Source organism: Hylobates moloch, unplaced genomic scaffold (assembly GCF_009828535.3).
Source record: "Hylobates moloch isolate HMO894 unplaced genomic scaffold, HMol_V3 SCAFFOLD_5, whole genome shotgun sequence".
NCBI lineage: Eukaryota > Metazoa > Chordata > Mammalia > Primates > Hylobatidae > Hylobates > Hylobates moloch.
Window position 1 is genome coordinate 136,967,533 of NW_026652280.1, and position 72,089 is coordinate 137,039,621.

Consider the following 72,089-nt stretch of genomic DNA (forward strand, 5'->3'; position numbering starts at 1 on the left):
ACTGGCAGTGAAGAATGAAAATATAGTATCTATGTGCCACACAGATGTACCCTGATGTAAGTTAGGAAAAGAACACTACTCCTTTACCGGAATGCTCAAAAACACTTAGGTTCTCAGATGAAGGTTGAGCATGTGATTTCTTTTAAATGTCATAACTTAGGGAATAGAGCACTTCATGATTAATGAATTAAAAAACTCGCTATCATACTTATTTAATCTACAACCTCTTGCAATTTTGGGAAAAAAAAAACACTAGATATATCAAAAACTAATGTTATAATTTGCATACATGAAGTATGTATGTCTGTGTGTGCATGCAAATAAAATTAATCCATGCTATTACTACCATAAGCTATGAATTTTGTTCTGAATAACCTCCGCATTTATTTTTTGGAAAATGCATATGTATTCTTGAAATCCAATGCCAATGAAAGTCTCATAATTATAATTTAACAAACTTAATTTTCTTCATTTAAAATTCTCTTACGTGAATATGAATACTTGTAAAATAAAGATCTGCTCCAACAGTACAGTAAAGGTGGTATTAACACCCTATTTTTTATGTGAAGTAGTAGCCTCATTGTTTCTTGTATCAGGGCTACCTTGTCTCAAAAGCGACCTAAACACTGGTGTATAAGGTTTAAATTAAAAGATGTAAAACCATGGCATCAAGAACAACATAGATTGCACCAATAATTATACCCTAGTGTGTGGAAAGCAGTTTATAATATTCATTATTAATCCCGCTAGTAAATTCCTCTAGAAATTTACGTAGGTGATAAGGATAATTTAGCCAATGACTTTTGCAGTTGAACCAAACCAGTGACGAGCCATGGAGAAGTTCGTCAGGTGAATGGTGGCAAATCTGAATTTTGATTTGAAATTCTAGCTAGTTATGTGGCCAAAAACATTTAAGCACTTTTGGCATATTCATGTCCAAAACCTAATCATATGCCACACTGGAATCAGTATACATGATAATTTTATTTTGAAACACTAAAATAAACATCAACTCACACTTAAAAAATGAAAATAACAACAAAAAACATGGATATAATTAGAATCTGTTTTCTGAAGTCCTAGAAGTTTCATCAGTTATACCTGCTTCCCTGAGAGCTGAATGTTCTGACTAAAGGCAAGTTTTGGTAAGTAGTTTATTTTTACACTGTTCCTTTCCGTTCAGAATGAACAATAATGTGCGAGGTGGTGTGTTTGGTGTCCTATATTCCTGATAGCTAATATTATTCAAATTTCATTTGATTTGAATAATTCTTTTCTCTGAACTTTAGTGCAGGAGTGTGTGGCAGTTGAGGGAAAGCTCTATTTGCTATGCTTTAAAGACTCACTTTCATCTTTCTGGAACAAAGCAAGAGAAAACACATACCACGCACCACAATTCCATATACACAGTACTGTTTACCTACAGTGTTTTCCAGTTTTGTGTAGGTGCAGTTAATAGATTTCTTTATAGTTATATCCAAAAAGAGGTGGCATCATAATGCCTAGAACCTTAGGGAAAAACACATTAAAGATGTATATTTCCCAAAAATGAGTCAGTTGATTTTATTCATTAAAAATATGCATAATAAAAGGCCAAACACAAAGCTCTTTATAAAAAGGAGCAAAATGTATTTTCCAGAAGAGTTAGATAAAGGCATGAGATGAATTTCAGTTAAATGGATCTATTTCTTTGTGGGTTTTGAGAACTCATTTTAGACACTGAATAGAGGCTGTTTTACATTATAATCATAGCTAGAGATTACATAGATGGAGGGAAAAAAAGTCTTTTGCTTTAACTCTCACTAAATTTCTATAAAGTATTTTAAAATCAATTTAAAAACCAAATCTGTACCTCTCCCCTCTATCACAGTTTTTGTAATTAATTAAGAATTGTACCCGTACGATTGCACAGCAACTAGGGAAGAGAGAGGTAGATGATTTGGCCACTCTCTCACAAGGAAACCCCCAAATACTTTAGGGCATTAAACACAGGCTTTTGTTATCCAAAAGTAATTAGTTGCAGAGTACAAAAACATTTGGAGCAGAATGTACATAAACATGAGAGTCATAAACAGCCGAAACCAAGAACACTAAGTTCATAAAGAAATGCATAAATTCTATGTATCTTACAAAAATGATCCTCACAGATGTTGAATCCAAGATTATACAATAGAAAATATTTATATGTTTTACATTTAATATAAAAATTCTTAACAAATAAAAAAAGGCCTTGATGATAGACAAGAAGAAATTTTAGGGAATACATTAATTTTCAGGATGCCCCGAGGATAATACGTCTTAGATACTTAGCTCCTGTTCTAGGCAAAGGCCAAATGCAGGTATTTTCTCAGGGTTCATCATTGGTGTTAAGAGAAAACCAGGTTAAGGAAGACTCAAGCAAGCTGGGAAAGGAAGTAAAAATTAAGACAAAAAAGAATTCTGCCACACCCTATCTAAAAAAATTTAGGAACATAAATCAAAGACAGTGGTGAGTATACATCAAGAAAATTCATATTGATGAGTTTATGGTCTTGGTGATAAATATCAAAACAGGAAGTCAGTTAAAACAAGTGTGCAAATAAGTAATGGGGACTGGGGGAAGAAGAGGAGAGAATACCTACATAATCTTGAAGGTAAACACTGCAAGGAGGAATTTAGTCATTTCATAGCTCCCAGTCCACCCTGGATGTGCATTTCTTGCAACATCTCAGTAAGTTAAAGAACAGTTATTCACAAAACTTCAGGTTAGTGTTAACAGTTTTTACCTGGTTAATTTAGGGCTAGACACTGAGTTGTTTTAATAAGACATTTAGTTATGATTCATCATAATAGTCACCCATTCTTCATCTTTATTAACTTAGAAAATTTTACTTCTCATTTAAAGCCCTGGAGCATTTTTTTTTTTTGAGATAGTCTTGCTCTGTCACCCAGGCTGGTGTACAGTGGCACAATCTCGGCTCACTGCAACCTCCACCTCCCTGGTTCAAGCAATTCCCCTGCCTCAGCCTCCCAAGTAGCTGGGATTACAGGCGCACGCCACTACGCCCGGCTAATTTTTTTGTATTTTTAGCAGAGATGGGGTTTCACCAGGTTGGCCAGACTGGTCTCGAACTCCTGACCTCAAGCAGTCCGCCCATCTTGGCCTCCCAAAGTGCTGGGATTATAGGCATGAGCCACCATGCCCAGCCAAGCATACTTTTAAAAATGATTTTGAAACTTGGGTCTCTTTTAAGTCAACATTTGTCTAAGCACGTCTGTAAACGTTCTGTTACAGGGAGAGGAAGAGTATTGAGTAAGTTCTCCTCAACAATCAGACAGCTCCGTTTTAGGGACTGACATCCTTCCAGTTCAGGAGGAAGTGTTTCCAGGTAATTACCAATGAGCTCCAGATGAGTAAGGTTTGACAGCTCACCCACGTGAGGGGACAAATTCATCAAGCTATTTTTCCCCAAAAGTAAACATTGCAGCTTTTTGCACTGAAACAGCCCATCTGGTAGCATCTCAATCTGGAAAGGGAAGAAAAAAGAAGCTGGTAAAATAGGTTTTTGGTGGCTTATGATAAGACATTTACCTTTTTTCCAAAAAAAACATTTCTGGAGGTTTATAAGTGATGCAGACTACAATGATGATAAATTTGAAGTAGATGAAAAGATAGAGGGAACATGAAGACAGGAGTACAACGAGGAGTGAGGACTGTGGCTACCTTGGACACCTACATCCTTGCTGTATATGGGTGAGCAACGAATCTGGTTTTAAACACTCTAACAAGCAATTCTTAAAGAAAATGTAGTTATACACACATTGTCGTTAAGATAAAAAACCAGTAAGAAGAATCATAATTACTCTTGAGTCCTCGATCAGAAATAAATTACCCTCAAGAGTCTTCATAAAAAGTTTACTGTGTAATGTAATGAATAACACCCTAAAAAACATCCTAAGAATCTGACAGCAGACTGAAAACTTTATTCTCTTTTTTAAAAAAGCCTACAGAAGCAGAAGCAAAAAAATGATTATATATACATGCACATTTCATTCCCCTCTACATACACATACACCTGAATATTTACTCTTGTTCCTTCCCTCTGGCATGATTTCAACTAAATAATTTATAACACAGATAATTTTATAAATATAATAAATATTATGCAAATTAGGTCAACTCCTAACGCTGCTCCCATTGACTGCTCCCCTATATGGTAGATAGGTTGTATGTCAATTTCTAAGGGAGCCACAGTACATCCAAGAAATAGGGTTTATTGAGGAAAGACCTCCAGAGAAGAAGTTGAGCACATACACAATCCCTTCAACTCGTCACTTCACTGAGGGATAAGTCTGGCCTCAGCACAGATAGACTGCACATACCACTGTCCCCCACCTCCCATAATACTCTACATATTGGCTGGGGACAGGGGCCACCTACAAAAACTACGAAATAATGTAGGTTCCTTGGTTCAAAAACTGGCTTTGTTAGAAACAGGGATAAAAAGGGCACTCAGGGACTTGGCCTATATCCTCTGATGGGCTAATGCAGACCGGCTGGAAGACAAGTTTCTAGGTCCATCCAGAACTGTCTCTCCTCATAAAGATAAATAGCTTTTATATAAACTAAAAAATGACCAAATTCCATTAAAAATGTTAATGATGTTGTAAACTCCATTCTCCTACATCACCCCTCCCTCTAACACACATTCAGTGCTGTATATCCTTAAAAATAAATCTAATGATTGTCACTGCTAAGAACAACATTCCATACAGATCATCATTGTACACCAAAATATTAGATATAAACAAAGGGAAAAATATCTACCCTTTACTTTCATTTCCTTCCCAAGAGCAGATGCAAACCCTACATATGCAGACTTACACTGGGAGATGAGGCAGAGATGAGAAGAAATGCAACCTCCTTCTAAGGCAACCCCTTCTGCACAGAGATACCTGTAGTTCAGAAGTAGGGTCAGTGATGTCCAAGTGGAGGAAAAAATCAGTCCTTTGCAGTGTGCATTATTAAGAGTGCTTTTTGGTGCCTATGAAAAGACTCAGGCAAACTGGCTAAAAAAGAAATTAGGCTTGGCTCATTTATATTTAGTGAGCACGTGCTGAGTGCCTTCTGATGTGCCAGGCTCCCAGCTAGCTGCTGGGATAAAGTACTGAGTTAGAAAGACTGCCTTTGAAAACTTTAGCCTAATGCAGGTCACCATGGACATCTCAGCCTCAGCATTGTTGACATTGTGGGTGGAAAAATTCTTGCTGTGGGGCTGTCCTGTGCAGTGTAGGATGTTTAGCAGCATCCTCAGCCTCTACCCAACAGTTACCAGTGCCACTCCCCTTCCCAGTTGTGACAACCAAAAATGTTTCCAGACAAATGTCTCTTGGGAGGCAAAAATCATTCCCAGTTGAGAAGCACTAGTCTCCCGGAAGAGAGAAACATGAAACGATTACACAATTGTCTGTAATGAGTGGTATGAAGAAAAGTGCCCTAACCTGAGCTGCATTAGGGAATTCTATATTTCCCTTCTTCGGTCAGCTTCAGATTCCCAGCAAGTACCTCATTTAACTGGACTGATTTCCTACTGGGTGATTACCCTGAAGCCACTGCCCTCACTCTCTTGTCTGGCTATCAGCACTACCACATTCCCACCAGTCTCCTTTCAAATCTCTACATCTGTGATTTTAGTGAACTTCTCAGGCTCCAGTGAAGACAGGGATTTCCCAAGGTAGTGGGAGTGAGCCTCAGGGCCAGCCCCTTAGCATTGCTGCTGTGAAAGTGAGTCAAGGGGCTGCGCTGGCGTAACTCCTCCTATGTGCGAGGGTCCATCTCCGAGGCTTTCTCTCCAGCTCTCTGCCCAGCTAAGGCACAGGATCTTACCTCACCTACTCTCATTCAATTTTTCTAAAGGAGCCTGGGGAGTTTTGTTAAAAACTCAAGACTTTCCTTCAATTCAGCAATTTTATCCTGAAAAATCTACCTATAGCTTTAAAAATAGTTTGCCTTGAAGCTTACAAGAACTCCAATTTTGCCTGGGTCAACAAATTTTATAAAAACAAATTTTATTAAAAATGTTAGAAAACAATTATTTAAAACTAATTTATTTAGCATGCCCTTTCTTAGACTGTATGACACATGAGCCAGAGAGCAAAAAATTACCTTAGTGGATCACTGATTTCTTCTAAAAAAACCAATGGGAAAGCTTACAGACTATTACAGGGATGACATACTTCAACAATAAAATAGTTTTATGGAATAAACTATAACATATAATACACACATACATAAACTATATGATAAACTACAAAATAGATGACAACAACAAAAACTAATAGCTTTACAATCTCTCTACATCCTAGAATTCTCTGACAACCAAATGTCTTCAGCAAAATTAACTGAAGTCCCCAAGAACAGGATGGTTTTCTTTTACATCTATGGCTGACATTGTTACTTAAATACCCCCGGCTTTTTCCCAGAGGCTGGGCTCTTACTTTAGAATCCTTCTCAATACCAGATTTCCTTTTTTTTTTTTTTTCTGGCCAATGACACATGCTATCTCAGGAAATGCTTACCAAACCCTAAAGTCCGATCATTTCAAGAAACACAGCTGAATATTTCTGCTTCTAAGTAGTGATGCCAAAAATAACAAAACCCAGTGTCACGTAGATGATCTTCAGAAGGAATTTCTACATTATTCACCTTCTGGCTAGGAGTCTTCAAACTAACATAAGAAAAAAAAAAAAAAGCACAAATGTGGAAGTAAGACAACCTAGGTGTAAATTGGACTGGTCTAAGATTTCAGCAAACCTAGCTCAATCCTTTCCCATGCCTTGTGCTTCTCTCCATTACAGTCAATGCCACCATAATCCAATTACTCTTTGGCACTGTGATAGGGATGCATCTTGCCTCCATTTCTCCCACCTTCCATGGCCACCCGCATATACCACTGTACCCCATGTAGAATCACTTGGATTGATGCATAGGAGACATAGTAGAAGAATAGTAGAGTAGAAATCAGAATGTTTTGGTTCCATCCTAGCCCCCTTGCCAGGAAACTTCAGACCTCAGGTGAATTGCTCTGAGCCTCAGTAAAATAAGGGCAGTGGACTAGAGTAGGGGCTGGCAAAGTTTTTCTCCAAAGGACCAGAAGAATAAGTATTTTAGGCTTTCTGGGCCAACAGGCAAAAGTGAAAATATTATGTAGGTCCTTATATAATAGAAAAAAAATTCCATACATTTTTAAGTAATGAAATTCAAAATATAACAATTGAATATAATTTTGTTGTAATACAGGCCCACTAATAAAAACAATGGAATCTATTTGTAGAAATTGAAATTTGAATTTCATATAATTTTTATGGGTCACAAAATATTCTTTTGATTTTCTTCCCCCAACCATCTAAATATGTAAAAACCTTTCCTAGCCTGGGCTGTATGAAAACAGGCAGTGGGTAGACTTGACCCCCAGGCTGCAGTCTGTGGACTCAGTGTTCCTTTCAGGTATGAGAGTCTTTGTCTCTTGTTTTAAATCTATATTCCTACTTCTAAATCATAACTGATTCAACTTTTCCATGGGGTTTTGTTTCTTGGCTGTCCTCTCCTAAGCCTTTTATATGCTACAATCAGAGTCTCCTTTGAAGGTACCAGTTCAGGCTAACTAGCACTTTTAAGCTCAAGTCTCACCCTAGTCACTATCCAATGAATCAAACATGAATTTGACTGGCAGACTTCCAGGCACTCTCCATTCTGACCCACCTTACTAAATGGTCTCATCTCTTATTACGTTTGGTTATGTGTTTTTCAGTCCTCTGTGGATGACCTCTATTTTTTAACACTTCCCTAATCCAGTGATCTTAAGGTATGCTTCACAGAACACAAGAGTCACTCTATAAAAAAAGGTGTCTTGCTCAAACACATTTGGCGAATATTGCATACCATCTCTCCTTGGAGAAGCACAATGCATATTCATATGTTAAAGGCTTTGAAGAGTCCTGCAGCAAAAATATGATCAAAAGAAACATTTAATGTTTTTTGTGGTGACACCTATTACCGTCCTACGGAAGACACCCTGAAGTGCCTGCTCAGTGAATATCTGCCACCCAGGGACTGCCCAACACGTTCCCATGTCGAGGGAATTCCCTACCTTATGAGTCTTGGTGGGTAGTAGAGTTCACTTTCTACTAGAGAAACTACTGCCACCAGATTCTTGTGTTCTCAGCTCTCCTATAGCCACAATGTGGGCATTCATCAGCTGTGCCAATCAGCTGCTCAGACTCAGACTTTGAACTGGGGCTAACATCACAAAGAAGTGGACGCCACGAAGAATCTATTCTGTGGGAGGCCCAGGGTCACAACAGCAGCAACATCAAGTTTTCAAGAACACAACCAGTGCTCTGAGCTGGTAAGGTCCTTGGCAGTGTACCCTCACCATCGTGCTTTTCTGCTCTGATTCTGGCTACAGTCCTCACTGCTGCCTGACTTACTTTGTGCCTGATTGTTTTCCAAGCTTGGTTTTGCAGTCTTTTCAGTGGTAATATGAGATACCTAACATCCTTTCAACTAATGTCTTTTCTGCTTAAGAGGTAGTATTTGTTGCCTCCATCTATAAACCTGATACACTGCCCAAGTCTTGAGATCAGATGTTTAAAATGCCTCTTATAGGAATATTTATTAACTGCCATTCCACATGGATTAATTGGCTCGAATTTTTTTGTATATGCATATTTAACTATGTATGCAGCCAATGTGGTATTTTCTTTTTTTCCTTTTTTGAGATGGAGTCTTGCTCTGTCACTCAGGCTAGAGTGCAGTGGCGCGATCTCGGCTCACTGCAACCTCTGTCTCCTGGGTTCAAGCAATTCTTCTGCCTCAGCCTCCTAAGTAGCTGGGACTACAGGCGTATGCCACCATGCCCAGCTAATTTTTTTATTATTAGTAGAGACAGGGTTTCACCATATTGGCCAGGCTGGTCTTGAACTCCTGACCTCATGATTCAATATTTTGATCTAACTCAGAATCATGAGACTCTGAAGGTTGTAAATAATCTTGAAATTAGTTAAATCCCCACATGAAACATGAATTCCTGATGCCCTTTAACAACATTCCTACTATCTGGCAGTCCTTGTCTGGAGAGCTTTATTAATAAGAAAATGACTTTTCCCTCCTCAAATGCTCATTCAATCTTTGAATGCTATATGGGAAAGATGAGAAATCTTCCCCTGATGGCCCTAGTTCTCTCCACTTGCCCTAAGTTCTAACACTGTAGCTATTCCCAGCAAGTTTTGTTCTCCATGTAAATTTTTCAAATATCTGAAGACCAATATTGTGGACAATTCTCCCGTCCCACCTATAGTTCCCATCATGAGGCTAAAGTATTCCATCAGAGTTTTCATCTTCCTGGTGGCTGTCCTCTGATGAGTTTTACTTTATTTATATTGTTGTTACATAGTCTCTGCACAGTGCTTCTTTCACCCTAAGTTCACCAATTCAAAGATGTCATGTTCATCATTTTGGCTCCAAAGATGCTCAGCAACTACTTTTTCTCAGATTTCTGGGACAACCCACTCAAAAAGATACCATTCTATTTTGGTTATAAAGTATTTTCAGCATGAGACTTTTCCTGTGCTACAAAGTATCCTTTCTTATTCAAGAAAGCATGTGTCTGATATTCACACTTATTCTTTCAGATATGGTCCAGGATTCCATAAACTTCGTGTCAAAAGTACTAATGGTCTTAAGGTTTCTTCATTACATTAACTTGGTGGAAACATTCACCTGCTCGTACATTTAAATAATGCATGGCCAGCTAACAACTGAATAAGCTCCAACTTTCAAAAAGCCATTTTTGAAAGTGATTTAACTGTGTATAACTGCTTAGTGGAACCAATGCCTTTAAAAATAATTTATATTTTTATTATAAATTTAACAATGGAAAAAATGTGACCAAAATATTAATATTAATCAGCTGCATAATTAAATGGCACTGACACACTTCTAGACCTGTGATTTTCAGAGTGCAGTCACTAGGCTAGCATCATCAGCTCCACCTGGGGACTTTTTAGAAATGCAAACTCTTGGGTCCTACATCTGGCCTGCTGAATCGGAAACCCTGGGAGCGGGGCTCAGCAATCTGTGTTTCGGCAAGCCTTCTGGGTAATTCTGATGCACACTGTTAGTCTAGGTCAATCCTAATGTAGTTTTAAAATCTCATAAACCTTTAAGATCTGAAGATGTCTCATTTATCTAACAATGGACTCTCTCCTTTTATATATGAATAAAGTCTGAGAGTTCTAAAAATCAGCATGAATTTTGCTCTCATCCCCCAATTTTCTGGTATTTATCTAACACCCATGGTTTTCAAAAATAATGTATGATTAATATGTTTATTAGCCAACAGCATGCTTATAGCTATATTTACCATGACATATGAACTACAAAAAGTCTAAAAGATAATATTCTTTTTTTTTTTTTTTGAGACAGAGTCTCGCTCTGTTACCAGGCTTGAGTGCAGTGGTGGAATCTCGGCTCACTGCAACTCCACCTCCCGGGTTCAGGCGATTCTCCTGCTTCAGGCTCCTGAGTAGCTGGGACTTTAGGTGCGTGCCACCATGCCCAGCTAATTTTTGGATAATATATTTTGAAGTGTGGTGGAATAGCTGTACCCGTTTTCAAGTAGAGGAATGTCAGTTTCATCCCTTGGTAGATTTGATTTCTGACCAGATTTTCCCTCTTTCTTCCCAAATGGACATTAGCCTCACTCTCTTGCCTTTAGACTACAGTGAATTTTTCCTTTTTCCTCCTCCTCCATATCTTAACCTAGGAAACTACTCATTTATTTTGTTTTTTCATGGTTTGGTAAAGTTAAGTTTTCTTTAACTTGGTTTTACTATTGCAAATTTGGTTCATTCTAAAGCATGGATCCTGGAAAATGCTTCTAAGAAGCCATAGTGTTGCATTATAGAGGCAGGCCTTTCATTTTGAATTATCTTTCTAGACATTCATGCAGATTTCAAATCTTTTTCACCACATCACAAAAAGGATTTATGAATAATTCATAATCCCAGCATTTTAGAACAAGAAGTTATTTTATTATGACAGATTTGGAAAGCTGAAAAGTTTTACCAAACTCCCTAAATACCTAAAACCTTTATAAAACAAAAAGTAAGCTCTACCATAACGAATTAAAGTTTAAAATACTTTGTGATGTTTATGTAGAAAATTGGGAAAAAAACAAAGAGAAAAACATTTGCTGAGCAACTATTATGTGCCAGGAACTGTGCCAAATGCTTATATGTTTTTTCATAAAATCTCCACGACAACTTGTAAGTTAGATTAAAAATGGATGCTCAGCGTTTTGGTAATTTATGCAAGATCGGATTGGGCTTGGCTTGAGAACACACAGTATGATTTGAAGTGTGTTTTCTTTCCCTATGTAACACACTACAAGTATGGCAGATACTGAATAAAAGAAAGAATGGATTTACTTACATTGTTGTTGGTCACAGCAAAGTACTGCAAATTACTCAAATACTGGATTTCTTCTGGAATGAAGGTCAAGTGGTTATAACTTAGATCCAAATAATGTAGTTTGGTGCATAGGAAAAGCTGCAAGGGCAGATTCTCAATATTATTATGGTCCAAAGAGAGCTGCTCTAGGTTAGATAATGCCCCAATCTGTGCAGGAATATAAGCAATGTTATTGTGCCACAACTTTAAGCAGGAAAGATTCTGAAGATGCTGAAAGCTAATGATCTCTTCCACAGTTTTAAGGTTATTTTCCCTTAAGTCTAACTCATGCAAATTATTCAGGCTGAAAATGGAGTGTGGAATGCGTTCCAGGTCACAGCTGATCAGTTCTAGGCTTTTCAGATTGACCATCTTTTTCAAGTTGTTCAACACAACCAGTTTGCTTCCCTCATTATCAAGGGACAGTTTCTGCAATGAAGGCAGGAGGTCTGTAACAACTTGTGGGATCCGGGAGAGGCTGCTCTTCAAGTAGAGGGTCCTTAGATTTTTTAAGTCCTGAAAGCCCTCCAACTGCATAGTACTCAACTGTTCAGGGAGAACACAGCCCGAAAGATAAAGTTCCTTGAGATTCTTGAGGTGAAATACCCAGCGTGGGATTTTTCCCATTTCAGTAAATTTCAGGCGGAGGATTTTTAAATTCTCCTCTAGAAAGGCCAGTGCAGGATGGTCTACAACCAGAGATGAATGGTACACACGAAGCTCCTTGAGGTTGACCAGCTGTGAGACTGCAGACGGCAGCTTCACTTCTGGAATAAGCTCCAGGCTTAGCACTTCCATTTCAGTTAACTCAAAGACATTGTCTGGAAGACCACTGAGCATAAAAAGATGCAGTTCTATCTTGTCCTGGGCATTTTTCACAAGCTTACTTTTCAGTTTCTCAACTGTCCATTCATTATTGAGGTTGATCTGTTTCAGTTTGTTCTCACTGACCTCTGATAGGAATATGGAGAAGCGTTTGGAATAAAGAGGATCATACTGATCAGCCAGATGAAGGATGAAGGCAAAGTCATTCTTGACATCAGGGATGTCACTGTAGTTGCTTTTTTCTCTTAATGCCTCAAAGGAATATTGCTTCAGGGAACTCCTCAGCATCCACCACAGGCTGTAGGAAGAGGTCAGACCATAAAGTATAACCAAAATGACATAAAATGAAGCCAGGACCTTAAAGATTTCTGCCAAGGAATAGACACACTGGTAGCGCTTATATCCTGTAAAAGCCTGCACATCAACTGAACAGTCAATTTCAAGAGTGATGTAGGTTAAAAAATATGGAACGTAAGTTATGATGAGCACAAATAAAATGACTTTGACTATTATCTGTTTCAGATACACCCTATAAATGATGTCCTTCTGCTCCACATGCAGGCGGAACCTCTTCACTTTTTCAAAGATGGCTTTGGCCTGTTCACCCTCCTTCTTGTCCAGGACGCTGGAAGTTGGGCTTTCTATGCCAGCCGACTCCAAACCTGGCTGCGGGTAGGGCATTGACTGTTTGCCGGAATCGATGTCAGCTGAACACCCTGAGGACGAAAGCAAAATCTTGGACTTGGAGAGTTTCAGAGGCCTCACTGACTGCTCAGCCACTGTTTCTGACAGGGCGCGGGTGGTCCATGGAGAATCGAAGCACTTGTGAAGGATGGCCACAAAATGCTCGAGCCTGGAACTGGTACTGGGGTAGTGAAGCCAGAAGTTGCTGCAGGCTGCAAAGATGAGCGTGTGCAAGAGCACCAGATAGGGGAAAAACTTTGCAAACCAATGGAGCTGTTTCTCGTAACAGACGGCATCGATATAGGAGTACTGCTGTCGGTGGAGGTCATTCTGAATTCGGAGGGGGAGCGGAAGCGGTGTCCCAGGATTAGAGGATGTGTTCATGCTGGCTTTCAAGATGTCCCAAGGCACGGCACAGTGATTGTCAAATTCCACTTTGCATGGAAGACAGCACAGAACCCTGCTCTGCGTCAGCTGGAGGGCTCCGGCCAGCACGGCCACCAGCAGCATGATCAGTGTGATGTAATACCAGAAGACGTCCCACCACGGTTTTAAGATGTGATAAGATGACTGGGCATCTGCTAAGCATTTTAGCTCAGTTAGTGTAATCATGACTTTCCCTTGTAGGAGGACAGAAACTGGAAGACGAAAATAAAAGAAGCACTACTGAAGCAAGTACTGAAATAAGCATTTTACTCTAACACTCATACACACATGCCCTCCTTCCCAAGTAGGATTTAGCTCTGGGGTAAAACCTAAAAGGAAGAGCTGATTAAGGGGCACATAAGTCTTCTGGTTTCATTTGAAACCGTAGGCCATCCAACTCTGAACCACAGTCTCTTACATGGGGGACCATTTAGTGATAGTGACTAGAAAGAAATTTAGGGGTAGCCCTTGAGGTAATTATCTCGTTACCTCTTGTATCTCAACTCCAGGCTAGGCTACTAAAAACCAGGAGCCAATTTTTCTTCAACTGACATTTGAAAAACTTGTTCCTATGCTACTAATATGTTTTTTCTTTCTTTCTTTCTTCCTTTTTTTTTTTTTTGAGACAAGTTCTCACAGGCCTCGGGCTCTTGGCCTCAAGTGATCCTCCCTGCTTGGCCTCTGAAAGTGCTGGAATTACAGCTATGAGCCACCACAGCCAGCCACCTAATTTCCAATGGTCACATTTTACCTTCCAAAATGTCTGAGTAAGCTCCTTTCCACGCCTCGTCCCATGTCTGAAGCATCACTTACAGCCCGAGAGTTGTTGTAGTCACCACAGGGAGCCTCCTTGAAGCAAGCTCTGCTTTGTGAAATTACCCCTTAGGCTTAGAGGGGTCCACAATTCTATGCCCAAAACAACCTGCCACTGAATGCATTATCTCCTTTCCACACAAGCTTTTGCTTTGTAATTTAAGTACATGAGTATTAAAAAACTTAGAGTATTTAAAAGTTGGGAAGTATTTAAAAGTTATGGCTTAAAAAAGAATAAGAAAGAAAAGCTCTGCTAGAATATTCTATCACGGGGACTCCCTCTCATGTTTAATGTTGTGATGGCAAAGTACTAAAAGCATAAACGATTAAGGCATATTCCATTATTAAATTATTTTTGCCTTCAAGAAAACAAGATTATCTTGTATTTTCATACTGAAAAGTATGCAGATAACATTCCTGAGAATTTCTATGTTGAGTCTTACATATATCAATTGTTTCAAAAATTGCTAATCAGTAAAATCCAGATGATCTATAAGATGGCACAGAGTAAGGTAAAAGGAAATCTGTGGGTCTTAGAAAATATCTGGTAAGAAAAAGAAGAAAAATAATAATGGTAGCATGGTGCCCCCCTTGCTGGTAGTCCAGCTCTAATCTATTTTCAAGGGCTTCTCTTGGATTTTCTTGAGTCTGAAGTCTTATCATTTATTCTGGGCCAGAGTTACTCTCTAGACGCTCTAGTATTAGTAGCATCCCCAAGGAAGCCTTTTTTTTTTTTTTTTTTTTTTTTTTTTTTTTGAGACAGAGTCTAGTGCCGTGATCTCAGCTCACTGAAACCTCCGCCTTCTGGGTCCAAACAATCCTCCCGCCTCAGCCTCCTGAGCAGCTGGGACTACAGGCACATGTCATCATGCCCGGCTAATTTCTGTGTCTTTCTAGTAGGGACAGGAGACAGGGTTTCACCATGTTGGCCAGGCTAGTCTCGAACTCCTGACCTCGTGCTCTGCCCACCTCGGCCTCTCAAAGAGCTGAGATTACAGGCCTGAGCCACTGTGCCTGGCCAGGAGGACTTTTTTACTCTCATTTGCCCTCTTTCTGGGGTCTGGTATCCTGCCTTGACCCTTTACAGAGTCCCTGCTCCCTGTTAATAAGTCTCATCCTCAGCATATTCCTGACCATCTGACCCTGAACCCTACAGCTTCATGCTCTTGTACCTGTTAAGGCATTTTACAATTTCTGAGCTTAACTGCTGGACTGGAGCACTACTTTCTGCTTGAGTCCTCTCTGGGTATCACATAATATTACATGGATCCACCTTCCTCCTAGGACCTACAGGTGGATTATATAACTCTTCAGGGCTTCTCTCCTTCACTCCAGTTTAGTGCGTCTATTTCTAACTCCCAAATCTTCTCATTCTGCCTCACCTCTCTGCCTTACATAATTGTGTGTCGAGGTAAGACAGAAACTAAAATGAGAGGAATACATGAGGCAAACAAAGTCCTGGGCTTAGACCTTAAAATACTATAAATATGATGTGGCCAGGGGTGTGAGGGATGGTAGAAAACACTGCTGGATGAAAGAAAGAACATGTGAAAAATACTTCAGCATTTTAGTTGACATGTATGTACACTTTCAGCTAGTCATGTGATAGTTGTTATGCTGAAATATTGATTATAACTTCTGGCCTTATTAATAGGTGAACCCAGATAAAGGAGCTGCAGTCCTTCTGTACGTACCTCGTGAGATCACAATACTGAAACCCAATGCTCAGTTACAGGTTAAAGATAAAACGGGCAAAAAACCAACCAGGAGCTGTTGTTTCTAAACCATTTCCTACAGAGGAACACAGGCAACTGATGATATTCAGCTGAGATAATAGAGGACTAGGTGAGCCCGAGAATTTATCTTTATGTTTTTGTGCAACAACCTCACAGGTGAAAGAATAGTAGATTTGTTCCCAAGGTAGAATGAGGTAGGTGGAAGCTTTAGAAAATCACATTTTGATTCAATTTGTGGTGGAAAGTCATCGAACTGGCTACTCTGTGAAATAGTTCAGCTCTATGTCCTGAGCGGAATCTTGATAAATAAAATGACCATCCATCAGGACAGTTGCAAAGGAATTTCTTGTAATGGATAAAAAGAGTGAAGCAGATAATTTCAAAGGGTTCTTTCAGCTCTAAATTCATGTTTCATTTGTCCTCTCAAAGGTCCTGAGAATTAAATTCATTTAAGACATGCAACTGAAATTGTAGAAGAATGAAAACAACAACGGCTCTAACAATGATAAGGGTATTTGACAGAGTGAATATTTATTAAATAAAAATACAAGTCAACATTGACCAAAAGAAGTGTTTTAAATATTTATACTTACTATAATGAAAAAAATTAAATAAATCCAATATGCTTCAGTCAGGAGGTCTACACCTTTTGAAGTTTCTTAGACACACCATCTCTGTGTTTGTCTTCATTCTATGAGAAAACATAAATATCCTGAAATAGCTATAGTCATTCAAACAAACAAACTGGAGATACTGTCTCCAGAAGCCCTCTCTGTCATAAGACATGATATGGCAAATAGATTTTCACACTCTGGGCCTCAAGCAATCCTTCACCTTGGCCTCTCAAATGTTGGGATTACAGGTGTGAGCCACTGTGCCTGGCTTAGATTTTCATAGGTCAGTTTACTTTTCACACTGGGGCACATTCAGGCAAAGCTGTATCTACAGGGCCCCACTCACATTCATTAAACCATACTCACTCCCTGAACTTCCTTTCAATTACAGGTTAGTTCCTACAGCAATTTAAAACAACATATTTTAAAATTCTGTATCTACAACACTTAGATGAACACAGCTTTTCTAAGTAGTCGACATATGTTAATTTCTCTCACTCATTCCTCAAACACAGTCGTTCTTATTTGCATTTTTCAGACGGCTTGTCACACCAAGTGATTTCTGTACCCATATTTAAAACCAAACATCTATCCAAATAAGTCTCAGTGCTCCTAAAATTTAGCCTACCAATCTCATTAGAAAAAGTGACGAGTTAATATGTTTTTTCAGATACAGCTCAGAAATACGGCTGAAATTACTTGAAATTATGTTATTAAACATACTTAGGCTTTATATTAGATTTGTTTAATTGAGGTTAATAAAAGCCATTTACAACGTTTATAGTTCAATAATTTGTGATAGTTAAATTACATATATATTGATAATTTGAACTGTGAGAAAATTATAAAATGCTAGAATTTGTTTTTAATTGAAAGTAAAAATTATATCTTTCAGTGCCTATGAAACCTCAAAAAAAAGTTTCTAGGGAGATTTTATATTATACAATCCTTTTTAAAAAGTACTTCAAATCTTCCTAAGAGTACTGACCCCAAATTGTATTTAAGATACTTTTAGCAATAATCTTTTAAGCTAGTCATTTCAAATATCAAAAAGTTGGGTATGTCCGAAACTTACTTTGGGTTTACCAAGTCATGTGCAAAGCCTATTTTACAATTAGTCACCAACCAGCATCAAATTGTTTTGCAGGTTAGAAAGCACAGTTAGTATGTATAAGAACCTAGTCGTACACTAATTCATAACTACAGGGCACCACTGGAGTAGGAATTTCCCATTCACAATTCACAAACCTTTATAAAAGTCTTACAACATATATCACAGGACTGCATTTATGTGCACTGAGCATGATAAAGACATCTGATATGTGAAACATTTTACATATCCTTCCACAGTGGCTGCATTTGTAACATGCCAGAAAAGAATTTATTGCATAATTCAAAAATGCTACTCAGCCATGATTCTTCTTATACAGTTCTCCTTCAATATTAGAAATATACTTTCTACTTTATTAATAATTTAACGTTTTTCTACCTTCAAAGCATGTCTCATTTACAATAATTTTATACTTAAAACAAGCCATTGAAATAAATAGTATTACTCTTTATGTTTATATGCATAGAAATTAAGGCAGTCCCAAAGAATTTACCTTGCCCAACGTGACAAAACCTGCAAGAAATAAAGTTGCAACTGGAACCTAGGTCCTCAGACTCAAATCCCAACCTCATGCACACAGACCACATGGCCTCAGTCAATAATCCAATTAACTACGCCACAGTCTTGGGTCTCTCAAAAGCTGAAGAAAAAGCTAATTAGCGCTCTTTCCCAACTCATCCAATATCTGCATTATAACTGGGTTATAACTACATTATAACTGGGTTTGAATAAGGATGCAAATGTAGTTTTCTGTAATGTCTTCCGTTACATATAATCTACTTTCTCAGCTAAACATTTTCCTACTAAATATTTTCTACTGAACTAAAACTTAATATTTAAATATACAGCATCTGGATTTAAGTATATATAAAACATCTCAGCATTCCTATGTATAAAATAATGATAATTTTCCTATTTGAAGTGCTTAACTAGAGAGTTTAAGCATAGCTATCCTTTGTCATTATGCCATTTAATACTGTCTGTCCAGGAAATTGTTTCCAGACCATATTTTAGTAAACAATGATGATTCAATCCAAATAAGATATCTATTTCCAATATACAAACACACTAAATCAATCCAAAGAAATGTTAAGAGTAATGGATTTTACGGTTCTAATCCCATTCTTTCAGCTTTTAAATCTCATTAAGAAGTCATAAAAGCTTTTTCAAAACACACGAATTCACTTGACAATCTTACTCCCAAGTCTCTAATACTGTAACATCAACATTCAAGTTAGGCATCTTTACTGCCCAGTAGTCCTTATTTTACTTTGAAAGCATTTCTAAAATAACAAGAGAAAAAATAAACAAATGATGATCAGATGGTATTTAGTGTCATTATATACTGAGAACTGGATGCTACTTCAAAGATCTGTCTCTGACCCCAAGCAGGGATTATAGCTGAACAATTCCAAATAGCGGTTCTCTACACTACTCTCATTGAAAATTGGTTTAAAAATCACCTTATATCCCTTCAAAATGTTTAGTGCTACTTCTCATTAAGGTGTTTCTTGGGACTAACATATATCTAACTGAAATTTAAATTCACCTTTTGTTGAGTTCTCTCTCTAGGAAACAATGCATCAGTATCTCTGATTAATTTGCCCCTTTTCTTTATGCTAAGTAACTCATTTACCCATTCTTGAGAGATTTAATGACAAGCATTAAACATATTTCAAGTACTTAAATGATCACCGGCAATAACATTTGATATACCAGTTGCCTTATGTCCCTTTCCAGTTCTTTCAAATCTTGTTAGTACAGTGATTTTCAAATAACAAACACGCTTCCCAAACTCAGTTGTAGTTTTGAGACCTAGAAAGATTTTTCTAATAGTGGTTCTCTAACATTAACGTACATAAAAATCACCAAGAGCTTATTAAAACATGAAGTGATGAGTCCGTCCCTCAGAGTTGCCAATTCGTAAGGTAGGAAGTAGGTCTCAAGAATTGCATTGCTAACAAATTCCTAGTTCATGTTGATGCTGCTGGTCCAAGGACCATTTTTCAAAAATCACAAACCTAAGACAGTAATTCTCAATCTCAGCTTCACCTTAGAACCTCTTGGGGCACTTTTAAAAGAAACGTAAACCCAGGCCTTACTCCCAAAGAGCAAGTCAATTGGTCTAGGAGAGGCCAGATTTTTTTTTTTTCCCCGAATCTCCCCAGGAGGAGAAAGCGTACAAAATAGACAATAAACTATCTGAGAGAAGCGCCTATCTTTTAAGTCTTCTTGGAAGTTGCACTAGACTTCTACGATGCTCTCTCCCCTCTACGGACTACAAAGTAACAGCTAGCTACCATCTCCACATGAATCCTTTAGAGACTCAGGAAAGTGAAGCAGTAGAACAGTGAATCACTGAGCTATGGAGAGATGCAGGATGGATTATGGGAGAGGGATTAGAAACAAAGGGAGCGGCTGAAAGGCTATTTCAATCATGCGGGTGAAAAATAAGGCTAAAGTTTGCAATATGTTTAAAAAGAAAGCAAAGAATAAAATAGTCAAGGGAAATTAAGATTCAGTACCACTAGCAACATCAGATAAAGAGGTCCACGGAGAGGTAGGAGTCAAGTGGATTCAGATTTTGATCCTATGATATGATAGTATCTTACACAGTTTCTAGCACACGGGGCACAATAAATATTTATATAATAATTAAATGTACAAAAATGAAGAAGATCCCCTAACCATTCAAACTTTTAGGGTGTATTCAGGGTGATAGAGCCTTTCCTAGGGAGAGTTAAGAACTCAGCAACAATAGAGATGGAAGGGTTTTTGCTAACTGTTCTGCATATTCCAAGCCTTAATGGCTTAAGAAAAGGTTTTATTTCTTGAGATTCTGTGGGAGGCTTTTTACTCCATAGTGTTGGCTGGCACACCTTCCAGATGGTTGGAAGGTACAAAATGTCCTCACTCCTTAGGCTGGTAGTTGGTGCTAACTGCTGGCTGGTAACTCCTTCATGTGAGACTCCATGTGGCTCTTTGAGTGTCCTCACATAGCATGGTGGGTGGGTTCTAAGACAATACATTCCAAGCACAAAAGTAAAAGCTACAGCTCTTTTAAGGCATAGGCTTGAAGCTACACAGTGACACATCCACCAAAATCTACTGGCCAAAGGAGTCACAAGGCCAGTCCAGACTCAAGGGGAAGGGAAGTGGACTCTACCTTTCAATGCAAGGAGTGGCAAAGAGTCTGCAGCCATGCTTCGTCCACCACAGTCTACTCTCTGGCCAGAAGTGATTTACATTCCTCTTACATGGAAAGCACACTAAACCTCTTCCCAAGCCCCCCAAAAACTTCATCCCCCTATGGCATCAAACAGGTTTGAAGTCCAGGATCTTGTCCTCTAAATCAGTTCCAGAATGCTGTGAGACAAGACCCTTTAAATTATTAGAAGCCCTTCCATCTAGCTGAGAGGTTCTATGAGGCGCTCCCTTCAATCTTTTTGACGTTTTAACGAAGGGTCTTACAGCTATGCCTTTGCTTTTATTTTCACCTTGAGACCAAGTTTTACTGGCAGTAATGTTCTGGGGTTCTGATCTTTGGACCTGAGGCCATTTCTTTCTTTGAGTATCTTTTTTTTTTTTTTTTTTTGAGACGGAGTCTCGCTCTGTCGCCCAGGCTGGAGTGCAGTGGCGCAATCTCGGCTCACTGCAAACTCCGCCTCCTGGGTTCACGCCATTCTCCTGCCTCAGCCTCTCTGAGTAGCTGGGACTACAGGCGCCCGCCACCACGCCCGGCTAATTTTTTGTATTTTTAATAGAGACGGGGTTTCACTGTGGTCTCGATCTCCTGACCTCGTGATCCGCCCGTCTCGGCCTCCCAAAGTGCTGGGATTACAAGCGTGAGCCACCGCGCCCGGCTCTTTGAGTATCTTTTGCTGGGTAGAGGAACTGGTCTTTTGCTGGGTAGAGGAGCTGGGGATGAGAAACAGTTGGATTTACAATCTGAGAAAATTCAGGATTGGAAATACTTCCTCTAAAGTCTGCTTAAAATCAAAATAGTTTCTTCTTTAATTGGTCTCTTTCTTGAAATACTTTGATCATAGTATCAAAAAAAAAAAAAGGAGTTAAAAAAGGAGTTAAAGGGGTCACTCGGAGCTTCTGATATTTTGCTGGAAAATCTCCTAAGCTAGAACCACAAGTTCATTACGTTCATTTTCTATGTTCCATGTTACTGTAGGTCATGGTCTTGCTGACTTTTTTCTCAATATAAAACAAGGGTACCATTTGACATCCTCCAATAGCAACAGTATTCTAACTGCCCTTCAGGCCTTCAGTGACACCTGGTCTCAAAGCCAAAATGCCAGATTTTTTGTTATGGCAGCACCTTACTTCTAGGTACCAATTTTTGTTTTGATTCTTTATTCTGTGTAACAAGTCACACCAAAACTTAGTGGCTAAAGTAACAATTCATAATTTCTCATGATTCTATGGGATGATCTGGGAGTTCACATGGTGTCGGCTGGAATGCTAGAATACTCAGAAGGCCCAAAGTGCCTCAATCACAACACTGGTGCTTCTACTGATTGCTGGCTGGGAGCCCAGCTTGGGCTGTCGACCAGAGGTCTTGCCAGTCCTCTATATGGCTAATTGGGCTTCCTCACAGCAAGAGACTAAGATCTAAGAGGAATGTTTCAAGCACACAAAGGAGATGCTACAAGTCTCTTAAGGCCCAGCCTTGGAAATTACTCCACACCATTTCTGCCACATTCTATTGATCAAAAAACCTACCATAGCCAGCCAGATTCCAAGGGTGGGGATATCAACTCCACCTCTTGATGGGCAGAGTTGCTAGGACTTAGCAGCCATGTTTAGCCCACCACAGGAAGTCATGAACATTTAAGTGGTGGTCAGTGCCACAGAAATGAATTATTTGAGAGACAGAATTTAGTGAATGAAGGACAGAATTGCTGTCCCCTCTATAAAATAGATAAGGAAGGTTTATTAGATAAGGAAGGGTGAAAAAGGATAGAGAAGCAGGTTCAGTGAGGTAAAGGAGAAGCACAGTATTTCTGGAACACAAAAATCAGAATTCAAGGAAAGAAGCTGACATCATCATAAAATAATACATAGAAACCAAAGGAGAAGAGAGACACACAACTGCCATTCCAGAGCTTCTGACCCAAAACTGTAGTAAGATAATGGGTCTGGGAAACAATTTGATGAGTACTCTAAACATGAGGAAAATTACCCTAGTCATCAGAAGCCCTCAGAGAAAGTTACTGAATAAATGAAATAAAATAAATAATTACAAATAGTAAGTAATAAATTAAATAAAAAAGTTACTGAGTGAATTAAAACCATGGAAAAATTCTAGAAATCCTAATGACATCTGAGTTGTTCTTTTTTTTTTTTTCTTTTTTTGAGACGGAGTCTTGCTCTGTCGCTCAGGCTGGAGTGCAGTGGCGCAATCTCGGCTCACTGCAAGCTCCGCCTCCCGGGTTCACACCCTTCTCCTGCCTCAGCCTCCTGAGTAGCTGGGACCACAGGCGCCTGCCACCACGCCCGGCTAATTTTTTGTATTTTTAGTAGAGATGGGGTTTCACCGTGTTAGCCAGGATGGTCTCGATCTCCTGACCTCATGATCTGCCCACCTCAGCCTCCCAAAGTGCTGGGATTACAGGCGTGAACCACCGTGCCTGGCCGGCATCTGAGTTGTTCTAAACTTTACGGAATATTGCTTCACTTTTACTTATTTCTGGCAGTTACAGAATATATCATATATTTAATGTAGATAATATTTTTCTCTTTAGGAAAAGATCTCTGAATTCTTTGAAGTTTTTAGTAAGCTACCATATTTTCTAAAATCTATTTAAAATAAAAGAAGTTGCAGCCATATTCTTGCAATATTAACACAAGCATAAGCCACTAGTTGCTGGATAATTCTTACAGAGAAGGTGTAAACAGAAGGCAACCTCAAATCCTTCTCCATCACCTTTTGCTATTTATAAGACTATTTTCCTGACCACCACCCCCCACCCCCCACACCACAGTAAGCAAGCCATAATACGTAGAACAAAACCCACTCCCTATGTAGTCCCTTCTGAATCACACTCTCACCTTTCAAATGACAGGCAGACAGCAGAGACCAAGTGGACGAAAGAATCTCAACGTTGGAAGATGGCCTTTCTGAATGAACAAAGCCTCCAAGAAATATGGGATTATATAAAAAGACTGAATCTATGGCTGACTGGTTTACCTGAAAGAGATGGGGAGAATGGAACCAACCTGGAAAACATATTTCAGGGTATCATGCATGAAAACTTCCCCAATCTAGCTGGAGAGGCCAACATTCAAATTCAGGAAGTGCAGAGAACCTCAGTAGATACTTCACAAGGAGAACATCCCCAAGACACATAATCAACAGATTATCTAAGGTTGAAATGAAAGACAAAATGTTAAATAGGCAGCTAGACAGAAGGGTCAGGTCACCTACAATGAAAAGCCCTTCAGACTAACAGCAAATCTCTCAGCTGAAACCCTACCAGCCAGAAGAGATTAGGGGTCAATATTCAACATTCTTAAAGAAAAGAAATTTTAACCCAGAATTTCATATCTGGCCAAATGAAGCTTCATAAGCATAGGAACACCCAGATTCATAAAGCAAGTTCTTAGAGACCTTAAAGAGACTTAGACTCCCCATCAAAAATAGTAGGAGACTTTAACACCCCACCGACAATATTAGACAGATCATTGAGACAGAAAATTAACAAAGATATTCAGGACCTAAACTCAGCACTGAATCAAATGGACCTGATAGATATCTACAGAACTATCCAACCAAAACAACAGAATACACATTCTTCTCAATGCCATTGCCACATGGTACAAACTCTAAAATTGATCACATAATTGGAAGTAAAACATTCCTTAGCAAAAAAGAAAAAAAAAAAAAGAAAGAAAGAAAACCAGCACACAACAATAATCCCCTCTCTCACCACTCCTATTCAACATAGTATTGAAGTCCTTGTCGGGCAATCAGGCAAGAGAAAGAAATAAAGTGCATCCAAATAGGAAAAGAGGAAATCAAAGTATCCCTGTTTGTGATGACATGGTCTTATATCTAGAAAACCCCATAGTCTCAGCCCAAAAGCGTCTTAAGCTGGTAACTTCAGCAAAGTCTCCAGATACAAAATCAATGTGTGAAAATCACTAGCATTCCTATACACCAACAACAGTCATGTTGAGAGCCAAATCAGGGACAAACTCCCATTTACAACTGGCACAAAAAGAATAAAATACCTAGGAATACAGATAACTAGGGAGAACTACAAACCATTGCTCAAAGAAATTGGAGATGACACAAAAGAAATGGAAAAACATTCCATGGTCATGGATAAGAAGACTCTGTACCATTAAAATGTCCATATTGCTCAAAGCAGTAAACGTATAGATTCAATGCTATTCCTATTAAACTACCATTGAAATTCTTCACAGAACTAGAAAAAACTATTTTAAAACTCACGTGGAACCAAAAAAAGAACCTGCATAGTCAAGGCAATGCTAAGCAAAAGGAACAAAGCTGGAGGCATCACATTGCCAGACTTCAAACTATACTACAGGGCTACAATAACCAAAAATAGCATGGTACTGGTACAAAGCAGACACACAGACCAATGGCACAGAATAGAGAACCCAGAAATAAGACCGCATACCTACAACTATCTGATCTTCAACAACACAAAAACAAGCAATGGGAAAAGCATTCCCTATTTGATAAATGGTGCTGGGATAACTGGCTAGCCATATACAGAAGATTAAAACCGGACCCCTTCCTCACACCATATACAAAAACTAACTCAAAATGGATTAAAGACCAAATTATAAAAACCCCAAATTATAAAAACCCTGGAAGACAACCTAGGCAATACCATTCAGGACAATAAGCATGGGCAAAGATTTCATAATGAAGATGCCAAAAGCAATTGGAACAAAAGCAAAAATTGACAAATGGATCTAATTAAACTAAAGAGCTTCCACACAGCAAAAGAAGCTATCAACAGAGTAAACAGACAACCTACAGAATGGGAAAAAAATTTTGCAAACTATGCATCCGACAAAGGTCTAATATCCAGCATCTTAAGGAACTTAAACAAATATACAAGAAAAAAACAACCCCATAAAAAAGTAGGCAAAGGACATGAACAGACGTTACTCAAAAGAAGACATACACATGGCCAAGAAGCATATGAAAAAATGATCAGCATCACTGATCATCAGAGAAATGCAAATCAAAACCACAATGAGATACCATCTCATACCAGCCAGAAAGGATATTATTAAAAAGTCAAAAAACAGATGCTGGTGAGGTTGTGGAGAAAAAGGAATGCTTATACACTGTTGGTGGGAGTGTAAATTAGTTCAACGATTGTAGAAGACAATGTGGCAATACCTCAAAGATCTAAAGACAGAAATACCATTCAACCCAGTCATCCCATTACTGGGCACATACCCAAAGGCAGAGAAATCATTTTATTATAAAGGCACATGCATGTGTATATTCATTGCAGCATGATTCACAATAGCAAAGACATGGAATCAATCTAAATGCCCATCAGTGATAGACTGGATAAAGAAAATGTGGTACATATACATCATGGAATACTATGCAGCCATAAAAAAGAACAGTATCATGTCCTTTGAAGGGACATGGATGGAGCTGGAGGCCATTATCCTTAGCAAACTAATGCAGGAACAGAAAACCAAATGTTCTGCAAGCCACATGTTCTTACTTATAAGTAGGGGCTAAATGATGAGAATACATGGACACATATAGGGGAACAACACATACTGGGGCCTATCAAAGGTGGAGGGTGGGAGAAGAAAGAGGACCAGGGAAAATAACTAATGGGTGCTCGGCTTAATCCCTGGGTGATAAAATAATATGTACCACAAACCCCATGACACAAATATACCTATGTAGCAAACTTGCACATGTACCTCCGAACTTAAAAGTTAAAAAAAAGATAAAGAAAAAAATAGAAAATATGGTATGTATACACCATGGAATACTACATAGCCATAAAAAATAATGAAATCATGTTCTTTGCAGCAACATGGATGAAGCTGGAGGCCCTTATCCTATGTGAGCTAAAGCAGAAACAGAAAACTAAATACATTTTTTCACTTATAAGTGGGAGCAAAGCATTGGGTACACATAGATATAAAGATGGGAACAACAGACACTGGGGACTCCAAAAGGAGAAAGGAAGGGAGGGAGGCAAGGGCTGAAAGTTTTCCTATGGTACACTATGCTCACTACCTGGGTGACAGGATCATCCTTACTCCCAACCTCAGTGTCATGCAATACACCCTTATAACAAACCTGATCATGTATATCCAAATCTAAAATAAAAGTTGAAATTATAAAATTAAAAAAAATTTATAGTTAACTCAATGAGTCAGAATGGAAATGTGAATATACCTAAGAAGTCAAAGGATCTTCACCTTCATCTGTAAAAAAAAGGGTGTTTAGAATGTAGTAGGTGACAGACCCCCTGTCTTCACCACCGATTCACCTAGACTGTATGTTCAGAGCTGGGTGACACTTTTAAGCTGTATTCAGAACATTAGAGAGTTGTGCTATTTCATACACTGTACAAATTCTTCATTCATTGTGTCAAAGTTAAAAGCACTGCTACAATCTAACTTAAAATTAATCTTCTGCAATTACAAAAGAAGAATGATGTTTGCAGAAAGCAACAGAGTATAGGGCTTGTTTATTTCTGGCTTGCCTACGCAAAGAAAGCATGGCCATCTTTTACTTAATAGAAATATGCAAACCAAGTCTATGGTAGCATTAAAACCAAATCTATGGTAGCATTAAAAATCCTACCTTAAACAAAAATCACAAAAATACAGACATGGACTCTAAGTCTGCCATGGCCATTTATTATATTCCTTAGATTTTACTGTTAAAAAATGACAAGTATCATATACACATATATTTTCCTGCATACAAAATCCACAAAAGGTAGGAAGATGACATTTTTACTAAAAGGTATACAGATGTAATTTTCTGTTTATTAACTGGTTTAAAAACCTCAGAAAGATTTTACTCAAAACATCTGTAAGAACAGTAATCTCTTTTACATACTAAGTATTCAGTATTTATTTGCCCCAAGCTACCAACTTAATTGTCATTATCTTTACCATGTGTTTATAATTCAGGATGTTAATCTTACCCTATGAATGCTGGTCAACTGGAACCTCTGCAATTAGTCTCAATTTGAAAAATTCCTAAGGAGAAATCACAAGCATATTGTTATATTTTACGCATCATAGGACTGCAAGATAATTTATCCACTGATATGGTTCTAAAATTTCCAACATATGTAATAATTTTATGAAACATACGAAAGATAACTTAGTTAAAAAGAAAGCATTAAAGAGATCACCTTCTGACTTCTCACAGAAGAGGTTAACTATTACCCCGGGAGAGAAACAAATCATTGTCACAAACTACACATTTTACTTCATCACAACAGTAGCTTACAAGGCACAAAACATAAACACTGAATTTTTAATGGAGAATAAGATAGCATTACACATGAGTACCACTGATTTTACAAATGTAAGACAGAAAAACAAACTGAAAGTATCTATGCTCTTTAAATAGGGGAAACGTGGTGAAAGACTTAACATTTGGGATAGTTTTCTTTGTCCAGTTTTTAATTTTTGCTGACCTACTAGTTTTATACAATTATGCCATTGTAAAATTCAATGGCACAATACTGAGGCCTTTTTTTTGCCACTTATATATCACAGGCTTTTTTGATACTGCTATGAAGTTTCTTTAAGCATCATTTTTGATGGAAGCATATAGTTCACACATGGATATGTCCTAGTTTACGATATCATTCCCCTACTAAATTTTCAATTTTGCTTTTTTTATTACTAATAATGTTGTAAACATCTCAGTACTCTTCATATGTTTTTTTTGCATATACTTCAAAAATGAAGGAATTCGGTCAAAAGAGCATAAACATTTTAAGGCCTCTGATATACAGCATCAAATTATTTCTCAGAAAGTTTATACCAATTTTCTTTCCTGTCAACAATGTATGAGTAGCACCTCACCAGATTTAGAAATCATTATTTTAAAAAAATTGCTAATCCATACGTGAAAAATGATCTTATTGTTGCTTTATTTGGCATTTCTTTGAGTTGAATTGAACATTTTTCAGTATATTTACTAATGCATTTCATTCCTCTCTCCTATTTAACATTTACCTAAACCAGAGGAGTATTTTGCTGAGAAGATATAAATGACAGCTCTCTCATAATGACAATTTGTCATCTCAGGGTGAAGCCACTGCTGTCAAGTAAAGTAAATAACAAAATATAGCTGAGTTTCTTTATTGAGGATAAAACCAAATAATTCAAACCAATTTTAGAAACTATAAGTAAACTTATCACCTTTCTTCCTCCTTAGCAAAACACAAAAGTACCAAGTTGGAAGAATGAAATGTGAAATACTAAATGACAATGCTTCTTAGAATAGCATAAATAGTCCATATTAGGCAGGATAAAAAGAGGACAAAGATTGTTAAAGCAATTCTGACCGACCCAGCTGCTGAGGCAGGCGGCCTGCGTCAGCAAGTCCGCCAGCTTGCTATGCTAATGAGTGTTACACAACTAGCTAATCTACTCCCTTCAAAAACATTCTCTCTCCAGAGGAAGGACAAAAGACGGGTGTATTTTAACTTAAAAAGTCAATTCCAAGATAACCTAAAAATAAAAGGGTATTCTGGAAGATTTGGAGATAAGTATAACACTGAGAATTCTCTTCTTTCTCAAATAAGAGCTTCCTCCAGAAAGGAAGGCTCCCAATGAAGGACATGTAAGGAATGGCTCCCAAGTGACTGAGGATTAAGGAACAACACAGCAGCAATCAGCTTTCTGATAGAAAAACAAAAAGCCCCAAAGGATCTTACTCTTGATGTTCTTGTTTCTTTCTGGTCAGGAGAGATGGTGGATTTGACAAAACAAACTTTTCGTAGTGCACAAAGAACTACTATACAATTTTGGAATTTGAGCCTGGTTTTCCATTTGGGTATATTTGTCTTGTAGGGATAGTTAAATCTTAGGAAAGATCTAGCAAGATATCAAGAATCTCTGGTCAAAGGACCTGAACTGGGTTAAAGGCATAGTCACTGGGACCTTGTTTGGCAGGACAGCTAAGGCAGGAATCACTGGAATATCATACTCATTCACCCTGCCTCGGGCAATTGTGTAAGTTTAAGGCTTTACTATGTAAAATTAAAGCCTCCCATTTCATCAGTTTGAAAAATTCAAAATCATAAATAACGGATGGATTTAAAAAAAGAACATCCCACTGCATCATCTGTCCCATTCTGGATCAAGTGGAATCACCTCTATGAGCCATCCAGACCAGCACAGGCTGAATTTGTTGCTCCTTCATCTTTGTTCCAGGAAGTCATTTACTAATATTTCGTTTACATTGTTTATTAATATATGTGAAGCTATTGCCTGCAATTCTTTGAGGGCTGGGGCAGTATCTCATTTATCAGCATCCCAGGATGTATCCCAATGTCTCTTTCATGGGTTAGATTAAGGTCCTGGATATTATAGCAGCTACTACATATGGATTCATCAATGGGGTATTTAGATCTCTGGAAACTTAACTAGATTAAACAAAAATAGTACCTACTGAACCTTTCTCAAGGATGGTATTGAACGTGGTTGGAAGAAAATACCATGAGTCTATTTCCTTCAGGTCAGAAACTGGCGAAAGGAGGACCCAGAGGGCTCTTTTGCTACTCTTTTTCCATATAGTGCTTCACTACTCCACTTAAAAACACTGTGAACAAATATTTAATGAATACCAGTGTGAAGTGGCATCAAATCCTTAGCCTGCCCAGAGCTCAGACTGATTGGTGATGAGCCCAATCCCCTTCTGTCAGTCTTGTCCCTCTTTGTGCCATGAATATTTAGTAAATCATTGTTGAGTGAATGAAGGACAGCAGATCATGTTTCACCACCTATTTAGGAACCAAGGCTAGAGAGGAGAAGGCCTGGCTTTCAGAAAGATCTGTGAACACCACTGGTGCAAAGACATGGTCATGGTGGGTATGGAAGTGTGGCAAAGCAAATGACAGCGACAGAGCCTCAGGCATTTCCATCACCCCATGGCAGGGGCAGAAATTCGGAAGCAGAGGCTAAGTCTTCATCCTTCAGGGAGAAAGGAGAAAAATTTATATTTGCCAACTTACTCACCAAATGGGAGGTTTCACAAATCTGAATGGAGAACTGCTGTCAAATTCAGCATGACTGGCTGCATTATAATGACTGAGAGTCATTTTGAATCAGTGTTGGCCCAATGGATAAATGCCACAGCATTCCAAAATGACCTTAATATCTTATCAAATTATGATTTCACAATTATTCCCTTTTCCACAAGTTAACCTTAGTATAATGCAACAAGAACAATACTGGGACCAATGGAATTATCAAGGTATCATCCAAATAAGCATGCTGCACATCATATCATTCTGTGCCCACTTGTCCTGAACTCTGGAGGGCAAAGACCTTTCTAGTCTCCTGAGAGCCTGCCACATATTAGGTGCTTCATAAATGTTCTAATTCCACAATGCTGTGAGCTATGATTGAGCTGACAATATTGCATGTCCTTAGACAGCTTTAGTCTCATAAAACCAATAACATTTGATAATGATCACTGTAAAGAATGCTACATCTGCTATAACATACTCTTAACTCAAAGACAAAATCAAATTGTCATGCATTGCAAATCAGTCTAGTGCTTGAGCTAATTTCTGACCATCAAATACAAACATTTAATGTTCAGTATTTAAGTGACTATTAAACGCAAAAGATGTTTAAAATAAACACTGCTACCCTACTTGTCCCCCGAAACAAGTAGTTAGTCCTCCATGCTTCTTTAGCATTTAGGGAATACTGATAGTTCTATTATGCTTCCATTAAACTGTATCACCAATATCTGATTTGATGCCTTCCTGCCTCAGCCTTTGAGCTCAGAAGAGTTGGGTGTGCAGGAAGAACCTGACACTAACAGTCTCAATAATTATCTGTTGAATGGAAAGGGGTGATAGAGTTAGGGGAAGGATAACATTTACTGTGTACCTGGTGAAGTAGGTATTATTAGCCAACTCTAAAGGTGAAAAAGTTGAGGCTCAGAGAAACAAACTTGCTCAAGTTCATAAGCAGACCCAGCATTCACAACAGAGCTGACTAAGAGCCATCTGCTACACAGCCTCTCCAAGGAGCTATATAAAAAGGAGTTTTATATAGAATGTGACAGCTCTCTCCTTTTCTCAAAGCTACAATCTATCTTTTAGAAAAACTAAAAGAGACAATTTAAAAATGAGATCTATTTTGTTTTCCTAGCTCATTGCTCAGTATTCCATCTAGTGAAACAGAATCAACAAGTGCTTCCTCCATCCTGGCTGCCTATTAAATAATTAAAGTCGACATGATAGATAGCCAGAGCAAGGGTACATCCTGCTTGCACAGCCTCTTATGAAGAAACATTTACCAACAATTTAATAACAAGATGTATAACCCAAGTTTAATCTGTAGTTAAACGATAGTGTTTTACATGGCTTTTCTTCCAGACATATCGATTAAAATGCGGTTAAAATAAATCAAAACCATACTACCCATATATGACCTTCTTTTTGAAAGACTTTAAAAAGAAGTATCACATGTTTTCAATGTATTACTTTGTTAGGCCTAGTTCTTACCCTAAAACTGATGAAAATGTGAGAGAATTGGAAGGGAAGGTAGCAGAATAGTTAAGATTGAATTTTGACTTTGTTGTTTACCATCTGCTTGATCTTAGATAAGCTGAGTATCACTTTTCTCAACTGTAAAATAGGGATAATAACCATAATAATGGTTTCAACCTAATGGAGTTGTTTTAAGAATTAATTGAGGCAACTACAATTCAAATGCTTAGCACAGCAGCAGGTACAATGTAAGCACTAAACATGGTTATTTATTAACACAGTAGTAACTTTATCTAAAATTAATCCTTTAAAGGTTGCCTTTAAAGTGTTACCCTATAAACAAATACCAGATTAGATATTAGGAGGTTTGGTTTTCCACCTAAGTTGTGATTTCCATGCCAGTTCTCACCATATATCACAAGACTCGTGACTAGAAAGTGTGGTGAAAAGAAATGTAACTTTCCTTAATAATTTATTATATGGCCCATAAGGAAGGCAAGTGTTGTGAAGCCTTTAATATACCTTGATGCAACCTTTTAAAAAAGTTAACCTGTGCAGGTAACCTCTACTTTTTGATGCAATATCTATAATCCCAGTCAAGATTTATGCTGCAGACGGGTCTGATATGACTGTTACCCAAGCAGAGGGTCATGACTTAAAATCTATAATCATGGTTGTACAACAATATAAATGAACTTAATGCCACAGAATTAAAAAGTTGAAATACTTAGAAAAGTAAAAATTACTTAAAATAGTTTAAAAAGTAAATTTTGTTACATATATATATAAAACCACAAAAAATCTATACTCATGTAAAACAGGAAAACTGTTCTTATTGCTTTAAAATGAATATAAATGAGGGACACAAATTAAATATACTGTTGGTCTCAATATACTAGAAAACATACCAACACAAAAAATTTTAATGTGTTGAATTTGCCTTGTTAATAATTCATAGGTTACCATAATAAATACTAAATATTTAATTATCAATTTTGTTTGTTACCTTGAATTCCTCCATCCTGCCTGCCTGCTAAATACTTAAGGTTGACATGCTAGATAGCCAGAGGAAGGGTACATCCTTCCCTGGGTGGGAAAACATCCTGATTTGGTTGGGGGAGAGAATGTGATCCCCCAAATTTGTCTAGAAAAGGTTTAGGTCTTCTTTATTAAATAGCAATATGGCCAGGCAAGGTGGCTCATGCCTGTAATCCCAGCACTTTACGAGCTCAAGACGGGTAGATACTTGAGCCCAGGAGTTTGAGACTAGCTTGGGCAACAAGGCAAGATCCTGTCTCTACAATAAATATAAAAATTAGCTGGGCATAGTGGCGCCTGCCTGTACGCCCAGCTACTCAGGGGGATAAGCCAGGAGGACTGTTTGAGTTCAGGAGGTCGAGGCTGCAGTGAGCTGAGACTGCACACCACTGAGCTCCAGCCTGGATGACGGAGTGAGACCAAGTCTCCGAAAGATTAAAAAAAAAGATAAATAGCAATATATGAAGTTAAGAAATTTAAAAAATCTTCTGGTGACTATTAAGGTAACTGAATATGGGAGATCTTTTTTTTTCCTAAAATAACAATTGAAGCTCCCACATGTTTACAAAATTCACTAATAATTTAATGGATATGGAAAGTATTTGATCCTCTTGTTAATCTTCTGTTAAGAGGTCAATCCACTAGAAGGCATCAAGGATGGCAATAATAGGGCAGGTAAAGGCAGGGAAGAAAAGGAAAAGATAAGAAGGTGGGAGGATGGGTGGTGGTAATGCAGAGGTTGTGTGTGTGTGTGTGTGTGTGTGTGTGTGTGTGTGTTTTGGGAGGTGGTTATAAGACAGTAACAGCAATCCTTGGCCTTAGTGATAGCAGACACACTTACTGGGTGCCTATGTGAAATAAATAGATCAATCCATCCATCCATCCACATATCCCTGAGACTTTCATAATAAACTCATTTTGCATGATTGCCTTGTTACTTCCATAGTCTCTGGATATGTGGGGTCGAACTACTCACCTAAAGCACGAGTTGATAAAGGCATATCAAAGGAGACAAACGTATTAAAAGATACACCAAATGAGATAGATATATTAAAAGCCTTATCAAATGAGTTAATAATAGAAAAACAGCTGCTCTGCCTCCCCACAGAACTATATTGGTGGAGGAGGGGAATGTAGTAATGTGATTAGATGTTCAAATGAAGGAAAGGAACCATTACTGAGATATAGGGAAGGATCAATACTACAAGGCAGCATGACCTGATCAAATGAATACCCAACTAGGTGTTAGGAAACCCAAGTTCTACTCCTCACTTTACATCTTACTGATGGCATAATGTTGGCCTTATCACCTCACTTAACCTAACTTTCCTTACATGTAATGTTAGAGAGAACAAATGATTGATAGAGTCTCTATGTCCAGTTTCTCACAATGCTATGAGTTTATTAACTGTGGTTGGAGCTAGGGAATATCTAGTCTGAAAGACTCTTCTGGAGTGGTGAGGATTGAGAAGGGGTTTAAAAGTTAGAACACCAGGAAAAGCAATGGTATGTTTTCTTGGAAAGGGAGTACAATGTCTACAATTGTCAACTCATAAACTGGTCTCACTGAAAAAGAGACTAAAAATTGGTTATAGCAAGAAAAGGTCATCGAGCCAAGCATATAACGGAAGAACTAATTTTTAAAATTTATTTACAAGTTTACAAATAAGTAGGACAACAGGATGCTTCACCATGTGGCTTGCTATGGGCACTCACTCTGCCTCACATATACACAAAAATGTGTGTGGGTTTGTGTATGTGTGTACATATATATGCATGTGTGTGTGTATGTGTGTGTGTGTGTGTGTGTATATATATATATATTTTTTTTTTTTTGAGACAGGGTCTCGCTCTGTCATTTAGCTGAGTGCAGTGTTGTGCTCATGGCTCAATGCACCCCACCTTAGCCTCCCGAGTAGCTGGGACTACAGGCACACGCCACCACACCCAGCTATTTTTTTATTTTTTTTGTAGAGACAGAGTCTCACAATGTTGCTCAAACTCCTGGACACAAGCAATTGTCCCACCTCGGCCTCTCAAAGTGCTGGGATTACAGGCATGAGCCACCACACCCGGCAGGAAGTACTAATTTTAACTGAAGATAAAAAGGTATTAGGACCATGGAAGGTTCCTAATACTAGCTTACCCCTTAAGCGTTTGGGTTCAGTCTTGGGCCTGTAGCTTCTCTACTCACGCATATGCTCTGCTCGGGTGACATCCTGAGCATTATGTTTAAGGTTTCATCCACCACCTCTGTGTATATAGTGAGCCCAGCTCCCTAACCCCAAGCTACAGAATCATCTCCCCAACGTCTTCCTGGCTATATACCAAGATGTGTGGAAGCAACTCAAACAGCATGTCCCAAACTGCATGTACCGTTTCTTCCCACACCTAGATATCATACCTGCCCTTCCTTGATCCCCGAATCCCAGGTTGATAGCAACATCAAGGGCTAAGGCACTGACTGCTATGGTTTGGATGTTTGTGTCCCCTTCAGAATTCATGTTGAAGCTTAATCCTCAGTGCAACAATATGAAGAAATGGAGCCTTTAGGAGGTGATTAGGCTATGAGGACTCTGCCCTCATGGATGGGATTTAGTGCCTTATAAAAGGGCTTGAAGGGGTAAGTTCTCTCCTTCTATCCCTGTTGCTCTTCTACTCCTACACCATGTTCAAGGTCCAGAAATCAAATCTGTAGTATCTTGATCTTGGACCTTCCAGCTTCCAGAGCTGTGAGGAATACATTTATGTTACTTATAAATTACCCAGTTTTAGGTGTTTGGTTACAGCAGCACAAACAGACTAAGGCAGGCACCTAACCCAGAAACTTTCTCTTCCTCTATTCCCTCAAACCCAATGGTCTCTTAAACTAGCCCCTTCTACAATCTTGCTACCACTGTCTTGGGTGGGGCCCACGTCATCTTTGGGCTGGATGACTCTGAAATTGCCTCCTTTCTTGCCCTCCTTAGTCCCATTTCCATACTGCAGCCAGAGAGCTCTTTCTAAAACATGTCACCTCTTGACTTGTTGCTTTGTTATTATAAAGACAAAGCAATGTCTCAGGGAGGGTTGGGGAGGCTTGCCAATGGGAAGTGAGGGGAAAGGGTGGTGATCTCCAGCTTCTCTTGCTTTCTGTTTTATTGGCTCTTGCCGTTTCCTTCCCAGGAGTGCTAAGTTTCACCCAAAATGCAGGGCAGATTGGATTATGAATTCTGTGATCATAGTGATCACTGATCACTTGAGAACAGTGCAAACATGACAATAGGATGCTTCACCCTGTGACTCGCTGTGGGCACTCCCTCAGCCTCACAGTTAGCTATGGCCACCTCTTGCTTTATCACACTGCCTGTCTCACGGATTCCAATCAGTTTGGAACCCTGCTGTGATGGCAAGGGATTTTTTTTTTAAGTCTCTGGCTTTATTTCTATCTATATTTCACTGGTGTCTATGCTTACAGATACTAGGCATTTTTACAGAAGCTTTCTTGACTTACTGGTTAGCAGCAGTTATTGTTGTGAGAGTCAACCCTGCACATGTTAGAGCAATTGCTCTACTTGCTGATCTGTTACTGTGTAAATGTTCTAGAGCTGTTTTAGGTAAGTACAAATTTCCCAATTTCAATGTTCCCCAAGCCCTAGCAGGGGCACACACAACATAAAAACACATAAATAAAAATTAGGAAAAACACATAAATAAAAATTAGGAAATTTTTATGTGTCTGCTGCTGACTGAGTAGAGTCTCATTTTGTTTCTCCACTCCTTGCACTAGTGAGAGTGAGAGGCAGGGGCTGGTTTTCCATGGCAGCAGTGTGGAAAATGAACACTGGACTGAGTCCCAGGCCTGCCTCCACCATCATCTGCATGGGCTTAAATCACTCACCAAATACAGGCCTCCATCTCCTCAGCTTTAAAATACAGATAATCATACTGGCTCAAGAATTGATATAGTGGTAAAATAAATATCATGGAAGCACTCTGAAATCACTGCCGTAGCAAACAAATGCAAAAGAGAACTCTTATAAAGAAAGCTAATTCTTTTACTAGCAAAGTGATTTAAAAAGAGGATGCTTTTGGCCTTGGGACAGTATCTTTGAAACAAAACAACCCAGGAAGTGAGCTTTATTTATGCCACTGTGGTTCCAGGGAAACAAAATAGCAAGTGTTGCAAAGACATTGACATTTCATCACATTTGGGTCCTATTGCGAAGTCAAAAAGAACTCTTCAAAAAAGGCATTGAGGCCCAGGGGTTCAGAAGAACTATGTGGCCCAAACATAGAATGTCACTCATTTGTTTCACTGTGACAAAACAACAAGCTCAGTAGAAAATTCTTCTCCAAATCTGCCTTGCAATAATGGAATGATAATGGATCCCTTAAGGTCTGTCAACTGGGGATTTGGAAAAAGACAAAAAGAGAATGCACACAATCTCTGGCTCACTGTGCCAATGGAGTGCACACGCCTAACTGCCCAACCCAGAGAAGGCTTTTTAAAAGATTCCAGCCAGCCAACACTGCTTATCTGTTCCAGCTCCTATTTTCCATGGAGGAAGGTGTGGGGAATGAAGCATTGGGCAAGAGCATTCAGAAAGAAATCAGTCTGTTTTGAAAGAGCAAGCTCTTATGTCACTTATGATTCACGTAAAATGTCCATTTTTTACCTTGGTGTTAAATTAATGCTTCATATTTGTAACTTGGTTAATGGCTGCTGGTAGTCAAACTCACTGGTTGCCATTTGCTCCTCAGCTGGAGAGGGAGAATGTCTGGTTTACATTTAGGGTAAATGCAGCGTGAGATGTCTTTTTTTCTGATATCACTCCCTGTAACACCAACTGGGTGCCCTAAAATTCAATCCTATTCTGACATTAACCACTCAGAGTTAGCATCAGACTCCACAGGTTTAAGGGCTCCATTCTACAAGACTGCCCCTGCTTCAAACTCAATCACAAGTCCCAGGAATCCAGACTGCCTGCACTTCTGTTTGACTTGACTATAAATTTGAGGGTTCCCATAACGCTCTCTTCAAATTTGATAATTTACTAGAGTAACTCATAGACCTCAGGAAAACACTTTACTTACCATTATTGATTTATTATAAGGGATACAACTCAGGAACAGCCAAATAGAAGAGATGCAAAAGGCAAGGTATTTGAGGGCAGTGGGAGGATGGAGCTTCTCTGCTCTTTCCAACCTCACCGCCCTGCCAGCGCTTCGATGTGTTCACCAACCTGGAAGCTACCTGAAGCCCATTGTTTAGGGGTTTTTATGAAAATTTCATTATGTAGGCATCATTGATTAAATAACATTGGCCGTTAGTGACTGAAAATCTCCAGTCCCTCTCCCCTTTCCAGAAGTTGATGGTGGGCGTAAAAGTTCCAATGCTGGAATCACACGGTTAGATCCTCTGGTGACCAGCCCCCATCCTGAAGCTACCCAGGTGCCTACAATGAGTTACCACATTAGAGCAAACTTAGGTATGGTTAACAGGGGCTCGCTATGAATAACAAAGGACACTCTTATCAGGAATAGGGCTCTGTGATGTGACATGGGGGCAAAGGCCAAATATGACTTTATTACACACATAACATGATGCTGTATAAGAAAAGTCTCACAGGAGAGCGAATTCTTATTCCAACTGGCTGATGCAATTTCAAACAGTGCCAGATAGTTCACTTAAAAGGTCAAGCTTGCTTTCAAGGCCAAAACAAGGCAGTCATTTAAGTCATTGATGCCCTGAGTCAATGACTAACAAAGTTATTTCCTAAGGGACACCTCCTTGACATGATGACAGGTCACTTCACAACATGCTCCTGTAGTTCTCTATCCCTTCCATTCATGACATTTATCACAAACCTATAAGTAATTGTTTGATTAAAGGTTTATTTCTCTCTGAGGTCGGGTCTACATGTATCATGCTTATCAATGCATCCCAGGGCTTAGCTTGTAGAAGCTGCTATTAAATATTAATTGAACAGATTCAAGAGTTTTAATTAGACCTCCTTGTTTGGAAGCAAAAACTGCAAAACTATCTTACAATCTTCATATCTTCTTACCTTCAATTTACATCCCAAATTCTATGTGACATGCAAGGCTTCCTGAATCCTTTAGCAGAGACTAAAGACTCCATTTGAGCCCCATCAGCAGAGAAGACGAATTTGGCTCAGCCATAGCATTCAGAATAAGTTGGGGTAGCTCTGGGCACTCTGAAGTGATAGAGTAAGGTTCTTCTAAAATAACCCACAAATAACTAATATGAATCACATAGAATGCCTACATTCCAAAAAAGGTGACAGGTCATTTCTCCACATTAGGCTGGCTTCGGGCTTCATAACTCAGCAGGATTCTGCAGCTTCACTTGGTCTTAGCAAAGGGGAGAAACATGGGCCCTTTGGAAACAGAGTTTCAATGGTTTTCCAGGAGACAAAAGATATACTCCCCATCTGGAAGTTTGACACATGACTTCTAAATCAGGGTGGGGCTCAGTCATAGCTCAGTGACAAAATCAGCTGCACAACACACAGAGTCTCTAAGTTTCTCCTTTATACACAGCAGATGAATCTATGGTTATTTCTTAGCAACCAAATTTGAAGTGCAAAAAGATTGTGCCAAGAAAACTAAAAGTGTAGTTTTTTTCCTGTCTTTTCTCTCTCATCCGTGCACAAAAAATAATATTTACCTATTTATATTTGACAATACCATCTGTTTTTATTGTGTGGAGAGTCTTATCCATTTAAGGAAGGCAACAACTTTGTCACTCTCAGTTGAAGAAAGCTAGAAATGAAGAGAGCCTTAGGTAATACCAACTTGTGTCATGGGGCACCAAGAGAAAGTGGAAATGTTACATCTTGCACATGCTCTGACACTAGGTGTACTCGACAGTCATGATGAAGCTTCTGCTGGGTGCAAAGAACTGGCCCAGGTGATGAAGGCAATCGAAAGGTGTCACACTCAGACCTAAATCTCAAAAGGAGCTTATGCATTGGTGAAAGAAGGCATAAGTACGAGAAAGATCAAACAAATGAATTATACAGTTACATCTTAAGGTAATACATGCTAGAAGAACAATAGTCACTGCACAGGGTTTATGAGTTGGACCAAGAAAGATGCGTAAGATTTATATAGTTAGGGGGTGAAGGAATAAGGGGTAAAAGGGGTTGGTTAATAACAGGGCACATAATATTTTATGTGGAGGAATGGAACAACAAATAAAGATGGCAAAAGAAAGCCAAGGTCAATTTAATGAATTAGTGAGCAGATACATAGATTGAGTGGAATTTATGAGACAGAAATGATGGGGATAAGAGTGGGAAGGTGATTAGGATCAAATGCTAAGTAAGTCTCAAATGCCACACTAAAAAATTTTCAAGACTTAACTCAGGCCCAGAACATAACAGGCACCTGAGAAATTATTGCTTTAGGGGGTAAATACATCACTTTTAGAATATTCAAATCCTTTTACAAGGAGAGAGGAATTTAGGCTTGATATAAGTAGTAGGAAGTCACTGGTGGTATCTGAGCAAGGGAATGATAGAAAAATACATTTAGGGACATACTATTATATATCAAGAAAATTAATTTGAAAACATCAGAAAGAATTCATTGGAGAGAGTTCAAGATTGACAGCAGGAAGCCTAATTTTATATTAGGGTATATATCTGGGTACCTTGAGAAACAAAACATAAATGGACTTCAAAATTAAAATTCTGAGTAGAAAAATAGTTATGCTTTAAAAAATTAAACTTTCAGATTTAGCCAGTAAACTGATGCAAATTGACAAAGTAATTAGATTTTAAGGAAGCAGACGTTTCCTGAAATTCTTAACTGACTTTTTCAAAAGAGAAATAAATTTGATTTGTACTTTTTTAGACTAGGTAATACCTGAGTACTCTGGTGGAATTAAATACTTAATGGTAAAAATACCACTTTTAGAATAGGCAAAGATTTTGTATGAAGCTGTAACACAGAAGAACAGTCATTTACAACACACACAAAAGGGTGCCAGATATATTCTGGCCAGGTTAAACATGCTGAAAGCAAACGACCAACTTAAGAATACACTGGGCCCTGAATCAATGGAAAAATCATTTGGCATTATGACACTCACCATGCAATCAAACCTCTGTTTAAAATCAAGTTACAATTACTCTAATTATGGACAAACATTTCATTTGTTGCACAACTGGTTCCTAATCAAACAGTTCTGTAGAAGAGATGATTTCACCACAAGGTAACTTAATTTCAGTGCGAAATAAGTCTTTTAAATTATTTTTAAAGAGTGTTTTTAACCAATTTACATTTTATTTCTATAAAAATTACTACATGAACTAAGTCTAAATCAAACGAAAATGCCTGCCTCTACTTTGAAACAATAGTCTTCTCTCATAAACACTTTATTCAAATATTTCCCAGCAACAGGCTTGTGTGCACTAACCAGGAAGTGAAACCAAATATGATCATATTGTGAAAGCAGAGTAAAATGAAAGAACACAATTGGAATTATCTGAAGCATTATTAAAATTTCATCTGAAAATCCATTCCCTTGGAAACAACAATTTAATCAAGGCAGTAATAAAAGGAATTTCGAAAGCATAATTCTTCATTTTGTTGTGTGGCAATGTCCCCAATCTTCTATGCAAATATCTTTTCCTGTAGCCAGGCTGGCTCATCTGAAACACAAGCTTTCACCCAACCCGCCTGGTGAACACAGGGAGCAGGGTTAAGCAATCATTTTCATGCTAGTAAATCAACTCTGGTATAAACAATTGCAATCTTTAATGACTTACTTTGGAGAAAAATGTATCTTTTGCTTCTTAGGTAACAAGTAAATCACATTTCTCTTAATTATTTTGCTGGGGTTACTGTCATTCCCTTTAATCTATTGTCAATTATAAGCTCTCTAAAACCAGAAAATGTATTTTACTGATCAGTCTGCTTTTAACTGACTCAGTGACCTAAACATAGTGAGAGTTATTATAAGTACCTAACGATTATTCTTATTGTCTAAGGATAGTGTTAGCAAACAAAACTCACTACTGTTTATATTTTTCTGCTAAGATGGATACTAAGTAGGATCACGAATTTCTGGGCTCCATTACCATATCTCTTATTCCAAGGAGACTGGGTGTGGAAGAAGGGGCTAGAAGACACTATGCAAAAATAGAATATATTCTCATTTACTAATTATTATTCTTTATACTTATTTTTAATTTTAAGCAGGATTTAAGTAAGTTTAGTATTATATACAGTACACTATTTTTATGAAAATGTCCTAGCAATCTAAATAAGAAGGTAGTTCCTGAACTACCTATGACTTCAGCAAGTGATCAGGTAGCCCCTATTAGACACTGCACAAACACAATGCAAATCTGAATATTAGTGCTACTCTGCAGACAAAGCAGACATACTGCTGCTCTGTATAAGAATGAAATTTAAAAGGAAAAAAACTATGAATAAATAAGCAGTGACAGTCAAATCTATTAGCATGGTACATGCATGTGTATAAATATATATAATATTCAAATCATGTGGTTAGCGAATTCTAGAAACGCTTGAGAGCCTACTATGTTTTAAGAACAGTGTCACACTTAAGAAACTGAGTCAATTCTATTGCCATGGTGTTAAGAGGTTGAAGAGCCTGGCTAGTGGGTCTCATTCAAAGCTTGTCTGTGGACGCACCAAAAGTATTGAGGCAGGCCAGACCCCAGGTCAGTCCCGTTTTCTTTGGGCACCCTCTTTTCTTGTTACTCCCTCACTCACTTTATCAAATACTGCACTTTCACCACAGAGCCTGATCCTTTATATTTATATTCATTGAATTCTCTTGACAGGGAGAATTCACTGAGCATTTGCTGTGGTATGGGCTGAATAAGATAAGAAAGTATATTTCATTTTCTATCTATCCTTAAAACACTTATGAAGTTAGGAAAATGGGAAATTTATACAAAAAGTGAACAGGAAAAAAATAAAGGATTAAATAGTGGAGTGGAACAACTCTGAACATCTATATAATGATCAAAAGTTTACGGAGCATTTTTTCCACAGTCCTTTAAATCATACACTTGACTTTAGGATAAGGATACAAGCTCAGAGAGAAAAAAAATTAGCTGCTGATGACACATGGCTGGTGAGCAAGAGCTTGATCCTATAACTGACACCAAACATGGTGCTCTTCCAACCATCCAAAGCTTCCTCTCGTAAGGTGAACAGGTATAGCTCAGGGAATGGAGAAGGCAACATAGATAAGGTGTCTCTGAGCCGTTAGGGATATGCAGGGGCTGGAGCAGGAAAAAAATCTCCAGTGGGGTGGTGGGGAGGGAAAGAGCAGAGGGGTGTTGCCTGAGGAAGAGCAGTGAGGCTGCAGAGGATCTTCACGGCCAGAGGGAGACGACTTCACAAATAAACGAGGCAGTGAGGACATTTACGGTTGGAGATTCCAGAATATGAGAGTATGGCTTGAATCGACTTACAAAAGAGAAGAATTATAGATTCTAAAATAGAATGCAAGCAATATTTTGGGAAAACTAACCTGGTAAGGCATGAGAGATACAATGGGGCAGGATTGGGGGCCAGGGGAAATGAAGGTAAGCGAACCAGGCAGGAACCTACTGCAGTCATTCAATGCTGAAGCAGTGAGAGTGAAGACCATGGTAGTATTAATGAGACTGACCAGGAATGATGGAATTTAGGCAGAATTGTGGGTTCTGGCTGACGAGGAAGCTGGGAAAAGGGAAGAGCAGTAAAGTTGGGCTGGTGAAAGGCTCTGTTATAAAGTGCTAGTTAATATTCCAATATTCAGTGGAAGACCAAGGAGCTAACTGGTGAATTTTGCCCTTTCATTTCAAAGCAAGGCTAATAATTAACATAATTAATCTTTTATGCTTTATTAAAGGTTTGGCATAGCTAAGGTTTGACTGAGTACTGTTCTCGCAAGTGAACCTAGCAGGAAAGCTGAAGAAGGTGACATGAAAAGGCCATTTAAGTCCAGACCTAATGAGACACAGGTACCATTCTATTGAACCCAAAAAGGTATTTGTGAGAGGGAGTGACTTAATCCAGTCAGAGTCAAATCTTAAATTTAAAAAGTTAGAATTTGCCACTTTGGTAGCAGCATGAACAACTCGTTAAAAAGGAGAAATACACATAGGGAGGAGATCAGGATAGATCAATTGTCCAGATGGTAAACAGGAAAGGTGGCTTGAACTAAGATGTGACTGAGTGTGAAGAGAAGAGGGGATAGAAGCAAAGATATTATTACTTTTAAGTGCTTTCAAGCAGGTGTTCCGCTAACTAGCTTATGGGCATAGACGCTAGGGCTCCTTAGGTATCCATTAGAAAGACTTGGTAGCAGATTAGATGTTAAGGAGAGTCAAGACTCAAGGACAAGTGACTTACCCTAGCTTTGGCCACAGGGTCAATGATGAAGGGGGCTAATGAGTGTCTTATTTTAAACACTGAGTTTGCAGTACCTGTGGGCCATCCAGGTAGTGAGGTCTAGTAGGCAGCTGAAAACACAGACTGGAGCCCTAGGGAGAGGAAAAAATATAAATGAGTTTGTTAAGCTGTTTTTGCTGACGACTCGGGCCAATGTTGGACTTAAAGACCTGCACTTGGTAAAATTTTAAAAGTTATTTAAAATAAATAACTCAATGCAGCCTCAGTCCATCTCCCATATAAAAGAACTCATTTAATACCTTCCTTCCAGAATATTTCCATTTAAAGTTGGGACAATTTAGTTTTTTATGAAGATGACTGAATTCATTAAAATATAAAGTTTATATGTTCGAAAACACCCACATATGCAAACCTGCATCCACATAACTACAAAACATCTCTTCAAATGACTTCTACTTGATTGTCCAACTGGAGATGAATAGAATTGGAAGTAATCAAAGACATTCTTTTTAAAAATAACTTCCAGCCTCCCTATTGCAGGTGCTCATTGTCTTCCTGATCATGAACTGTCAACTCACTAACAAAACATAAGGGCATATTTTTCATTTCACTTCAGGGTAAAGAACTGCTCCCTTTCCCAAGCTACTTCATCTTTACTTTCTTCTCTAATGGTTGTAGAGATAGTGAATATATTTAGTATATCAACAGGGTTAATAGAAACATGAAGGAATTTCTGATGTGGTATGTGTTATATTTTTATAAATACCAATCTCCTTTCTTTGCTAGCTTTGATAGAGTTGGAAAATGTTATCCTTTGGGAATTTAATTTTGAAGAATTGCTCTGGTTTTGTTTTTCCTGCAGAATCTGTCTCCGTTTAATGTACTATATACTTATGTTGTTTATCACTTTTCTCTGCACAGTAAGCAGTAAGCTCTGGTAGCACAGGGCTTCTATTTGTAGGGCTCACTGTGGTATCCCATCACCTAGCCCAGATAGTAGGGGCTCAGTAAATAGTTTTTGAGTGAATAATCACAAGCCTGTGATTACCTCACTTCAGGAACTTAATATGTGCTTTTTTCTTAGCAATCATACCCCAATCTTCATGCTCCAACTTAATTTCGAACTATGACTTCTACTATATTTATATGCCTCAAACAAATTCTCAGAATGTATGTTGTGGTGGGACCCTGCAGAGCCCTGAAGGGTATTGGTACAAAGGAATTAACATGGGAAAAACTGCAGCGAAGTGTCAACAAAGGCTCCCAGTTTCTCCAGGTGATTTTTCTGTCCAGCTCTGTCTTATGAGGAGAAGTTATAATGATTTTTCTCCTACACACACTCTTCTGACTTCTGGCTTCCCTGATCTCAATTGCTATCTGCAGCATCTGTTTCAGCCCAGGGTGAAACAAAACTGAGGGGTCAAAACAAACCTGAGTTTGCATCTGTTGTTTTCATTGCTTGAGGCTTTGAATTTTTTTTGTCGTTACCTTAAGAGAATAAGCCTGTATTTCTACACAGACCAGAAACTCACATTAACTTAATATTACAAGACAGAATAGACTACTTTCCCCCTCAAGGTTCTGATTGTCCTTCTCTGTCCCCATTATAAAACCTAATAATTTCCTCACTACTCTGTTTGATGGGATAATCATAGTGACCACTTGCATTCATTATGCAACATAAATTTTTTTCCATGTCAACTGGATTTAGTTATGCATTATTGCATAATCAAATCCAAGGAGAAACTACTACCATACTCCAAATTGATATAACTTCAAACTTAAAAAAAAGATGTATTCTGAGTAATTCATGCTATAGCTTTTCCATTTGATGTCTAAATATATGCTAGAAAAAATACAGTTATTTTGTGCTCTTTGTGAAATGTAATCAATATATAACCTAAGCGAGAACTTTTTAAATCATTTGGATTAGGACTAATTTAATTCATAGGGCAATAATTCCAAACAAATCACTTATATCAGCAAGGCAATATTTAGAAACGCTGTCATTATCTGCATAAAAGACAATTCACTTGACAGCACTCCTTTTTTGGGCAATGACTCAAATCAGCTAGACTGAAAATAAATCTAAAGGGTACACAGCTGTCATGTAGCCGCAAGTAGCCTTCTGAGCAATTACTTGGTTCATTTTTCCCTATTCATACAACTGGTTTTGCAAACAGGATTGCAATCCAACAAATGAATGCCCCGCACCCCCTCCCCTCCCCGCCCACTATGAAGAGAGCTTTTTGCTGTCCTTGGGAAGGCTCTAGTGGATTCCATTGCCCTGATGGGCATGATAAACTGCACATAGTGGTTTCTTGATTTATTTAATGAGAAACAGATCTTTAAAATCAATGACCTATGTAAACCATTTACAAAATAAGTGCTCCAAAATTTGAGAATATGATTTTATCAAAGGAATGCTGGCATCAAAGTTTGAAGGACAGACAGGTGCCAGACGGGATTGCTATCTATATCTACTAGGTAGAGGCAATTTATTTTCATTGTAACATTCCATAATTGCTGTTTTAACATTTTATTATGGAAAATTTTAAACATACACAAAAGTTGAGAGAGTGGTGCATTGAAACCCATCTGCCCACCACTCTGATTCAACATCACAATACCCACCCTCATTGGATTATTTTGAAACAGATTCTAGATATAGTCTGTCTTATTTCAGTATGGATCTCTAAAACAGAAAGAGTCTTTAAGATATAACCACAATATCGTAATAACATCCACTGGCATGCTGGTAAATATTTAACAACCAGTTTTCTGAGGAAAAAAAAAAAAAAAGGACCCTGGTTCTTTGCCATTTTCCATGATTCCCACCATGGCCAATTTCAAAGTACCAACACGATGTCACTGAATGTGGAGTTGAGAAGAGATGTGTCACACGTCATTATATAGTACTTCTACTCTGCAGATACCTTAGACATAAATAACCTTAAGAGCACAGATAACAACAAATTACAGCAAAATAATTAGGGAGTGAGAGTTTTGAGTATTTATTTTACGTTTAATACTTTAAGTTTGTATAATTTAGTTTTTAATGACTATGTTTAACTAGCTTGCAAAATTCCTATAACACAACAGTTTTCACAAGCTTACGTGTGTCAGCTCTAGAATCATTACTGAATCATATACAAATAATTAACAATTCCTTAATATTATCAATTGGCCAAATTTCTGATACATCTCTTGTCTTTTGTACTTAGCTATAGAGAAATAGCTTCAGCAAGAAGGAGGAAGGAACTTTGCTTCAGAAAGCTACACTGAGGGCTCCTTTCTGGGTATAGCTCAGTCGGCTGTTAGTCTGTTGCCAGGAGGTTGAGTCAGATGCCATTGTAATTATGTACCTTCATATCACAAAGGAATCATAGTAATGTGTTTAATTTGCTTTTTATTACCTATTCTTTGGCTCTCAAAAGAAAAAGAGTTTGAAAGGGAGTAGTAGAGAGACTTGGAAGAAGGGAAAATATGTCTATTCCAGGTAGACAACCATGAGCTGATGGAGTGTTCTGACAGAAAGAAGATTGCTAAGAAGATGTGAGTTACTCTTCTGTGCTTGATATATCCCACCATTGAAACCTGGTTCGCAAAAAGTCCTCTTTAAATGTGCTTTCCAGAACTGAATATGGCACATTAGATGTGACAGTCCTGAAGCAGATGGTAAAGTGGAGTTACTGCCTTTCTTGATAAGATGCCAACACTGGACTGCGACTCCATTTTGGGCTCACAGTCAAGCAGAACTCAAGTCCAACCAATGAACCAGTGCCTACTAGCGCTCACCAAGGCTCCACAGCATATATTCACAAATCCTCTCCCACCATCAAATTTGGTGCCAGGCTGCTTTTCCAACCTTTCCCACGATGCCTTTGAACATGCTCTCTGTTCTGATAGGCTAGCCTAACCTATTGTCCAAAAAACACATAATATACCATTTTTATTTAAAAAAATTCTTACTATGGAAATTTTCTAATGTATATAGAAGTATGAATAATATTTTGGCCGGGCGCAGTGGGTCACGCTTGTAATTCCAGCACTTTGGGAGGCCGAGGCGGGCGGATCATGAGGTCAGGAGATCGAGACCACAGTGAAAGCCCGTCTCTACTAAAAATACAAAAAATTAGCCGGGCGTGGTGGCGGGCACCTGTAGTCCCAGCTACTCGGAGAGGCTGAGGCAGGAGAATGGCGTGAACCCGGGAGGCGGAGCTTGCAGTGAGCCGAGATTGCGCCACTGCACTCCAGCCTGGGCGACAGAGAGAGACTCCGTCTCAAAAAAAAAAAAAAAAAGAAGTATGAATAATATTTTAAGGGTCCCCCATATACCATTTACCCAGCCCCAACAATGATCAATTCATATCACACCCATGCCAGGTGTCTTGAAGCAAATCCTGAATGTATCATTTCATCCACAATGATTTCAGTACTCCATACATTCTTTCCTATACACCTCTGCTCAAACATTTCCCGTCCACCCCCTTCTTCATCTTTCCAAATCTTATCACATCCTGCAAGCCTCACCTCCTACGATGTTTCCACTGAACTTGTGAGTCATATGCCTTCTTGGGACATCTGTCTTATTGTTGTCCTCTTGTTCTCACCTCTTAAGTTGGACACTCACTGTCATTGGCCTTGAAAGCAGGAAACCTCTCTCACCATACATACAGTGCAAGAATTCACATTTAACAGGGAAAGAACCAAAGGATATCCACTTGGTTTTATAGAGTTTATTAAAATTTGACACGATAATATTATTCAGCATATTAACCAAATTCTGTATGTGGGAAATGCCTTGGTAAATGCCTTGGACAGGGCACACAGACACGGCATGACAGGGTGGAAAGAAGACTGGACACAGAGCTAAAAGGCCTGGTTCTTGCCCTGCCCTTCTGTTTACATTCTATTTTGGGTATATTGTGTGACTTCTCTGAGGAATAGGAATTAATTGCCGTCATTCTTCCTCTCTAAACTGTCAGAATCAAATGTGATTACTATGTAAAGATGATTTTATAAATGATAAAGTACACTGTTGATGCTCATCTTTACCTGTAAATGCAGAAATCATTGACTGTATCACTAGACAACAAGAAAAGTTATTGATTTGAATCCTAAATGTATAAGGAGAATAAATTTAAACTCCCAACAGGAAAAAAGGGAATGTGATAGTGCAGAGATCAGATGGGATTAAGAATCAAGAAAACTCACCCTGGGAGGAATGTAACAGCATACCTAGTATCTTTTTTAGACCTCAAAAACCACTGCCTTATAATTAAAATAAACAAATTAGAAATTACAAAGAAAGCACTATATGTTTTCAACTATGTAAGAAAACTTCCTATTACGTTAAAAATTGAATTAAAAGGCAAAATTCAACATCTGATTTCCTCTTCAAATAAAACTTTCCAATTGTATCCAATAAAATGGTTATAATTTTGAGTTTATGCTCTCCTAGGACATTCTCAATGTCTTTGGCTTCTCAATTTTGCGTTCTGCTTTGCCAAAGGAAAATCATTAATATCAAACTGCAAAGATCTATCATGTTATACCAAACAGTACTTAAAGTCAATGGAATTGAGGTTTTTTCTTCCTCCAGTAGAAAAGAGGATAGATGGATTTATCAAGAAAGCACTGTTCTACAAACCATCCTGCAAACTTCACTACCATCCCGTGAGAGATCTGCAAATAGTCTTAGCCTATCTAAAGTACCCATTGGGATATTATCATTATAAGGTTTCTTGCAAGCAAATAAAAATCACAGGCATTGGAGAAAAGGCTTACATTTTATAAAACTCTGAATAATCTAGGCCAACATAGGAAAAGGATTTTTCAACTTTGAACATTAATACGACTTAGCAATAGTCGACAAAAACAACAGCTGCTGAGCCTGGTAAATCCAAATGAGATTATTAGGTCAAAATCATAGAAATACACAGACAACATTCCAAAATTCCCAGCACACTGACAATAAAGAACCCAAACCAGAACCTCATTAGGGAAAGAAACATTTTGTTTAGAAATGATTTTGTTACTACGACTTTACCATGTGTAACATCTCTGGGATGTTACTAGAGAGGAAAACAATAAGAATCAAAAGTGTAAACTACTGAACAATAGCTTCCTTCATTTCCCTTCCCTTCTCATGAAACCTTACTGCACACGCCAAATAACTATGTATTCTTACACCTTATTCTGCATAAACAGACATTTATAGAGATTTTACAAATCATCTGGGCGCAGTGGCTTATGACTGTAATCTCAGCACTTTGGGAGGCCAAGGAGGGAGAATCACTTGAGTCCAAGCGTTCAAAACCAGCCTGGGCAACATAGCAAGACTTCATCTCTACAAATAATTAATAATAATAAAAATTAGCCAGGCTTGGTGGCATGCAACTGTAGTCCCAGCTACTCAGGAAGCTGAGGCAGGAGGATAGCCTGAGCGTGGGAGATCGAGGCTGGAGTGAGCCATGACAGTGCCATTGCACTCCAGCCTGGGCAACAGAGCAAGACCTCATCTCAAAAAAAAAAAAAAAAAAATGGCCAGGCACAGTGGCTCATGTCTGTAATCCCAGCACTTTGGGAGGCCAAGGTGGGTGGATCATCTGAGGTCGGGAGTTTGAGACCAGCTTGGCCAATGTGGCAAAATCTCATCTCTACTAAAAAAAAAAAAAAAAAAATTAGCCAGGTGTGCTGGCATGTGCCTGCAGTCCCAGCTACTCGGGAGGCTGAGGCAGGAGAATCACTTGAACCTGGGAGGCAGAGGTTGCAGTGAGCTGAGATTGCGCCACTGTTCTCCAGCCCGGGTAACAGAGCAAGACTCCATCTTAAAAAAAAAAAAAAAAATCAGTTTTTCAAAACTTAGATAATACTAGAATAAATTTTTTCTTGTATAGATTGTTTTATAATAAGAAAACTACCACTCGCTGGTGTTTGTTACCTTCATGCACAACAGAAAAAGAATCAAAGAAGTTCTAAGACCCCTAACAAATAAAATATGAATTTATACCTTAGACTTATGTTACTTTGAATACTTTGAGTATTGTTACCCATGATGACCAATTAGCATAAGAGACTTTTCAAGGTTATAGTCTACATGTCTCAAAATATACATTAAAAATGTGAAGGACCATAGTTTTCTTTTACTTGTCTATTTACTGAATAAGGCTGAATTTCAGAAAATGTGAAGATTGAACAAGTTTCAGGCTATAACAAAAATTTAGAGGCTTTTGTGATCTGGTCCTGAGACAGCTATAATTTTTTCTATTTTTTCAATAGTGTTTTTATTAGATCAACAACTACGCAAGCCTAATTTTTCAGCATTAAGTAATTTGACTCTACTTTAAAAATTACCAGGAAAAAGTAAATTTAAGTCTAGTTAACTGAACTGAAAACTTACAAAAGATAAATCAGGTGGAGCTTGCCTTAATAGTTCCTCCCAGTACATAAGACAAAACAAGTCCAGTGTGAGGACACATAGGCCCTAACAACTAGCTGATGTGAGGTTGAAGTAGTTGAATATGCTTGTATATTATAACAACAATGGATGCCAATACTCATGATGAGATAACTTTATGTTAAGTATTTTTATAAGTGCTTATATAAATTATTTCAAACTCTCAACAACCCCATGAGATTTTCTCCACTACAGATTGGCAACTGAGACAGTTATGTGACTTATCTAAACATGCACAACTAGTAAATTCATAATAGTAAAACGAGCATCAATATGAATATTCTTCAAAGAGATCTCTGAGAAAAATAAAAAGTACCTTAGCTCCATGGAATGAACAACAGGCTAAACATGGATTCATTCATTCATTCATTCATTCACTCACTCATTCAGTAAATATTTAGTGGCTGTTACGTGGTAAATGGCCCTGGAGAAGCAACAAAATAAACAAGACCCGTGATGTCCTCAAACAGGTGCTATCTCTACCTCATGGAATTTATAGTCTGGTGACAGAGACAAAGATTAAACAAATCCTCAGTTATTTTATTATAATCATAATAAGTGCTTCAGATGCTGCGGGGCAGGTAGAGGAACTACCTTGAAGACTCTGAAACTCAGAAGAGACTGAGCCACCGTGAGAACTGAGCCAGAGAGCTCAAAAGCTTGCCCTAGCAGATGACACTCTTCTCTAGTCCCTTAGCTAAAGGTAGGTGCAGGTTCAAGAAATAAATAATAACCAAGATGTCATGAAAGCAAGACATGTTCAAGGCCAGGAGGTCTCTGTCTAGTTCCACATTTTTGGTACATGACAGTAGCCTTGGGTTTGTGTTCAAGTTTCAAATGCTCCCAGGATTTTACAACTTTTAAAGGTAAAAGCCATATATTACATTAAAAAATTTTAATCCGTGAATTAGTCATTTAAATAATATAATTTATAGATTATATCAAGAGAACAGTTATTAAAATTATCAGGAAAATTCGATTCTTGGTATAGTCAATGCTTTCTGTTCCGAAGAATGTGTGAAGGTGGCTACTTCAGGCAGGTGGTAGAGTAGAAGGCAGCAAAAAGATGGAGGAGACTGAGTTCTTATCCTGCCTACCATCTGCCTTAACTTTAGCCAAGTTATGCAGTCTCTCAGAAAGCCAGCTTTTTAATTGATAAAAATAGAAATAATTCTATCTGGTCTACTTTCTACATTCACAGTGATGACAACATCAAAAGTGATGGGAACTCTCTCCGCCCAGGAGGTTTTAGAGAACAGCAGTCCATGAAAGAAAAAGCTCCTCACAAATACAACTTCTATTCTCTCTAGGTCAAGAAACCCTACCCAATGAGCCCATAATTTTTTAGCTTTCTGGAAGACAATGAGCTACGCTGCCTGGAGGGATTACCTGGTTTCAGCAAACCTCTCCTGTGCAAAATGTCATTATTCTTCCTAGAACAAATAGTACTTACCCCAAATCTTTTCCCATTTCCAGTCAGAAGACATCCATGTTTAGAAGCTACAATTTTAAAAGTTGTGCTAGTATAAAGCACACTCACTGGTAACCTGAAATTTGACAATTTGACCCCAAATCATTTGGTTCAAAACTTAATCCACTCCTTCTCTGAAAAAGTTAGAAGCTATAGGAAAACTAGTAAAATGTCAGTAATCACAGTTTGACTTAAGTAATTACCATAGGATCTTCCGATAAAAGGAAATAGAATATTTAATCCTATGACTTTTTTCTAAACTAACTTTTCTACTAGTCTCCTCTACTTCATCCCACTGCCCTACGTGGTCTCACAATATGATCTCTCTCATCTTCAGCACACCCTCCATACAGTTGCCAGTGTTACTTCCCAAAACAAATCTGATATAATCTCTCAAAACCTTCCTTGGGGCTCCTGGGCTCTTCCTCGTGAAGCCATATGCTGTGTATAGAGATACAAATGTATCTCCAAGCTCACTCCTGGCAGAGGTTGTGCCACGGTCAGCACTGGCTGTTCCAACTCCCACTCCAATGCTCTTGTTCTTTCATTCATGTCACAAAGGGGAAAAGCTGACATGACTGGGGAAGGTTACACTGTCTGGGTTTTTTAAAACTCAAAGTGTGGGGTTGATTCAGACATATTTTCCCATCACTGTTAGGGCCATTACAACAGATAACAAAATTGGCAAAGTATACTTCTTTTGCTCGTAAAAAGAAAAGAGCCACATAGGCAAAGAAACAAGAATTTAGAGGTAGAAGGAGTTTCAGGCCCTCATACCACAATGCAATGGGCACATGGATCATTCAGCTTCTATAGCTCCAAACATTTGATTCATGTATCACAACTTACATTTTAAACATAGTATTATTTTAAAATTATACAGGTCCCCAAACATAAAAATATAAGCAACATAAAACTTAAAAAATAATAAACTTAAAAATAATTGTCCAGGTGATGTAATTGAGTAGTTGGAACACTTTATTTAATCTTAGGTAATTGATTAAAGATATCTGAAATGATACATGAAGATGTAATGAATAAAATAATAGACATGCATGTAGAAGGTTAAAAACAATTTATGGACAATTTCTCCTGGATCTTATGAAAAACTAACTTTCACAATATCTGCTGAATATGTAATTATAATTCTAAAACAAGCACAAAATAAGCATGCATTAGCTGTTTAACTACTTATTTTAAAAAATTCAATGGCCACAATGGCCAGGAGCAAATATTGCAAGTGATGAGTAATCCAGATTTATTTTTATTTAATTAAAAAAAAAAATCTAACATAGGCTAAGTACCTTGAAGTGGGAGAAACCTAGCTCATAAATCTTTCTATTGAAAGGTTAAGTTGAACAATGCAAAATCAAGCAAAAGGATCAATGACTGGTGCACATTACAGCTGGCTCGATTCCCTCCAATGGAATATGCTTCAGCAGAAGTATCTGTCCTTTGCAATGTGCTGTTTCTGTGGCCCTAATTTCTATATTACACTTTCCATGCAGACTCCCGTTAGTCTTTCTTCACCTTCATGACTCCTGGGTAGAATAAGGACTGATAAAGTAAAAGACGATGGGAATTGTAGGGTCCAAATCAGCCCATAACGCCAGTCCCTATATCCCCACAATGTTGGGCTGGTCCAGTTCTATCATCAATGAAGAAAAGGCAATGCCTGAAAATCCTAGATCTCTTTTTAGCATTGTAAACCATGTAGGAGATGCTTATTACATCTGCTTTGTTCTCTATTTCTATGGTGCCTGTCACCATAGTAACAGGGCATACAGATGAAAAAGTAGGCTAGAAATACCCAAAAATGGGGGGCGGAGAGGGCAATATGGGGGAAAGGGCCTTTCACGGATTAGGAAAGAAAAGGCTAGAATTTCTTCTTTCAGAGTTGTCAATGCATTAAGGGGTAATTCTAACTAGAAAAATAGGTTTTCTTTGCCTTTAAGAAAGCAACAATAGAAAATACCCTAAAATTTCAATAAATATCAATGTTTCTAGGAGGTGGTCTTGCTAGGCTTCTGAGATTTTAAAGCCAGATGTATTAAAAACCTTGAAGGGACTGGGTGCGGTGGCTCACACCTGTAATCCCAGCACTTTGGGAGGCCAAGATGGGTGGATCACCTGAGGTCAGGGGTTTGAGACCAGCCTGGCCAACATGGCAAAACTCCATCTCTATTAAAAAATACATAAATTAGCCAGGCGTGGTGGTGGATGCCTGAGTCCCAGCTACTTGGGAGGCTGAGGTAGGAGAATCGCTTGAACCCGGTAGGTGGAGGTTGCACTGAGCTGAGATCACGTCACTGCATTCCAGCTTGGGCAACAAAGTGAGGTTCTGTCTAAAAAAAAAAAGAAAACCTCGAAGATGCTAATTGAAACCTTTAAACAGCATCTAGTTTTGAAAATGACATACTCATGCTGCAGTGTGGATGACTGCCACTTAAAATGTTTAGTTACTTTGTAGTACTAAAAGTTGACACATCTGTTAAGGAAGTGTGGTTGGGAAGATAACTTACTACAATGAGTTATTTCCCTAAAAGTGACAAGTTTATCTTCCAAGTCTCTGTACAAAATGTCCCCAAAGGAAATCACTGGGGTTGGGGTGGGGGATGACGGTCGCTTCACTCTAAGTGAGTCACTGCTTCTATGAAAGAAAGAGGGCCGGGCGCGGTGGTTCACACTTGTAATCCCAGCACTTTGGGAGGCCGAGGCGGGCGGATCACGATGTCAGGAGATCGAGACCATGGTGAAACCACGTCTCTACTAAAAATACAAAAAAAAAAATTAGCCGGGCGTGGTGGTGGGCACCTGTAGTCCCAGCTACTCGGAGAGGCTGAGGCAGGAGAATGGCGTGAACCCGGAAGGCGGAGCTTGCAGTGAGCCGAGATTGCGCCACTGCACTCCAGCCTGGGTGACAGAGCGAGACTCCGTCTCAAAAAAAGAAAGAAAGAGGAACGTTCTCTCCTGTCTACTGGTTCAGACCTTCAAAGGCACTATCAGTTCCTAACTGTTCTTTGCCATGCCAAAATTTCATCTGTAAGAAAAGAGAAATCTTCCCACTTCAAGACCTCTGTTTCTTATTTTGCTTTTTTCTCTCCTGGCACCAGCCAGAGTTCTCCCTGCTCATAATTTTCTAGGACATTTGGAATACTTGAAACGTTATTTATCTTGTGATACTGGTCTCCTGAGTAGCTGGGATTACAGGATCCAGCCACCATGCCTGGGTCCAAAAGAGTGACATGTTCTAACCATGCTCTTTCAGAGTAAAGTTTCTTTCAGAGTAAACAGGACAAGGAGCCCTACCAGCCACATACTTGGGGAGGTTTTACTCTGTGTAAATAAAAATGATGCATGTCTTAATCCATTCAGGCTCCTATAATAAAATACCATGAACTAGGGTGGCTTATAAATAACAAATATTTATTTCTCACAGTTCCAGAAGTTAGGAATTCTGAGATCAAGATGTCAGCAGACTTGGTGACCAGTGAGGGCCAGTTCCTTATAGATGATGCCCTATTGCTGTATTCTCACACGGTGGGAGAGGCAAACAAGCTCCCTCCAACCTCCTTTATAAGAACACCAATCCTGGATAGGCGTGGTGGCTCATGCCTGTAATCCCAGCACTCTGGGAGGCCGAGGCGGGTGGATCACTTGAGGTCAAGAGTTCGAGACCAGGCTGGCCAACATGGTGAAACCTCTCTCTACTAAAAATACAAAAATTAGCCCGGTGTAGTGGCGTGTGCCTATAATCCCAGCTACTAGGAAGGCTAAGGCAGGAGAATCGCTTGGACCCAGGATGTAGAGGTTACAGTGAGCCGAGATCATGCCACTGCACTCCAGCATTGGTAACAGAGCAAAACACTGTCTCAAAATTAAAAAACAAAATGAAACAAAACAAAACAAAAAACAAAACACCAATCCCATTCATGAGGGCTTTGCTTTTGCAATCCAATCGTCTTCCAAATGTCCTACCTCTCATCACTGTCACCTTGGGATTAGGTTTCAACACTTGAATTCTGCTGGAACACCAACACTCAGACCATAGCAATGGATACACAAAATAATCAGGAAAAACATCTAGCTACTTGCACATTTTGTTTTTAAGTGACAGGGTCTTGCTATGTTGCCCAGGCTGAAATGCAGTGGCTATTTATAGCATGATTGTAGTGCCACAGCCTTGAGCTCAAGCCTCAAGCCTCCCCTACCAGACCTGGTGTTACTTACACATTTCAATAGGAAAAGCAATAAATGACTTTGTGGGAATCTTAGGTCCTTGATTCAGTCACTAATTAGTTGTGACACTGTGGAAAATTTTTACTTTGCCTTTCTCAATCTTAGTATCTTACCAGTTAAAAGAAATGACTGAAATAGAACAGGTGTATGAGCTTGAGGATTCTAAGGATGATTTCAAGGCATGTTGAAATTGTACACATATGAGTATGTGTGTATTCTGGGAAAGACCTTCAAGTATATCTATAATATAAAAAAGTTAAAAATTAAAAGTACCCTCTGAGGTTTCTTCCACACAACTTGGAATACCATGACTCGAATCAACTTACCCAAATAAACTCAAAGCTTGAACTCAGACTCAGGGGAGCATCATACTCGGTATCAAAACTGCCCACCCCAGAAATGCTGTCCCTGATTATATACTATCTAATCCCCGTCAAGAACCATTCTCTAGTCCTTCATTCTGTTTTACTGTTCTTCATAGCACTTTATTGCATGACATTATACCTTGCATTTGCTTATTTCCCCTCCTCTAGCATATATGCTTCATGCAAAAAGGGTTTTTTTTTTCTGTTTTCTCTGTTGGATTTATTCCCTGTGCCTATAAACAGTGCCTGGCACATATTAAGTGCTCAAAAAAATCTATTGAATGAAAACTCTAGGGCCTGCTATGAGCTATGCACTCTACTAGGTATTTTATGAAATAATCTATCTCAATCTTCATACTATCACTTTAAGGCAAGTTTCCCAATCCTTAGAGATTTTTCTAAAATAATACACCTATGAAAAGGAGCCAGGCAATATATTATAGAAAAAGCTGCTTTATCAGGATTCAAGTGCCAGATCTGCTGGTAACTGTGTGGTTCACTTACATAAGCCCACATATCCCCAGAGGAACTCAGTTTCCACGTTTGTATCATGGGGATAATGCTTGTCCCCTCTACTGCAGGTCATCAGGAGAATAAATGTGAATATAAACACTTAATATGTTAGCAGTGATGGGCAAATGTCTATCACAGTAAGTGATGTGTTGGGGGGGGGGTTTCTGCAGAGATTTGCTACAAGTTGTTTTCCTATATGAAGGCAAGAGAGCAGAGGACAGCTGTCCAGTACCCTCTTACACAGGAACGGAATGTCCAGAAACCCAGAGGGCCCCAGGAAAGGCTCCCAACTCAATAAGGTGATGGCCAGGCCCAACTCCAAACTGTTGTCCACTCCTCTCCCTCTCGATTGCATTTATTTGTAAAGAAAAAAAATATCCCAAATTTAGCCTAGGACCAAACCTTCTTGCACGCTGGAATTCACAAATTCTTCCAAGAAATTAGCTTTCTTGATAAAATGCTTAAGCATTTTTTTTTTCCAGTGGGATTAAGACTTGTTCTTAGAAACCAGTCACTCACTCACTCAGAGGACTGTCAGTCAAGCGTCTGGTTATCTTTAACTAATGTTCTTTTTCTATCTAGTCTAATAATGGGTATCAAAGAATTGTGTACAATTTCTTACTATTCTAGGTGAATCTGTACATTCTTAAAATGGATGATGCTAATTAAGTCAATTTGGTATCAAATTAGTTTCTACTAGGTATATTTATAAAGGTGATGTTCTTTTTTGTTATTGTTGTTTTTTATAAAAGAGGGTCTTTCTCTGTCACCTTCGCTGGAGTGCAGTGGTGCTATTGTAACTCACTGCATCCTTCCACCTCGGTCTCCTGAGTAGCTGGGATTACAGGCTCCAGCCACCATGCCTGGGTCCAAAAGAGTGATACGTTCTAACCATGCTCTTTCCCTATCGGATATCCCTGTGTACACCAAGGGGGAATCTTTAAATTGGCCTACTAGGGACCTAACAGTTGATAGCTAATTTGACTGAAAAATTTTCTTTGGCATCCAAACCAGTGATCTTCAAGCTGGGGTATGGGGTTTGGGAGTCTTATTGGGAGTGATTGACAATGTGGTGGAATCTACTTCTAACTCAATTAACCCTGCCTAAGAGGACCTCCTTCAAAATACATACTGTTCTGCTGGCTCTTTCCAGCCATATTCTTTTTCCCCTTTTCAAATTCACCCTTTTACTGCAGCAAAAAAGAAAGGCAAACATCTTATTTCTCAGAAGTCCACTTATGGTGCATTGCCTTGGGGTGTAAAAATCTCCAGGCCCCTAAGCAGAGGGCCATTGTGAAATACCCACAGGATTACAGATACTGACAAAGTGAAAGACTTTCAGGCCCGAGAAAATTCCTTTTCGGATTCAGAGTAAAGTTTCTATTTCTTTGCTTAGATCAACACTGGAGGAAGACCTAACCAAACGTCAAGCAACAGAACATTGAAAAATCGTTTTTGTGATAAATCACTAGATATCTTTGGGCATATAACTCAGGGGTTTAGAAGATAGAATGGAATTATACTGACTTCATTCCCATATATTTATATGGAAAGATTTCTTAAGCACTTCCATTTAAAAAGAAACACTTCTCTGATGGCCAGTGATGATGAGCATTTCTTCATGTGTTTTCTGGCTCCATAAATGTCTTCTTTTGAGAGGTGTCTGTTCATGTCCTTTGCCCACTTTTTGATGGGATACCATCTCACACCAGTTAGAATGGCCATCATTAAAAAATCAGGAAACAACAGGTGCTGGAGAGGATGTGGAGAAATAGGAACACTTTTACACTGTTGGTGGGACTGTAAACTAGTTCAACCATTGTGGAAGTCAGTGTGGCGATTCCTCAGGGATCTAGAACTAGAAATACCATTTCACCCAGCCATCCCATTACTGGGTATATACCCACAGGAGTATAAATCATGCTGCTATAAAGACACATGCACACGTATGTTTATTGCGGCACTATTCACAATAGCAAAGACTTGGAACCAACCCAAATGTCCAACAACAATAGACTGGATTAAGAAAATGTGGCACATATACACCATGGAATACTATGCAGCCATAAAAAATGATGAGTTCGTGTCCTTTGTAGGGACATGGATGAAACTGGAAAACATCATTCTCAGTAAACTATTGCAAGGACAAAAAACCAAACACCGCATGTTCTCACTCATAGGTGGGAATTGAACAATGAGAACTCATGGACACAGGAAGGGGAACATCACATTCCGGGTACTGTTGTGGGGTGGGGGGTCGGGGGGGGCGGGGACAGCATTAGGAGATATACCTAATGCTAAATGACGAGCTAATGGGTGCAGGAAATCAACATGGCACATGGATACATATGTAACAAACCTGCACATTGTGCACATGTACCCTAAAACCTAAAGTATAATAAAAAAATAAAAAAAAAAAGAAACACTTGCTTTGATTATACGTGTTGTTCTGGTCAATTGTGTACTAGTGAAAAATCATAACAACAATTCAAAAGAAATGTTTTTCAACGTTTAGAGCCTATTGTCACAGGTACTTTTTTAAAAACAAGTATACTGAGTATGTGTGTTTGTGTGTGTGTGTGTGTGTATGTCACAAAAGACATGATAATCAATGAAAAACTTTCAATCATAGCAGTGTTATATTGGGATTAAGTTTTACAGAAAAGGAATAAAATGAGTTCCATGAGAAAAAAGATCTATGTAAAATTCCTGACTTTTCTAAAAGAGCTTATTTATATGTTTCTTAAATGGATGATGAGAGATATCAAATTACTTTGGTATTTAATTTAACTTCCATTGGGTACATTTAAAAGAATGATTTTTAAAACCCAATAGTTATAATATTAGAAATGTAACCGTCGGCAACTATTCAAAATTATGATGAAAAATTTCAGACATTAACTTTAAAAATGTATGAGAACAAGTCGTTTTTCAAAATCCTTTTAGAGGATACTCAAAAACATTCAGAAATACTGTTATAAACTACTTGTAAGCCAAGAAGAGCCTGTGTTAACCACCTAAAATTTTGACTTCTAATAGAAAGCCAAAGTCAGGATTATTTCATTGAAGTACAAAAGCCATCTCAAGCATCCCCTACAAGTTGCTAAATCTGGAACTCTGAAAACAGTAAATATTCAATAAACACTAGCTCACAGACAAAGTACTTTAGCTATTCAACTGATACCTATCAACAGCATGTATAATGTACCTTGTTACTTCTAACCTTCGAGGAGATACTCTTTAAAATTTTATGCAAATACCAGTCAAAAGTACGTTATTGAAATGAAACCCTAGACCAGGTAATAATTATGCTAATTTTATTCCCTAATTCTCTCCTGGATATCCACTGCATGCCTACGGTATGCCATGTACTAAGTCTGGCCCAGGAATCCCAGGAAACGAACAAAATATATTGTTTTTCATGAAGAAGCATCCAGGAGCAGGCCACGCTGTTCTCTAGCCTAGGTACTATGATAGGTATAGCTTAGAAGCAGCACAGAAGAGGGAATGAGGAGCTGTGGGGGTGAGAGGCAGAGAGAAGGTGTCAGGAAGGGTCTTTCAGAAAAGGTACGCTTTAATGGAGCCTTGAAAGGTGGTTGTGTGCTTGTCAAGAGGATCCCAAATAAACGGAAGGAACAAAGCTATGGAATGAAGCCATCTGGCTATCTAGAACCTTCCTCCCTGTATTGCAAATAGTTTAGGACAGCTGGTGTATGGGGGTGTGACTGCACACTGTTTCCATGGTACATGCACTGGGGACACAGAGATGACAGAGTGGCAAGAGATGAAGCTGAAGAGCTGCAGAAACCAGACAAAGGAAGACTTTCTCACATGCCACACCATGGTGTTTGGACTTAATCCTGGGACATAGGCAGCTGTTAAAGGGTTATTGAACCAGGCAATTATGGGATGAGATTTGTCTTTTAGAAAGATTACTTTCTGCAGTGTGGACAATAAATTTGTAGGTGATGCTGGCAGATAGACTATGCTCAAGACTACAAAATCATTATCAGTTAGAAGATAACTGGCAGTGTTCCTGGAAGACTCATGGTAGGAAAGGGGCTGTAGAGGAAGGGCAGTGATAGAAGGACCTGAAGGCTATAGACTCTAGACAAATTGGTTACCAATCCTTTAAGAGGACTGTAGGGAGAATAAAGCAAGGAGAAGCCCAGAGTGAGTTCCAAGAAACTTGGGGTACATAACTGGGTAAATAGTATTGCTGTTGGCAAAAATACAGAATCTAAAGGTGAACAGCAAATTCTGAGGAAAGTATCTTCAATCCACTAACTCCAGGCCCTCATTTGTTCTGTGAGGTAGGTGGCATGGATATTATTATCCCCATTTTATGACTAATTGGTGTATTAGTCCATTCTCACACCAACGAAGACATACTCAAGACTGGGTAATTTATAAAGGAAAGAGATTTAAATGACTCACAGTTCTGCATGGCTTTGGGTGGGCCTCAGGAAACTTACAATTATGATGGAAGGCATCTCTTCACAGGGCGCCAGGAGACAGAATGAGTGCCCAGTGAAGGGGGAAGCCCCTTATAAAACCATCAGATCTTGTGAGAACTAGCTCACTATCACAAGAACAGGATGGGGGAAACTGCCCCCATGATTCAATTATCTCCACCCAGTCCCTCCCATGACACGTGGGGACTATGTGAACTACAATTCAAGATGAGAGTTGGGTGGGGACACAGCCAAACTATATCAGTGAGGTAATATTATTCACCCACTATCACATGCAGCAGTTTTGGCACGTTTACTACACACCAGGCTTAAGAGCAGTTAAACAAGGGAGACAAAGTTCTTGCTTTCACAGAACTTATATTCTGGTGGGGGTGAGGGGAATAGAGCATAAACAAGCAAGCAAACAATAAACCAAGGTTTGAAAGACTATGACGGGAACATGGGTGGGGGTATGGGTACTTTACCTAAGGTGGCCAGGGAACGTATTTCTGAGGTCACATTTGAGCTGACTCTTGAGCAGAAAGTAGTCAGGGAAATGTATAAGGGAAGAGCATTCCGGGCAGAAAGAACAGCAACTGAGAAGCCCCTGAGGTAGGAAGGAGCTTGGTGTGCCACTGAGGTAGGAATCGCAAATACCCAGGCAAATCTGAAGCAGGAAGTCCAAGTTACAAGGGCATTCCAGGAAGAGCAAGGGTGAAAGACTCTGGCACCTTAGGGCACCACTGGCCAGCATAAACTCTCTTGTGATTGCCTGCGAACCTGACTACCACGCACAACACTGGGCCTCTGAGAAAGTGCATTATGATTGAAGGAAACCAAAATATTGCACCCCAAAATATACTTTGACATATTTTGAGATGGCTGTTCGGAGGGCAAAACAGAAGTAGGCCTGTAAAGCTGTCATTTGTTGGGGAGATTTGTGTCTGTAGAGTATCTGCACTGATGCAGCCAGGCTTTCTCTGAGGCCCCACCTTGTGTCTGTCTGGATCTAGGAAAGACTAACTGAGAGTCTGACAGCTTTAAAGGTCTGAAAGAAACATTTACCATCTATTCTATCTGAGGGCTGCTACCAGAGAGGATCATCTAGATAACAAGACCGCCTTTGCTAGCCAGGCCTCCTCTTCTCTCCTTCCCATAACCTGTCTTGCCACCATAACCTGCTTTACCACCATTACCTGTTTTTGGCCATGCTCTCAGCTCCTGTTCTTTCTGTTACCTCAAGATGGTATATAAGCATTAACCATCTGGCCATTTCTTTGAGTTTTTAAGATATTTTATATGGCTCCTGTGCATACATGTGCACATAATAAAATTTATCAGCCTTTTTTTCCTGGGAAGCTATTATCGCTTTGTTTCATAGACTCAAATTATCAAACCTTCAGGGAAAAATTTAAACTTCCCTACATGATCCACAAATGCTTCTGAAAGACAAGTCATTGCTTAGTTTAGGACTGCTTATTTTAGCATTGAAATAGGGCCAGGAATAAACTCAGTTTTGTTAAAAGAAATGAACTTAAAATCTTTAGATGAACCGAATTTATCTTAAATTTGTCCACTCAGAGCAAGAAACATTCTGCAGTGCAATGGCTGATGGCTCAACCCCCAAGGCTCAGTCACGCCATACCACAATACATGGAAGATACCACAATACGTGGAAGATGCATGGGAGTAGAGTGTTCCCTGCCATCCTTCAAGGCTGTTACAGGGATTAGAGAGGCATCGTTTCCCCACAAACTCCCCTAATAGCTCAGCAGGACACGGAAAGGAGAAACAGTACCTCCTAATGCACCTGCCAATAGCACCCCCTGCCATGCTGGTTCCTGTCTGTGCAAAATGGAAAGGTATGGAGGGACTGGCCGTTAGGGGTGTCCACCGTCTTTGAGAAGGCCATCCCAGGCATAGTCCAGTCACCCAACCCTCTGAAACACACTGCTCATATTTCCCATCCTGTGGTCATTTTCCATTGCTGCTTTATGGGCTACTGATTTTTTGCCAACAGTCTTTCTTCATTCAGCTGCATGGTTTCAAATTCCATTTGCTAAGGATGATGCAGATCAACCCTCTGAACCTCTATAAAAATATCCTACTTTACAGTGCCCTGTCTCAGATGCATCTGCTTGTATCAAGACAGCTTCTGTATTTAAAGTTTGCTAATAGAGCCCAAACTGTAAAAGAATTAGATTATTCCTGAGTGTCACATTGAGAAGTTATATTATTATATACTCTTATTTTATTTATTTATTTGCTTATTTTTGGAGACGGAGTCTTGCTCTGTCACCCAGGCTGGAGGGCAGTGGCACAATCTTGGCTCACTGCAAGCTCCGCCTCCTGGGTTCACACCATTCTCCTGCCTCAGCCTCCCGAGCAGCTGGGACTACAGGCGCCTGCCACCACGCCCAGCTAATTTTTTTTTTTTTTTTTTTGTATTTTTTGTAGAGACGGGGTTTCACCGTGTTGGCCAGGATGGTCTCGAACTCCTGACCTCAGGTGATTCGCCCACCTCAGCCTCCCAAAGTGCTGGGATTACAGGCGTGAGCCACCATGCCCGACCCATGTCTCCTTTATAACAACCTCACAGTGACAACTTCTCATCTGTTTGCACTGAGTGATTGATTCACCTGTCCTCCCCAGTATGGTCCCAGATCTCCATGAGGGTGGGGACCATGTGCATTTTTGCTCATCATCATTGCATCCCCAGAACATAGTACAGTGCCTGGCACAAACTAGATGCTTAATAGCTACTGAAAAAAAAATACTGTGAAATATATTAAATGGTGGTAATGTTTAGCTTCTGAGAGTGGATCAGCCAAAAATAATTCAAGGCTGAGGAAGGTTAAGGCTTAACCATTCTGTATCATTAACCATTCCGTATTTTGTTATTTTATATCAAAATATATAGAAAAAATTTTGCTGTCACTTGGGTGATAAACTGATTTTAGAGATAATTTTCTAACTTTCTAAAAGTAGAGTAAGTACTGACTTTTGAAAAGGCTCACACAAGTTAGGCCAAATTAAAAAAGAAAAGCTACCACTTTACTGAGGACAGTGTTAAGCACTTTATACACTTTTTTTCTTTCAATACTAATGGTCAGTTATTATCCAGTTTACAGGTAAAAAAACAGAGAGAGAGAGAGAGAGAGAGACTATGGTTGCATACTGAGGGAGGATTTGTGTCCAGATCTATCTGATTCCAAAGGCCATGTTTTTAGGCTAAGAATAAATGCTGACGTTGAGTAATAATGTCTTGCTCCCTGACACTCAAAAACCTCATCTCCTCCCATGACACGGTACAACACTGCAGTCTGGTAACACCAAGTGGGGTAAATGCCCAAGTATTTAAAATATTAATAGGATTTGGGGGCCAGTGATGTTGTAGCAGGGAAACTAGACAATTAAAGGAAAAGAAATAAGGAGGAATATAAACAGCATTTACTGAAAGCATGTTTTATGCCAGATACTATATTAGATATGTTAATGTATAACATTTATTTTAATCCTAAGACTCCTGTGAGAAAGACAATACTAGTCAACAAAAAAGGGATTTAGAACAGCTATGGTGTTTGGATACCTCCAAAATTCCCCACTTTTTTCTAAGGATTTGAGCCTCCCTCTTTTTTTTTTATTTAGCTAGGAATAAGACTGTCTGGAATAAGGATAGTATTTCCCAGTCTCTATTCCAGCTACCTGAGGTCATGTTACTAAGTTCTAGGCAATGACATATAACAAGAAGTATACGACAGCATCCAGGAATTTTCCTTCAGAGACCATGGGCTCTTGCCTTTCCCCTCTTTCCTTTTTTCCTTTTTTTCCTTTTTTCCTCCTTTTTTCCTCCCTTCCTCCTTTCTGCTACTTCGAACTTGGGGGTGATGGCTGAAGCTCCATCTTGGGATCATGAAGCTGAGGGCCTCATCTTATATATGGTAGATAATCCAAAAGGTAGAATCAGCCTAGTTCTCAGAAGACTGTAGAACCATCATACCAGCCATAGCTTGCCTCTCTGCAAGTTTGTTTAATGTGAAAGAGAAACAAGCATCATTTAGACTAAGCCATTGTTCTTTGCAGTCTCTGTAGCTGGCAAATAATTTTAACTAATCCACAACTCATCCAAAGTGATGGCACAGAGTTCAGAATCAGGCCTGTCAGTGTGCGAAGTTTGTTCTCTTAGGTAAAACCTTGAAGAACTCTTGCTTGTAATTTGCAAGAGATTTTGAAAAAAGAAAAGTTTCAAAATGCTGAAAAGGAATTTGACAGAAGAAAACAAGGAAGGTTCGAATATGCTCTTAAATCTGCTACCTGAGAAGGAATCAAAAGGAGTATGCTACTCAACAATAAAGAATGTGGTCTCCATGAGAGATGAGCAGAGGAAGATCTCAGTCACCTGCATGGAGCTGGATACAGAAGAGAAATAGAAGCTGTGCAGCTGGCAGCGTCTGTGAAATATGCTGTGCTTGTTAGTTGAAGAATGGGCATTGCAGAACGGAGCCCTGGAAATGGTCACAGGATGACAGGTGAGAAGAAAGAATTTAAAGGGATTCTGAAATTTTAAAAAAGCAAGATATGAAGTTTAAATATATACAGTCTAGAAAGAAGCAGAATCACATGACCCATATCAAAAACAGCAAAAAGGTCAAAAAGGCAAAAAGGAAAGGTCAAGGTTGAAGCCCTGACAACTCATTTTTATTCATTTCCTTTACTCAGGTTCACAGCAGCACTGAAGGAGTAAATGTAAATTGTGTTGCAATTGAGTAGAATCCTAAAGGAAAGGCAGTCATAGAACAGGGAGTTTATTGTTACCCTTTGTTCAATTTCTAAATGAACCACAGTGATAAGAACTTAGGAGAGAGATCAGTGATTGCAGCTAGGCCTAATTTTACTTAGGATCAATCTTAATGATCAGAAAAAGAGAAACAGGTTATTATGTCTGCCAAAGGCATTATTTTAAACACCAGAGAAATTAAGTCATAATAAAGGCATGTAGGAAGTTTAGGAAATACAGATGGGGAATAAAATGAAAGTAGGCAATAGCAATAAAAGGCAGCAATATGAAAACAGATATGACACAAATTAGAAGGTATTTTACAAATGGTTAAATAAATTCTGCACTATAACTGGGTCTCCCAAATTCCTCTTGAATGGTCACAGGTCTGAACTGTTTGCTGATGCATCCAGTGCTCTGGGAGTCAGGATAGCAGTGGGGAACCTGCTCCATGCAAGGCAATGCAAATCATTCCACCAAGTGTGTAATAACATGACAGAATCAGAATGCATTCATTTCTAATAATATCAGTGTGTGGTAGGAGGACGCTGGGAAGGAGAAATAAGAATAAAATTAGAGAATTCAACTTTAGAGACACCAAATGAAAATCCGGGATCAGGTTAAACAGGCTATGAATAGTAAAAAGTCTGGAAAACATAAAATACTCAGGTACTATTAGAAGAATTTGAAAACTAAAATACAAAAACAAAAACAAAATCCCTTGTTTATAAGGAAAACATTGGCTAAAGCAAGGATGTTCTAAATTGTAAAATATTTTTCCCCTTAAACTTCAGAAAACAACAAAAAATAACAAATTTCAGGCCACTGCAGGAAAATACATAGATTAGTCTAAAAAACTTGGAGGGCTTAGTATCCTTTAAGTTTTATTAAGCCCCTTTTCATTTTATTACTGTTGGTGTTTTCACTCTGAGGATTCTGAAAATTAAAATAGCAATGGGAAATGGTGATAGTGGTAGAGAAGAGGTTTAAAAAAGCAAATCTCAACTAGTCAAATGAAGTCATTCAAAATGTGAAAAGATTCCTAATAGGCTGAACATGTTGGAACACCTTACCAAATGAGGAAAAAGAGAACACATTTCAAAGAATGGTAAACTTAATTCCGACATGCAGATTTAAAAATGTTTTTGGGGATGTAAGTATAAGGAAAGAGCCATGACCCAAGGGTGCACTCAATGACAACATCACCCCCATTCAAGAGACCTCCTTTTAGCTTACAGAAATATCAGACATGTTAGGGCTTATATTCTAAAATTACACAGGCCCAATTACCTGGGGGGTTGGCTGTCACTTTATATTCTCTGAGTAGAGCTGCTGACAAGGAAAGCCAGGAGAAAAAGAAAATCACCCCGGCACCCACAATTCAGAGAGCATTTGGGGTCACAACTGTAATCCCAGCACTTTGGGAGGCCGAGGTGGGTGGATGATTTGAGGTCAGGAGTTTGAGACCAGACTGGCCAACATGGTGAAACCCCGCCACCACTAAAAATATAAAAATTAGCCGGGCGTGGTGGCGGGCCCCTGTAGTCCCCGCTACTCAGGAGGCTGAGGCAGGAGAATCACTTGAACCCAGGAGGTGGAGGTTGCAGTGAGCCGAGATCACACTACTGCACTCCAGCCTGGGCAACAGAGTGAGACTCTGTCTCAAAACAAAACAAACAAAGAAACAAAACAAAGAGCATTTGGGGTTCTCAGGAGGTGTAGCCTGTACACATAGAGGGTACTGGAATTGTTTAAAAAATTATACTGCAGTTTGACTTCTTTTCCATCCTCACTCCTACACCCAGGTTTAGGGGACAGAACCATCTGATAAAGATAAATTTGTTTTTAGATTTCTGGGGTGTTCTGCAAAGACTACTATATCATTTGCAAATAGGTTGTCTTTTAATAAAAATCATGCTATGTAATGTCTTCTTAATATACGCTGAACAAATTGCCTGTTTTAATTTGGCTATATAGTTACAATTTAAAATGTTCACACTGTTATCTTTTACCAGTGGAGTGTTTGTTTGTTTGTTTTAAGTCTTTAGACGAAGTGAATTTATTCAAGGAAGTTCACATGTCGGTTTTGTTCTTTTAGAGGGGTGTCTTTTTGACCACAAAGAAAAAAAAAAGTTTTCCACAAATGTCATCTAACTAAAGGCAATCTATGGACTTCAGGAAGTCAGTTGAGGACACAGATTAATGAGCCAATACTGAGCCTCGTCCCTTCTGACCTCTCAGCACCTGCTCAACTAAACTCAGGGGAAACTCTTGAGTCTTCTTTTTAAATTGGTAACGCTTGCCCCTTCTTTCTCAAACAAATCAACGCCCAACACCACCACCAAATTATAGCAAACAACGCGTATACAAGAGCATTAAATAGTTCCCAAGAGCATAAAATAGTTCCCAACAGCGCCAGTGCAGGGGGCAAAACAGAGCGACCAAACGGAGGCAGCCTCAGGAGAATTGCGCTCATCTGGAGCGAGACGCCAGCCTGGGAAAGCGGAACCCCTTTCCCGCCCCGCCCCAAGGACTCACGCTCAGGTGCAACGCCAAGACTCCTGGGGAAGAGAGGTGACCGTCTCGGCGCGACCGCCCACTCATCTTGCCCCAAATGACCCCAGCACACAGGAGAGGTTCTCTCAGCGTGGGACTCCGTCTCTCCCGAAGACAGGGAGCAGAGCGAAGCGGCCACTCGTCTCTGTAGCCGCGCTACCGGCCCGCAGCCTGGCTCGCAGGTGAGGCGTGAATAGGTAACCACACCTGCTCGGCCGGCCCCACCTGCTGCGTCCCCGTACCCGGTCCTCCTCCTCCACCACCTCGGTCGGCGCGGCTCCTGGAGCCGGGGTGTCACGCTCCGACCTACCTGCGCGACTCCAGCCCCGGGCGCCCGCGCTCCCCGCGGCGTGCTCCCGGGCCGCTCCGGGCGCGCAGGCTGCGGCCCCGCGCCCGCACTTTCCCGGCTGCCGGAGACTGCGGGCTCAGCGGGAAGCCCCGGCGCTGCCCGGCTCGCCGCCTCCGACCGGCTCCATTGTGACGCGGCGCGTTCCGCCGGCCAATGGGCGCGCGGCGGCGCGAACCGCTGACTAAGTTCGCGGGTGGAGGAGGAGGGGACGGGGCGGAGGCAGGACGCGGAGGCGGCTACCACGGTGGTGGCGGTAGCAGTGGCGGAGGAGGAAGAGGCTGCAGCCGCTTCGGTAGCTGCTCCTGCTGTGAATTTTTCAGCTGCCTGGGCCTGAGTGTTTGCCCAGCTCTGGGGCTGCGGGAGCCGGTGACTCACCTCTCGCTGCTGGAAACAAAGCGCAGCTGCCATCTCCCCGAGCGCCCCATGTGGCCATCGCTGCCCCCTCGCCCAGCCTCGGGTCCGCAGGAGGCAGCGCACAGTCACACGCCCCGCAGAGCAGCTGGAAAGAGCTGGGACTGCTTTCCAGAGGCGGGAGGGAAAGGGGCTTCGGCGTGTCCCCCAGGCGCGCCACACCGCCGTCTTCGGCAGTACACAGCGTGTGTCGGGCCCCAGGCTTCTCACGTGTGCGCCCCTGAGTAACTTGGCATTTATATAACGCGTGTTGGGCCCTGAGGGAAAGGTGGGGTGCAGCACGCGGGAACCTCCTCTTCGAAAAGGAAGTCCCTTTACCTTTCTTTACCGTGCTTAGAAAGGTTGTAGGGCCCAGCCCCTGTGAGGGAGGGTTTACAGTTGTACCAACTAAGCGGCTTAAGTTTGATTCTGGCCCTCCAATACCATTGGCTTCTCTCAAATGTCCTTATCCTCAGGATAGGGAGGGGACCACATGGCCGAGGGGCTGTCCCTATACTCACAACCTGCCTTTCACTGCGAATCAACTGCAGAGACACCTCAACTACTGCCCACTTGCTTCTTTCCCAAGTGGCACTGCATTTGAAGGCCAACAATATTCCTTACGAAACAGAATTAATCCAAACCCAGAAATTCT

General features: G+C 39.3%; 2 protein-coding genes across 2 annotated transcripts; both read right to left on the reverse strand.

The window, feature by feature from the left end:
• Positions 1-1,107: 1,107 nt before the first annotated feature.
• On the reverse strand, positions 1,108-13,612 carry LRRC8B (leucine rich repeat containing 8 VRAC subunit B). Its single transcript, XM_032155415.2, has 2 exons — positions 11,474-13,612; positions 1,108-3,506 (listed from the first exon to the last, which is right to left on the reverse strand). Exons 1-2 carry the CDS (start codon positions 13,610-13,612, stop codon positions 3,234-3,236), a joined length of 2,412 nt encoding a protein of 803 aa, XP_032011306.1. The 3' UTR covers positions 1,108-3,233.
• An 8-nt stretch (positions 13,613-13,620) lies between these two features.
• On the reverse strand, positions 13,621-23,800 carry LOC131383544 (uncharacterized). The gene is made up of 3 exons (XM_058439604.1): positions 23,764-23,800; positions 16,569-16,666; positions 13,621-13,638 (listed from the first exon to the last, which is right to left on the reverse strand). Exon 2 carries the CDS (start codon positions 16,663-16,665, stop codon positions 16,603-16,605), a length of 63 nt encoding a protein of 20 aa, XP_058295587.1. The 5' UTR covers position 16,666; positions 23,764-23,800; the 3' UTR covers positions 13,621-13,638; positions 16,569-16,602.
• Between the last annotated feature and the right edge of the window lie 48,289 nt (positions 23,801-72,089).

What these genes read in the sequence shown, in the direction of transcription:
- LRRC8B (XM_032155415.2), bottom strand. Translation starts at nt 13,612, where the DNA reads ATGATTACACTAACTGAGCTAAAATGCTTAGCAGATGCCCAGTCATCT. An exon ending in TTGCTGTGACCAACAACAAT is followed by an intron (nt 3,507 to 11,473) that starts GTAAGTAAATCC and finishes TTCCCTTTCCAG; the next exon opens with ATTGAGATGCTACCAGATGG.